Source organism: Schistocerca serialis, chromosome 3 (genome assembly GCF_023864345.2).
Source record: "Schistocerca serialis cubense isolate TAMUIC-IGC-003099 chromosome 3, iqSchSeri2.2, whole genome shotgun sequence".
In the NCBI taxonomy this organism is placed as follows: domain Eukaryota; kingdom Metazoa; phylum Arthropoda; class Insecta; order Orthoptera; family Acrididae; genus Schistocerca; species Schistocerca serialis.
In genome coordinates, this window is record NC_064640.1 from 342,438,175 (window position 1) to 342,510,263 (window position 72,089).

Below are 72,089 nucleotides of genomic sequence, written 5' to 3' on the forward strand. Positions count from 1 at the left end.
GGTTAGTTAGGTTTAAGTAGTTCTAAGTGTAGGGGACTGATGACCTCAGATGTTAAGTCCCATAGTGCTTAGAGCCAACTGAACCATTTTGAACTGTCATGACGAAATTAAAAAAATCGCGTTCATACCGTGGCATACTAACAGCCATCATGTGCTCCCACCATCCGCGAATGGAATGGAAATATGGAAATCTATACTGATACATACTGTAGCAAACACCGTATTGTGGCTGGGAGTCGAGTATACTAAATATTGCGCCGCTTGGCAGTAGAGAACTAGTAACAGCAGAATGGGTCGGTCAGAAGATCTCAATCACATCAGACGTGGACTACTCATTCAATGCTACCCTAGTAACAAATCCATCACTGCCATTTCAACCCTTCTAAAGCTTCCCAAGTCGACTGTTGGTAATGTCATTGTCTAGTGAAACTGGAGAAAAAGGACCACAGCTAACCCACGAGCAGGCAGACCTTATGTGCCGACGAACAGGGAACGTCGACCATTGCGGAGGGTGGTTGTAAAAAACTCCATGAAATCAGAGGAAGGAATCACTCGTGACATCAAAGGTGCTACCAGCAGTCCACCTAAATGACTTTGCGTAGGAAGTTAAAAAGAATAGGGTAAAACAGTCTTAATGTTCAAATGTGTGTGAATTCCTAAGGGACCAAACTGCTGAGATCATCGTTCCCTAGACTTACACACTACTTAAACTAACTTATGCCAAGAACAACACACGCACCCATGTCCGAAGGAGGACTCGAACCTCCGGCGAGAGAGGCCGCGCAATCCGTGACATGGCGCCCTAAACCGCGCTGCCACTCCGCGCGGCTACAACGGTCGAGCATCTCCGTATAAGCCATACAGTCATGTAGTCTGTGCTAAGCGAAGCTTGAGATTCTGTAAAGAGCGACACCCTGGACAGAGGATGACTGGAAACGAGTGATTTGGGGCGACGAATCACGCTGTACCCTGTGGCATTCCAATGGAAGATTTCGGTTTCGCAAGTGCCTGGGGATCATAACCTGCCGTCAAAGCAAGTGTAGTGCCAACATTGAAGTGTGGAGGAGGTAGTGATAAGGTAAGAGGGTGTTTTTCGTGGTTAGGGTGTGGTTCCCCAGCCCCCCCCCCCCCCAAAAAAAAAGAAGAAAAAACACAGAAGGATATGAACACAAGTTAGGGAACTGTGTACTTCGTACAGCACAGGAACAGTTTGGAGACGCTGATCGTGTCAGCATGACAATGCACCTTGTCATAAAGCAGGATCTGTGAGTAATGGTTTGTGGAGAATGACATCCGTGAAGGGGGCTGGCCTGCCGCAATTCCCGAACTGAGCTCAATGAAGCACGTTGTGATGAGTTACAACGTCGGCTTCGCTCCAGAACCCAGCGTCCAACATCTCTACCTTACTATGTGAAAAGAATTTGTAGCACTAAAGCAGTAGTTGTGTTAATAGTTTGGTAATTGGTTAAGGTATATTTTTAAAAAAATGGCGTTAAGCGCTATACGACTTAACATCTGAGGTTATCAGTCTCCTAGACTTAGAACTTCTTAAACCTAACTAACCTAAGGACATCACACACATCCATGCCCGAGGCAGGATTCGAAACTGCGACCGTAGTAGCAGCGCGGCTCCGGACTGAACCGCTCGGCCAGAGCGACCGGCGGTATTTTTTTTTTTTTAATTGTAGTTTTATAATGGTAGAGAACAACTGTCTTAGTAGGCATTTTTGTAGAATTATTAATATTTATAAATACCAGAAATAAATAACGAATACATATATTTACCACCATTCAAAAAAATGTGACTGTATGGTCTTTGTTAGCTTTCTAGATAATAGGCTGTAATGTGACGAACAAATAAATAAAAACCACTGCCTCTCTGGCTTGGGCCCTTGAAAAAGAATGGACTGCCACCGCAGTAGAGTTGAAGCTGTCATAAAGGCGAAGGTACCACATTAATGTCCACTATTAAGTGTCCGGATACACGCGATCAGACACCGTACGCGCTTATTACTCTGCGAATGCGTCTATTACGGCGAGCTGCCAGCCAACACCACAAGCACCAATTCTCCGCCGGTCACATTTATTAGGTCAGACGAGATACTCGCTGGAGACGTTGCCTCTATGTACCGGCAGCCCGCACGTTGGTTGTCGCGCTGATAGCGCACCGTTAGGGATCGCCGGCAAATTTGCGGGCCGGCGTACAAAGGCCGTATGTGTGCTCCGCTGGGTACGGACGTTGCGCTGGTCCCGTGCTGCGGTGCGCCGCGCCCGCGGGACGGGATGAGCCACACCGCGCCGGCTCCCGCCGCCTCCTCCCCTCGCGCTCTTCTCCAGAGTTATTTTCCTATACTGTTATCCTGGAAACTTACAATACGTTGCTGGACTCTCAGTATTACAAGCAACTTTTTACATTTTGATTAGAATGACTGTCACAGAAACTGTTGACGTGTTTTACGCTGAGAACAGTAAATTGTTGGTACAATGGGAAAATATTAAAAATGTCTTAACTTTTATGTTAGTAACTTAAACAACGTAAATTAATTTTCTAAATTCTGGCTGGAGTATCTATTGTGCTGAATATTTCATAAAAAGTTAAAAATTTATGCTGAACAGGAAGTGTACTGCACGTGATACAGGCGAGCGGGTTCGAATCTCCGGCCGACACTGTTTTAACTGTTTCCAAACAGATTTTTTTCTGATCATCTCGAAATCTGATACATACAAGGATGAGCCAAACATTATGACCACCAACTTAGTAGTTTGTTCGTCGGTTTTTAGAACGAAATGGAAATGAGCGTTTGGCGTCATTGGCCGGGAGGCCCCTTACGGGGCAGGTAAGGCCGCCTCGGTGCAGGTACATTCGACGCTACATTGGACGACCCGCGAGCCGGATGGGGATAAAATGATGATGAAGACAACAGAACACCCAATCCCTGAGCGAAGAAAACCCCCGACCCAGCCGGGAATCGAACCCGGGCCCCTTAGGACAGCAATCCTTCACGCTGTCCGTTTTTTTATGCAATAATCTTTATTCAACAAACTAACAGTACACACACACACACACACACACACACACACACATATATATATATATATATATATATATATATATATATACATATATATATATATATATATATATATATATATATATATATATATATACACAATGCAACAGTTCTTCAAGGTACAATTTAAACATACACAAATGATTATTAGTTCAACAAAAATATTAGAAAAACATTACATACAACAAAATATAACACATTCTATCTTTTTTCGTCGTTGCATGAGAATGTGGATAAGGGTGCAGCATCATGTGACGGGTAGGCTTGGCACACCCCAATTTTGAGGGGGGTCGAGGAAGGCGCTGAGGAGATAACCAGCAAAAGCTCGTCGGTAAAATGGTTTTCGAGTGAGGGTGCTATGCGCAGTCACAACTTTGTACCAGAAGTCGAGGACTGTATGCGGACCACTCTGAAAGAGGTATTCTAAAGTCTTTCCTCGAAACAACAACAAGAAATCTGAGGTTACCGTCGTTGACGGGGCACGGAGGTAAAAGCCCACGATTCGTTGAATGAGGAGCCAAACGTTTCGTTATAGGGGCCACGTAAGACGGTGCTCGTCGGTGTCTTCAAGCTGACAGTCAGGGCATAGTGGGGAGGTGGCCAGTCCTATGCGATAAAGTCGACTATTAGTCGGGAATTTGCCATAGACCAAAACATACCAGAGTGCAGACACGGACGACGGTAAAAAGGGTGCATGCACACACCCCCAAACGGTTAGCCAGTTAATGTCAGGATGCTGTAGCACCATGGGGTGGCAAAGGGGTGGACAGCATAAACAAACGATAATAGTCTTTTGTATGGGGAGGACTGGTGACTGGAAGATCGGCCCTAACGTAGCTGAGTTCTATGAAACAATTGGCGACATGGTACAATAATGGAGACATAGGTGCCACATTGATCGGTGGATCGAGAGAAGCTGGTCGGAGGATATCTAATAGACTGCGTGTTAAGGACGGGACCGGCCCCTGCCAATGCCGCAACATAGTTTGGACAAGTGCCCCTGCTGACACGAAATATCCAAAGGCTGATTGGATGCAGCTGCCAAGGAGTAACGGCATTGGGAGGATCTGGGCGACGTGTACCAGTTTAGGGGCGACATACATGTTGACATAGGACACACGTTGGAGTTGGTTTAAGTTACGGTGCACTTGACCGCGGACATGGTGCCGAATCGACTACAAAATCCGCCGGTAAGCGAGGGCCACTGTGCGGTGTGTGGAGCACGTAAATTCGATACCCAAGTAACGAAGGGTGGTACTGACTGGGAGTGGTGTTGGCACCATAACCGGGAGGCCGCGCCCAATGTGCGTCATAGTCGATTTGCGGACGTTAAGAATGCTACCCGAAAGACATCCATACTGGTGGATCCACTCGATGGCGTCATTGAGTTCGGTGGAGGAGCAGGTGAGAAAGAGGAGGTCGTTCGCATAAGCCCTGCAGTGAAAGGTGCATCACGTAAAGTGAGACCCTGCAGTCTAGAGGTAAGACCAGTGATGAGGGGCTCAAGTGCAATGGCATATAGTAAAATAGACATAGGGCATCCTTGACGCACAGAGCGGCGTATAGGAATCGGTCGTACAAGCCTCCCATTGACTTGCACCATCGAGGCCGCGGGAAGTAGTAACCGGCGAATGCCGTCGACAAAGAGTAATGGGAACCCCATACGTGTCGCCACCATGAGGAGGAATGGGTGTCGAACGCGATCGAAGGCACTCGTGAAATCGATGGATACCAGTGCTGCACGAAGGCGACAAACTGCCGCCAGCTCGATGAGGTCGCGGCATTCTCCTAGGGCTGTTTGGAAGGTGGTCCCACAACCACGTGCACTCTGCTCCGGTGAAAGGACCGTAGGTAAGACGGTGCGTACGCGCGCTGCTATGAGGCGTGCATAGATTTCATAGTCTGCATTCATTAATGTAAGGGAGCGATATGCAGAGACATGAACCCTCCCTTCGGCTTAGGCACAGGAAGAAGAATGCCAGTGACGAATTCCGGTGGAAATGGGGAGGACGGAGTAAAGAGTTCTTGAATCATTTCCGTCCAGCGAGGAAGCATTAAGGTGGTGAAAGCCCGGTAAAACTCCACGGGGAGACCATCCGGTCCTGGTGATTTGTTCTTGGCTCCGTTGTTGATCGCATCTACCACCTCTTCTGCGGTGATTGCAGACGTCGTGGACGTTGACTCCGCTACGGTGAGGGCCAGATCAGGGGAGGGATGGAGATCATCAGGAACTGGCGTTGCCATCGGTTCGTCGTCATAAAATTGGCGATAACGTTCAGCAAAGGCAGACACCGCTGCCGCCTGTGCAGTGTGGTTAACACCGCCGGAGGTCGTGATGTTGGGGACGAAAAGTCGACGTCGACGACGATAGTCGGATGCGGCATGGATTGTGGATGGCGTTTCGTCGTGGAGGAGGTCCTGTCGTAGGGAACGCACCATGACACCATACAGTCGTGCACGTTGGAGAGAGAGGAGACGAGCTTTAGTACGCTGTCGTTACCTATGGGTTTCAGGTGATGGAGGGAGCGCATCGGGCTCACGGAGGACGGCGTAGTGAAAATTTGTGGTATCTCGATGTCATGCTGCTGCTTCCTTGCCACATTGCATGAAGACCTTTCTCATCGTAGGTTTGGCACATTTGAGCCACCAGTGGAACGTGGACGTGAACTGTGGGAGGCGTCTTTCACAAGACGCCCATGTAGTGGCAGTACATTGTCGGCAGTGTGGATCATTAAGGAGGGAGGTATTAAGCTTCCGGTAACCTCTGCTGCGCCATATTGACTGAGGTATCAAAGCCAGGGAGCAAATGACGGAGCAATGGTCCGAAAATGCAAGAGGCCATCGACCTGCTTGGGAGACTTCGTTGCCAAGGTGGGCAGAGACGTAAAAAAGGTCCAGTCTGCTCGCAGAACGTGCTATATAGTGGGTAAAACCGGGGGTACTGACACGAATTTTCTCCCAAACGTCCACTAGATGAAAATCTTCGATTCAGGTGAGCAGCGCCGGGCATGGTGAATAACCAGGAATTTGGTCCTGCAGATGAAGGACACAGTTGAAATCGCCTTCCATGATAAGGCGATCATAGCGCCCAGAAACCAGGGGCGCCACGTCATGTCCGAGAAAAATTGATCGCTGCCGACGGTTCGTGGAGCCAGACGGAGCGTATATATTGATGACGCGAGTGTCGAAGTGGTAACAGCCATGCCCCTACCAGAGGGGAGGATTGTAGTGTCCGTGAGTGGGATTCCTTCGCGTATGTAGAAAGCCACTCCACGCCCCGATTGATCACATGTGGACGTGTATGAGTCGTAGCCGTAGACCGGTGGTAGTGTGGCAACGTGAACTTGCTGAAGAAGGGCGACGACGACGTCAGAGGCCCGAAGCATGTCACATAGGAGATGCAGCTTGGGTGCAGTACCGATCATGTTGATGTTCAGTGTGGCAAACCGGTACATTTGTTTCAGTGGAGGTGGAGGCGCATCTACCATCACCAAGGGAAGTATGAGGAGGGTGACAGGAAGTCCTCTCCCATCTGCTGCAGCGCCTCGCTTTTGATGTTAACTGGCAGCCTCGTCCGGGCGAGGCAACTCATCCGGAGGAGAGGGCGTACCTTCCTCAACGTCGTCGGCCGATGCTCCTGTGTCGTGGGTCTGGTGAGAGGGATCTGGAGCTGTCGGCGGGGAGACAGGCGTCTCAACCTGAGCACCGATCGTTTCATTGTGCGTGGCGACCTCTATAGTGGTCCCGTCCTGCGAAACGTCTTGTTAATCATGAAAGCTGTCCGCCGACATCTGCGTTGAAATGGCGGCTGGTTGGGTGTCGTCTTCGTCGTCTTGGGTGGCAACGCTTTGAGAGCCCGTGGGTGAACGGTGGCGGCGTTTTCGCCTACGTGGCGAGGGTTGTTTGCGCACGTGTTCTTCAGTGTCGGAGGACGGCTAGGAGGAGAGTCGACCTGGTTCGAAGGCGTCGGTAGGTACAATGAAATTGTCAAACAGGTGTTGTGAAGAGGTACTGGTCTCCTCAGCGTCCGGTGCGGGAGCCTATTCGGCGGCAAGGTTGTCAGGTGGGATGTCTGCACCGTCCGTAGACGAATGGGACGGTGGGACGTGCCGATCGGAGGGACCGGGCGACGGACTGGACGAAACTGTAGACGTGGCAAGAGCCGCTGCGTAAGTGAGCGGTAGGGCGGTCATCATGGGTGTGACGGACGCTTCCGACAACGGGAGCTGCGCGACACGTCGTTGAATGCATTCAGACCGTAGTTGACCTTCTTTCCCGCAACTGGAACAGGTGCGAGGTTGGCCGTCGTACATTACAATGGCACTGCAGCCTCCGATACGTAGATAGGAAGGCACGTATTTCTGCAACTCGATGCGGACCTGTCTGACACCGTTTAAAACGGGATAAGTTTGAAATTGTAACCAGGGACGAAGCGCTGCGATGACAACGTCTGCAGGTAGTTCGAACGGCAGTTCGATGATCCTTATCGTGCGTGTGCCGAGACCTGCGTGATCGACGGTAACGGGTCTGACATTGCAGTCGGAATGACAGAACCGCAGTCCACGCTTTGACTCTTGAAGCACTTTGCCGCGCGCCGCATCGTTGACCATGTTGACGTATACGGTACTGCTAACAATGGACAAGTGGATACCAATCAGATCCGTTGGTGGTATTTTAACTTCATTGCGAATAAATCATTCTACCTCCAGGGCCTTGGGTCGGGCAAAGTCTGAACAAAAGTTGAAACGTAATGTCTTCTTTCGATAGTTCGCGGTGTTGGCCGTCGAATGGCGCTAGCTGCGCAGCATTTGTGCACCGCCGCCGTTAGTGTCAGCCAGTTTGCCGTGGCATACGGAGCTCCATCGCAGTCTTTAACACTGGTAGCATGCCGCGACAGCGTGGACGTGAACCGTATGTGCAGTTGACGGACTTTGAGCGAGGGCGTATAGTGGGCATGCGGGAGGCCGGGTAGACGTACCGCCGAATTGCTCAACACGTGGGGCGTGAGGCCTCCACAGTACATCGATGTTGTCGCCAGTGGTCGGCGGAAGGTGCACGTGCCCGTCGACCTGGGACCGGACCGCAGCGACGCACGGATGCACGCCAAGACCGTAGGATCCTACGCAGTGCCGTAGGGGACCGCACCGCCACTTCCCAGCAAATTAGGGACACTGTTGCTCCTGGGGTATCGGCGGGGACCATTCGCAACCGTCTCCATGAAGCTGGGCTACGATCCCGCACACCGTTAGGCCGTCTTCCGCTCACGCCCCAACATCGTGCAGCCCGCCTCCAGTGGTGTCGCGACAGGCGTGAATGGAGGGACGAATGGAGACGTGTCGTCTTCAGCGATGAGAGTCGCTTCTGCCTTGGTGCCAATGATAGTCGTATGCGTGTTTGGCGCCGTGCAGGTGAGCGCCACAATCAGGACTGCATACGACCGAGGCACACAGGGCCAACACCCGGCATCATGGTGTGGGGAGCGATCTCCTACACTGGCCGTACACCACTGGTGATCGTCGAGGGGACACTGAATAGAGCACGGTACATCCAAACCGTCATCGAACCCATCGTTCTACCATTCCTAGACCGGCAAGGGAACTTGCTGTTCCAACAGGACAATGCACTTCCGCATGTATCCCGTGCCACCCAACGTGCTCTAGAAGGTGTAAGTCAACTACCCTGGCCAGCAAGATCTCCGGATCTGTCCCCCATTGAGCATGTTTGGGACTGGATGAAGCGTCGTCTCACGCGGTCTGCACGTCCAGCACGAACGCTGGTCCAACTGAGGCGCCAGGTGGAAATGGCATGGCAAGCCGTTCCACAGGACTACATCCAGCATCTCTACGATCGTCTCCATGGGAGAATAGCAGCCTGCATTGCTGCGAAAGGTGGATATACACTGTACTAGTGCCGACATTGTGCATGCTCTGTTGCCTGTGTCTATGTGCCTGTGGTTCTGTCAGTGTGATCATGTGATGTATCTGACCCCAGGAATGTGTCAATAAAGTTTCCCCTTCCTGGGACAATGAATTCACGGTGTTCTTATTTCAATTTCCAGGAGTGTACTAAGAACCGCAGCGAAGCACACGTAGCGTAGCAAGGCAGTTGCGTCTCTCGCAATGCACAGTCGTTAAGGTGCTGCACGAACATGGGCTGCACCCCTGTCATTATGCTTTCATGCAACACCTGTATCCTGCAGATCGCCATCGGTGGATGCAGTTCTGTGAATGCTTCCAAAAACAACAGGAAACCAACGATATGGTCGGATGAAGCAACACTCACTCGTGAAGGTGTCTTCAATATGCACAGTTCCCACAACTGGTTTGAGGATAACCTGCACGTCACCCGCGACCGTGGATATCAAGTTCACTATGATATCAACATCTGGACCGGTATGTTTGGACCCCTACATGTTGCCTGACCAGTTGACTGCACGAAGGTAGCATGCATTCCTCTCGAACTATCTGCCTGTTGCACTGGAAGATGTTCCACTAAATGTTCGTCAGAGGATATGGTTCCAACATGATGGAGCATCTCCGCACTCTGGAATTAATGTGCGACATTATTTGGGCAGAACATTACCATGGAAATGGCTCGGACGTGGAGGTCCAGTTGCATGACCACCGCGATCAACTGACCTAAATCCCCTGGATTTCTTTCTGAAGGGACACCTGAAGGAGCACGTGTACTCTACTCCACCGACGAGAATGGAAGAATTGGTAGCGCGAGTTCATGCTGCTCTTAAGAGCCCATAGCTGTATGATTCGACGGGTTACACTATGTTCGGACAGGCAGGGTGGTCGCTTTGAGCGTCTGTTGTACTTAGGACGACGCATTTTGGTGTGCAGGTCATGCGGTCAGTAATTTGGACATTATTATTGTCATTGGTTGCTAATATGCGACATCTGAGCGCTCACATTACATGTAGTATAAATCACAAGTAGAAGCTGTGTTATTGTACTTTGCTATCATCTTTAGCATCTCAAAATAGGTATTGTTTTTGTAGTTATTCTGTTGTATGACATGTCATTTGTTTCAACTGTAGATTTCTTATTTGTCTAACCACGTATTTGTTATGTTCAACGTTACAAAATGTTGTAAATTTAGGATAATGTGACCTAAGAAACGGCGTATAAAAATGGTTCAAATGGCACTGAGCACTATGGGACTCAACTTCTGAGGTCATTAGTCCCCTAGAACTTAGAACTAGTTAAACCTAACTAACCTAAGGACAGCACACACATCCATGCCCGAGGCAGGATTCGAAACTGCGACCGTAGCGGTCTCGCGGTTCCAGACTGCAGCGCCTAGAACCGCACGGCCACTTCGGCCGGCGAACGGCGTATATTACAGTATGAAATGCCAGAATGAAATTAGCAACAACAAAAAAGCGCTCTAACCAGGGTCGAACCCTCCTGCATGCTAACCCAAAACTCTATTTACTGCACCAATTACACAGAACAACTAAAAGACGCTGACAGAAGTTGTTACCATACATGTGGTTACGGTGTTGTTAGATTGCCACTCTTTAACGTCCTTCTTCTGCCAGATGCACTCGCCGGACGAAATTTTGTCAGAAACTTTTTTTTTTTTATATCTGGCATGTGAGAAGTCGCGCTGCGAAGCCAGAGTGCACGAATTTCGCTTCTCCTTCTATAGTATTGCATGCTGTAAAACAGGGCAGAGCAACCTGTGGCCCATGGCCAGCCCGGCTTGCGATTGTTTTCAGTTAGCCGCAGAAGAAATTAGTGGGAGAGAACGAGATATTTGAATTGTGCTCCAACCAGGGCGCATTTTCGGATATTGCCGCCAACGCTGCTCAGCCCGCGTTTGCAACTCATGAGTCAAATAAATGAAAACTCTCTTTACTCCGTGCATGCACAATGCCATTTCGTTATTCTGTTGTTCGCATATTTCCAGATCCGATTTTGTATAATACAGTCGATATACGCAAAGTTCAAGCGGTTTAGATTTTTAAACTATTATAAACGAACGTGAAATGATGGCTCAATTTAATTAGTGTTACAGAGACCACCCCTGCACGAGCGATCAGTTATCAAAAGTATTCTCGCAGAAATATTTAAAAATATCTTGGTAATATAGTTTGTGAATATTAACACATTAAATTTGACACACTTGAATGACCTGCCTGTGGCCAAAAATCGCTAAGTTACTCTTAATTACTTGTTGCCTCGGACTGCCTATCTCATAGCTGTATTTTGTTTTTCTGTTCTTTCTTGTTTTAACATAAATAAATAATTCTGGTCCGTCGAGGACACTGCAAGTGTTAAAACTGAAAGTAATTCATAATGAAGTAGCTACAACCAGCTGCTTTTATAGGAATTTATCTTTCCGTGCTTTTGACGATGTTGACTGGAACACTCTCTTTCAAATTCTGAAGGTGGCAGGGGTAAAATACAGGGAGCGCAAGGCTGTTTACAATTTGTACAGAAAGCAGATGGCAGTTATAAGAGTCGAGGGACATGAAAGGGAAGCAATGGGTGGGAAGGGAGTGGGGAGTGAGACAGGGTTGTAGCCTCTTCCCGATGTTATTCAATCTGTATATTGAGCCAGCTGTAAAGGAAACAAAAGAGAAATTCGGAGTAGGTATTAAAATTCATGGAGAAGCAATAAAAACTTTGAGGTTCGCTGATGACATGTAATTCTGTCAGAGACAGCAAAGGACTTGGAGGAGCAGTTGAACGGAATGGACAGTGTCTTGAAAGAAGGATATAAGATGAACATCAACAAAAGCAAAACGATGATAATGGAATGTAGTCGAGTTAACTCTGGTGATGCTGAGGGAATTAGATTAGGAAGTGAGACACTTAAAGTAGTAAAGGAGTTTTGCTATTTGGGGAGCAAAATAACTGATCATGGTCGAAGTAGAGAGGATATAAAATGTAGACTGGTAATGGCAAGGAAAGCGTTTCTGAAGAAGAGAAATTTGTTAACATCGAGTATAGATTTAAGTGTAAGGAAGTCGTTTCTGAAAGTATTTGTATGGAGTGTAGCCATGTATGGAAGTGAAACATGGGCGATAAATAGTTTGGACAAGAAGAGAATAGAAGCTTTCGAAATGTGGCGCTACAGAAGAATGCTGAAGATTAGATGGGTGGATCACATAACTAATGAGGAGGTATTGAATAGAATTGGGGAGAAGAGGAGTTTGTGGCACAACTTGACTAGAAGAAGGGACTTGTTGGTAGGAGATGTTCTGAGGCATCAAGGGATCACCACTTAAGTACTGGAGGGCAGCGTGGAGGGTACAAATCGTAGAGGGAGACCAAGAGATGAATACACTAAGCAGGTGCAGAAGGATGTAGGTTGCAGTACGTACTGGGAGATGAAGCAGCTTGCACAGGATAGAGTAGCATGGAGAGCTGCATCAAACCAGTCTCATGACTGACGACCACAACAACAACAACACCTTTCCGTGGAGACATTTCAAGATACCAGTCATCCCAGCTTCGCCAACGGACTTGCCGCAGTTTCGCCACCCATTACCGTCAAATCACTGAAGTTAAGCGCTGTCTGACTTGGTTAGCACTTAAATGGGTCACCATCCGGGTCTGCCGAGTACTGTTGGCAAGCGGGGTGCACTCAGCCCTTGTGAGATCAATTGAGGAGCTACTCCATTGAGAAGCAGCGGTACCGGTCACGAAAACCAACAACGGCTGGGAAAACGGTGTGCTGACCATATGCTCCTCACTGTCCGCATCCGGTGACGTCTGAGGGCTGGAAATGACACGGCTGCCGGTCGGTATCGTTGGACCTTCGATGCCTGTTCGGTCGGTGTTCATTTTTCTTTATTTTTTTGTCATCCCATCTTCAGAAGTTTACATGTCATGAACTTCGTTTCTTAATTAATGGCGTTGCAGATCTTAGAAACGGAAATTTTAAAGAGAGCTATTGTGAAACGTCGTAAGTAAAAAAACAATGTTCACGACGTGTACATAGATGTAAACATCTGAGCCTGGGGTGAACAAAAAGTGAATGTGGCGTGTCGGGAAATGCATGCCATTCATATCGATGCGTTAGCCCATTGCCATGGATGCCGTTGTATTGGCTTTATGCTGTCTTGTCGCGTGGTGAGGCGACCTGCGAGTGAAGGAAGTACGTGAATATGGCCCACGGGTTGCACATACCTACTGCAGAACTGTAATAGACTGGCTGTTTCTGAGTGAGCCATTCAATGCGTATGCAAGTGTCTGATTTTTCACGTGTTTCTCACCCCAGTATCCTGACAATTACCTTGATACTCGCCATGGTCATGTGTAGAAATAGTAGTATCATCCACTTTCATACATAATATTGTCTTATTGCTCATTAATACCAGAAACCACTTTTATTCATTTTAACATGTATGTTAATTGTACGAGGGCGTGTTGATAGGTAATTCTTCCGAATTTTGTACGTGAAAACTCTGAAAATGTTTTGCATATAACAAATGTTACTACCACTCCACATCTTTATTATTGCTGTCTATAAATTATTTCTCAACATATTCACACTGGCGAAAAAAAAAAAAAAAAAAAAAAAAAAAAAAAAAAAAAAAAAAAATTGAAATGATCTTATGGCACTGTTGGCCGCGAGGCCCCATTCGGGGGAGTTCGGCCCCCGTATTGCAAGTCCTTTTTAGCTGACGCCACGTCGGCGACTTGCGAATCAATGATGATGAAGGACACACAAAACCCAGTCCCCTGCTTGGAATCAAACCCGGGCCCCCTGCGCGGTAGGTGGTAACGCTACCGCTACGCTACGGAGGCAGACAACAAATGTGTGCCAACGAGAAACCAGTTTGTTGATACTGTCAGCGTAGAAGGTTTGACTTTGTTGACGAAGCCACAACCTCACCTCTGCTTGCATTGCTTCATCGCTACCAAAGTGAAGCCTTTGAACGTGTTCTTCGAATGTTGGAAACAGGTGTAAATCGGATGTGGCCAGTTTGGGACTGTCTGCAAGATAGTCGATTACTGTGAACCCAAGGTGTTGGATTGTTCCAGGTGTTGCAGCACTCGTGTGTGGTCTGGTATTGTCGTGCTGAAAGAGAAGGTCCTGCATGTGTGGATGAAGTTTTCTGTGGTTAGAAACTCTATTACAGCACACTGTATCTCTTACACAGCGCCATATTCAGTACACTGAGGTACAGTTCAGTACTCTCTACTGCCAGAGGCCTGCAAATATGTAGACATGAAGAATAGAGACAGAATGTTGATAAAGTTTGCTTTACTTAAAAAGGTTTAAGAGTTTTCACATAAAAAATTCGGAGCCATTACTTCTCAGGGTGCCCCTTCTAAGAACTTTTGTCAAGTTAGTAATGAGTAAGCCCCAATTGTAAGTTCACAGTAAGCTATCTCACGATTTCCTAACGCAATCACTATCCTGATTTAATAATTTGAATACTGAGTTTACTGAAATGTATGTGACTGGTTCAGTGGAGTCAACACTACTGGGGAGTCACTGAGAGTTCTGGTCACAAATTCATTTACATCAGCATTCCCAGAAACGTCAAAATTAGAATCCTATGCTCAGGTAGCTGTACTTGTTATATTTACCTGAAAGCAATATCGGGGTTCCTAGAATTCTGATATCGTTGCATCCAGACAATTGCACCAACGCTATAACATCATAATGTAACTGACCTGTGAAAGCTAACCTCCCCCTCACCCCAACACACTCTTTCCCCTGCGTCCTCACGTCACGCGGGAGTGCTTATTGACGTCGTTGTCCTGTCTGTCAATCGCTGTCGAGCACCATAGCACCAGTGGCGTACAGGCTCAGCCCTTACCACTAAAGCAATTTTAATTTTTATAATTCGAGTGCGATAGTGTCATCAGTGACTGTCCCTGCTGTGTCCAGTCATCATCATCACCATCATCATCATCATCATCATCATCATCATTCTACAATTCCAGTTTCCCAGGTACTGGTAATGAGCCTCTTCCACTTCGTCCTGTCTAGATACACCTGTTCACGGAGAACATCATCCACTGTCCATCCTCTGGTCACTAGATCATACTGAGTAGTATGAAGCAAAATTTGGAAATTTGCAGTAATTTCCTATGGGACCAGACTGCTGTGGTGATCGGTCCCTAGGCTTACACACTACACAGTCTAACTTAAACTAACTTACGCTAAGGACAACATATACGCATCCATGCCCGAGGGAGGACTCGAACCTCCGACGAGGAGAAGCCGCTCGAACCGTGGCAAGGCGCACTAGACCACGCGTACCAGTATGAAGCGTCAGCAGCAGTAGCAAATAGCAAGGGAGAAGTAGTTTGACAGTAAGTGTTTGTCAATACTTATTCTTCTGATAATATGGCTGTTATTGGCAAAACCAACCAATTTGTGTGCATGCGTCACAGCATTTCTACAGGGTGCAGGGTGGTGGCTAATGTTATACTACTTCTACACTGCTGGCCATTAAAATTGCTACACCAAGAAGAAATGCAGATCATAAACGGGTATTAATTGGACAAATATATTATACTAGAACTGACATGTGATTACATTTTCACGAAATTTTGGTGCATAGATCCTGAGAAATCAGTACCCAGAACAACCACCTCTGGCCGTAATAACGGCCTTGATACTCCTGGGCATTGAGTCAAACAGAGCATGAATGGCGTGTACACGTACGGCTGCCCAAGCAGCTTCAACACGATACCACAGTTCATCAAGAGTAGTGAGTGGCGTATTGTGACGAGCCACTTGCTTGGCACCTTTGACCAGACGTTTTCAGTTGGTGAGAGATCTGGAGAATGTGCTGGCCATGGCAGCAGTCGAACATTTTCTGTATCCAGAAAGGCCCGTACAGAACCTGCAACATGCGGTCGTGCATTATCCTGCTGAAATGTAAGGTTTCGCAGGGATCGAATGAAGGGTAGAGCCACGGGTCATAACACATCTGAAATGTAACGTCCACTGTTCAAAGTGCCGTCAATGCGAACAAGAGGTGACCGAGACGTGTAACCAATGGCACCCCATACCATCAAGCCGGCCGATACGCCAGCATGGCGATGACGAATACACGCTTCCAATGTGCGTTCACCGTAATGTTGCCAAACACGGATGCGACCATCATGATGCTCTAAACAGAACCTGGATTCATCCGAAAAAATGAGGTTTTGCCATTCGTGCACCCAGGTTCGTCGTTGAGTACACCATCGCAGGCGCTCCTGTCTGTGATGCAGCGTCAAGGGTAACCGCAGCCATGGTCTTCGAGCTGATAGTCCATGCTGCTGCAACCGTCGTCGAACTGTTCGTGCAGATGGTTGTTGCCTTGCAAACGTCCCCATCTGTTGACTCAGGGATCGAGACGTGGATGCACGATCCGTTACAGCCATGCAGATAAAATGCCTGTCAGCTCGACTGCTGGTGATACGAGGCCGTTGGGATCCAGCACGGTGTTCCGTACTACCCTCCTGAACCCACCGGTTCCATATTCTGCTAACGGTCATTGGATCTCGACCAACGTGAGCAGCAATGTCGCGATACGATAAACCGCAATCGCGATAGACTACAATGCTGTCGGAAACGTGATGGTACGCATTGCTCCTCTTTACACGAGGCATCACAACAACGTTTCACCAGGCAACGCCGATCAACTGCTGTTTGTGTATGAGAAATCGGTTGGAAACTTTCCTCATGTCAGCACGTTGTAGGTGTCGCCACCGGCGCCAGCCTTGTGTGAATGCTCTGAAAAGCTAATCATTTGCATACCACAGCATCTTCTTCCTGTCGATTAAATTTCGCGTCTGTAGCACGTCATCTTCGTGGTGTAGCAGTTTTAATGGCCAGTGGTGTATGCAAGACTTAGAAAACTACCACTAGTGTATTTTTACGGATGGCCCGATCGCTTGCGATAATTAATAATATTATTACGTTCTCTGTATGCACTTTAAGCACTGAAGAAAAAGTATCGCAACTCCAAAAAAAAATTAATGTAGAGTAATGAAATTTCGGGAATGCGTTTGTCTGGGTAACATATTTAAGTGATTAATATTGCAAGACCACAGGTTAATGTCAGAATGAGAGAAGCCACTGCAAATGTGAAATGTTGGTACATTAATAAATGGTGTAATCACCAGGATGTTGAATGCAAGCATGCAAATGAGCATGCATTGTGTTCTACATGCACCAGATATCATTTTGTGGAATGGATCTCCATGCCTGTCGCACTTTGTCGGTCAACACAGGGGCAGTTAATGCTGTTTGTGGAGCACGCTGGAGTTGTCGACGATTATGTCCCATAATGTGCTCTATTGGAGATGGATCTTGTGATCGAGCTGGCCAAGGCAACATCTCAACACTCTGTGGAGCATGCTGGGTTACAAGAAAGGTATGTCGTCGGGTGTTATCCTCTTGGAAACTGTTCATGATTGGCAGCGCAACAGGTCGAATCACCAGACTGACGTACATATTTGCAGCCTGGGTGCGTGGCATAACCCCGAGAATGCTCCTATTGTCATACGAAATAACTCCCCAGATCATAACTCTAGGTGTAGGTCTAGTGTATATAGCACGCAGACATGTTGGTAACAGGTAACTGGGATCCTTCTAACCAACACACAGTAATCACTGACACTGAGGTCAGAACCAGCTTTCATCAGAAAATACAACAGACCTCTACCTTGCCATTTAGCTCATGCTTGACACCACTGAAGTCGCAAATTCCGGTGGTAGAATGCATGCTATTGGGTATCTGACTCGGAGCTGTCCTTAAAGTAACCGTTTTGAAACAGTTTGTTGTGTCACTGTGGTGCCGGTTTCTACGGAAATTGCTGCTCCAGATGCAGTGTGATGCACCAGAGCCATATGCCACGTGTATTACAGCGTGTATGAAAAGCAGACCTGATACATATCCTCATAGTGACTCTACTACCGTCATACCTATGAGACTGGCGCGAAATTTGAATAGATATCATCTTTCAAGTGTAGAAACACGCCTATCAACTTTCGTTTACGTCGCACAACTCTTTCTTGGTGCTGCGATTTTTTTTCTGTCAGTGCATTTAAAGTGTTTATACTTAGATTTTGTTGTTATTGTTATAGTCCTCAAACCGGTGCAGGTGGAGTCACAACAGTTTATTGAATTTAGATGTAATATGAGAGGGATGGATGGAGATCTGCATCCTATAAGATGCACGCCATGTAATCTGAGTAGTCACCGTGCCCTGAAGTGTCATCAGTCTACGTCACATGCAGTGGTTCTCTAAGTCTTGCATCAAAACACCAGAATGTAAGCTGCTTCCCTCACACCACATTACTGACGTCAATGACTTCAGGAATGCTGATGCCAATATCATCCATGCCAGGGATGCTGATGCTGATGTCAGCGAATTCCTGGTCAGAACTCTCAGTGATCCTCTAACATGTGGATCTCAACGATCCCCCAGGTGCATTACCAGAGAGCTATCCACGGAAGCTATGAGAAATTAAAGGCAAAGTTTTTTCTGCTGTAGGCCATTAATCAAATCCTCTTCCCCAACATGTTGTTTGAGAAGCATTTCTTTAAGCGTTTCATAACCAGTCTGCCCCCTATCTTTGATGAAAGTCATTTAGATGAAATGAAAATCTATGTACGGTCTCCATACATACCCCTCCTTATTCGTGGCAGTGCGTTATGTGTGGCGACCCGTTACTTACGCTCGTACATGTCTAAGTCTACCAGAATTGCCATCCCCAATAGCACTACCCAGAACAGATAACCTATACAGTGTTGTCTTGAGCTACATTTTTCTGTCTGTAGCGGCTGTTCCATTTCTAGTAATCTGTTTATATTTTTCTGGGAAGGAAAGCTTTGTGATGCCAAATGAGGAACTACTAATATTAATTATCAACATAATTTACATACAAGCTAATCACTCACTGTAATTGTTTTTTTATGCTGTGAACCAACTCTAGGTGGGCTTCATTGGTTAACCTGCTGACTTTTCAGAGAGAAATGTAGACCTGGGATAGCCTTATGTAGTAATGATTAGTCGAGATTCATATGCGTCATTTATATTTGGTTTCTTCATGTAAATCATGCGAAGTGAAATAGCGTTGTATAATAAAATGTTTGCAGAAGGTTATGTGCCAGAGCATATGCTAACAGACTATTATCGGTTCACCTGTATGCTCCAGCTGAAACTGTCATATCCCTCCTCAATTATTCGTAGCCTCATTTCCCACTCAAATACTGCTCACAAACGTACGTACGCCCGCCCGCACGCGAACACACACACACACACACACACACACACACACACACACTCACACACACACACACACACACACGCACGAACACACAAAAGATTTACACATGAAGAGTACGCACTCATTTCCCAAACATTAACAGAAAATTGAATATCATTGACGAATGTAGTGTTAGGCCTAAACTTCTTACGGGTATACTTTTTAATTTGTTACAGTGAGAAATGCATCACTGAGTTTCAGCGCTAGTGGGCAGCAACCACCATTACACGAGTTTGCAGGAGAGTATTGACAAAACAGTGTTGTAGCTTCTGAATGCATGATTAACGAGCCACGTAATAAACGATAATGTAGATTCAGTCATGGGCGCAGAAAGTTACAAGCTCATACAATACTGTAGAAACTTGAGTGTTCCTATGGACGGAACTATCTACAGTACCCCAAACGATCTGTTATAGAACATTCTACGAGTAGTTATAATCTGTTTCAAGCTATGCTGCCAGAGCTGACAAAACATATCCAGAGAAATACAATGCCGATAATTTTTCAGCTGTTACAGTCTCGCGAAGATGCTAAAAGCTTTGAACTGACAAATGCTGTAAGAATAATGTCTATTCTTTGCCCAAAATTCACTCACAAATTTACAGTGCGTAATCCAAGAATATCGTGCAACCCCCTACATGCTGCCCCTATAGAGACCGTGTAGACAATGTCGTACTGGAATATCCTAACAGATTTAAACTGTGACTCTAAATGAGGTATATTCCACTTGCAGGCATAGTATTAGAGCGCAGAAAATAAAATAAACTACGTTCATTTGGTGGCGAATCGTTGACCTGATATCGCAAAGAGGATATGAACGGTAAGACCAATCAGGTTCTCAGATGTCATGAAATCAAGACACCAAAATTTTCAGCAAAAACATGAAAGTTTCCATAATCTATTCTCAAGTTTAAGAATTGAGAGAGACACGTAGGTGTTGTAGGAAAAAGTTTCTTTCGTCACCTTTGGTATAAAAACTGCTGTGTGTCGCTCTTGTCTTACGTTCAATTTGACACGTTCTACTAAGGATATAAGAAGGAATCCATCATTGGGCTGTTATAAGAGCCATCCCATAATTATGAGCCAATCGCCCCGCCTCTCTAACTGCTGCCTCTCCATCGTACGGCCTACAGCTCCAGACATCCGCCATCGATCACGCAGCACTTCAAGTGATGTGCGTCACTGCTTCTTCGTTATCCTGTACTTGTGAAGATCGAGGCGATTAAATTATTTAACATGGCAATTAAACTTCTGATGGTTAACAGTGAAAAACGACCTTAAAGTCCATAAAAAAATTTAATTCATCAGATAAGCAACGACCCGCAACGCTCACAGATAAGGTACATAGAGAGGTTGGGAAAGATAAAACTCATTAAAATGCCACTGGATATGTGCCTGTAAAGTCTGCGGAGTTCCCATGTGCAAAAAGAAAAAAAAGAAAAAACGAAAAGAAAATATTTCGTGTAGTTTAAGGAAAATGCAGGACTAAGGTATCGGAGATCCTAAAAACAAGAAGTGTCGTAGCATTAGACACAAGAAGAACAAAACACAATATTTGGAGTATATGTAGTTAAATGCTGTATTGCTGAACTCGTATCCTAGAGGAATCGGCTCAGATCCGAACACTATTCATCCTGACTTCATCCAATGACTGTGAAGACGATCAGCTTCTTCTTAGGCAGCCAAGGGAACTAAGCACACATTCCCTCCATTATTGCACTACGAAATAACGTCGTCCAAAGTATGAAACAGGCGGTGGTAGGCCTATAATGTACGGCGAATGTTCTAATCACATTCTTAGTCCTTAAACGGCATTCTGCACCAGTTTTTCGATATGTGAACAAGAATAGGCGAATGTCTCTGTCCTTATCTCCTTGTAGGATCCACAGCGAAAAAAAAGAAAAGAAAACTTAAACACCAAATGAGGATGGTAGGATGGGGTTTCAGAATCAACGCTCTGCATCACAATCAATGTGAAATGGACAGCTTTTGCAAACGATTGCGATGGAAACGGCATCCTACACAACAAAAAGGTGTATGAAAAGAAGTTGCACAAACTCAACGACTTGACTTGCGACAGTTAGCGCGACACGCTCCTAGTACTATAGTTTTGGAAGCAATTAACTGCAGTACATAAGCAGAATAATTTCGGCAGCGACTCTTACGATCATTAAATAAAGTCCAGATACCCACATTTATTTGTAAAACTTTTAAATAAAGTCATGACATACAGTAACAAATTCACATAATCACAAAATAAAACGCACTTTTCGTATGTCCTACATCAATCTTTCTTTCTTCACGGAAAGACCTTCTACCTCACGGGCTACCGTCATTGTCAAGACATCGTCACAATCTCAGATAAAGTAAATATAGGGCAAGAAAATATATTGAACTATGCAGAAAATAAGAAATTTACAAATCGAAAGTTAATCTTGAGCATGGACTTTAAATAAATGTGAAATTGCGAGATTTTAAAAACGAAAGTTGAACGCAGACTTGTAATTATATAATTTTATTATACATGCTTACGTGGATAATACAGAAGGAAAAACACGAAACTATGCCTCTTCATTAAAAATTAAACTGGAGCTCTATTGTTCTCGGTAATATCTTTCCTAACTGTGTGTAGAGTATCAAACAGTGCACTATGAAGACGCTTTTCAGTCGTATATGCGTCACTTTATATTTTGCAAAATGTAGAAAACTTTTGTCCAGAGACATCAAAACCAATCGTAAAGTGATCCACCGGCCAGGTTAGTTATTATGCCGTCCTACAACAAGATCCAAACAGCGACAACTCATGACGCTTTCACTTCTCCCTCAATTCATGTGTAAGATATGATACCGACTGACTACTGCATGATCACCTCATTCCTTCATCAGCCCCTCTACAGTCACAACCCCAATTATTTTTGCTCAAATACAGCATTTTAGATCAATAAAATTTGCGAGACGTTAGACCGTAATATTCGTAATTATTGTCTCCTACTGTAAATGTTATTGTCAGGTCCTTCAGTAACTTCTATGTCACACGTACTTGGGGGAGAAATCTGCAGTTGCAAAACTGTTTACAGCTGAAGCGATAAATTTAATACTTATTCACGTTAATAGTTTCTAGACGCAACGAGGATTTAGTTTTTTAAGGCCTGTGAGTTGATTCCCATTGCAGCTATCGAACGCCTTACTGAGTAGATGTGCAGACAGTATTTCAAGTGCTGAAAATGTGGTTATAGTGTCACTGTTTCACACAATCAGAATTGTGTCACACCCTTTCCGGAGGAGTAAAGCAAAGCTGTGGGCGCTCAGTGTAATGGATTGCAGTGTACAGAATATTGTTTAAATTATTTCTGATAGAAAAGGCAATGGGTGGAATATTATTTAGAATATTATTTATTTAAATAATTTACAGGATACAAGGCAGTGTTTGGAATATAGTTTATTTATTTATTAAAGAATTTGTTGGGAAATTGACTTCAATGTATGGAATAGAGTTTATTTAAACAGTATGGAATATTTAAACAAAATGGCTCTGAGCACTATGCGACTTAACTTCTGAGGTCATCAGTCGCCTAGAACTTAGAACTAATTAAACTTAACTAACCTAAGGACATCACACACATCCATGCCCGAGGCGTGATTCGAACCTGCTACCGCAGCGGCCGCTCGGCTCCAGACTGTAGCGCCTAGAACCGCACGGCCACTCCGGCCGGCAATATTTAAACAATTGCAGTGTTCTTTTATTCCGATCGTGCAAGGAATACTGTCATGAAACACTCACTACATGTAATAATCTTTCCATCCTGTCTTCACACCTATTGCAGGGCAGATGTGCCGGCTGCTTCTTGTATTCCTGCAACCACTGTCGGCTGCCGCACCGCCAGCCGCCTCCTGTATTATGACGCACACGGTGCCAGCTTATGCGACGCACAACACAGAAGTCGAGCTAATCCCTGAACAAAGCATCACGTGGCAGCAGCCCTTTGATATTGATACCTGGGAAATTCCTCTCGAAACATTTGCTCTCTCTCTCTTTCTCTCTCTCTCTGTCTGTCTGTCTCTCTCTCTCTCTCTCTCTCTCTCTCTCTCTCTCTCTCTCTCTCTCTCTCTCTCTCAGGCGGCTACTTCCTGCCCAGTGAGTGTTTGTCGTAATACACAGTAATTCTAACTAATTCCACCCCGATATAGATCGTTACATGTGAAAATCCTGTACAACATTATGGCATACATTTTCTTTCCTCTAAGTATTCTCCCATCAGGTAAAAAAGAATCTGTTCTAATCACCTAAATATCTGTTACGTCCTGCATCACAGGATTGTTACTTACTGTGAAAATCCTGTACAGCTCTATGGTATAGGCTATATTTCCTCTACGTATTCTCTCTTCAGGTAAAAAAATCTATTGTAATCAGCTACTTCCTGCATCACAAGACTTGAATATTATACTCATTTTTGGCTCATGATGGAGTGCTAAGATCAATCTTTGTCACAGGATGGATCCCTCCTCACTTTCAAACACCCATAAAGTAACCAAATGCTCCACCACACACGAAGTCTCCTAACCTAACACCACAGAGAGGTTGTAAATATCAGTTTCAAACTATTTATCACTTTACAAATTCAGTTACACATCTGATTTTATTACAATGGTCATCTCTCCCTGTTTAGGTGAAAGATTGAAATTTCATTAGAAGATATTGCCACAAGAAAAAAACGCCTGTTTACCACTCCAGTTCCCAAATCATATCTGTGTTACCCTAGCCATCGCTTCCACCAGCCCAGTGGCACGTCATTGATATCAAATTGATAGGTTAATTAATTAAATTGATAATGAGAGTCATTTTGCATGGCTCGAAATGAGCCATCTTTACCGAACCTGTCTGGTAACGACCACATACAGCAAAACTCCAGCATGGTTTTAGACAGTCTCTCTGCATCTTGTAACTGTTCCTCACTTTCTGCCCCACCCTCCCTGCAGCTTTGTCCATGTGTTCATTCCAGTTTAAGTCACAACTGAGCGAAAGTCTGAGAGCACTATATCTACCACCTTCTGCATCCCACAGAAAAATGTGAACTGAGATAATGTGACAGGACACTTGGTGGAAATCGGAACATGTTTTTGTAGCTCCACCAACCATGTACAATGTGCATGGCCAGCATCAAACGAAGCTTTCCCCCTCCTACACGAAGTGGTAGAAAAGACAGTATAAGCAGTTACGGTGCAGTTTCTTACTGGGAAAATTTGTAAGACATCACATCATACGGGAAATGGCAGAAGGACATGGTTTTTGCTACTGAATTGCATTACATTTCCAAACTAAAAACAGGCACTGCAGTCCAAATAATATCTGTATCTCTCAGGCTCTCAGGGTACATTGACGTCCGTCACCCAAACATTCTCTCCCTCCTCGTTATTTCCTCCCATCCGACAGAGAAAAACTATGAACTTTTAAAAACTTCACAAACGTCACCCCGTAGAGAGCTCAGTAAGATATTACCACATCCCTCTCTTTTCATATATCGAAAACGAGTACCAGTTGATTGCTAACATTGAGTATATGTGTAGATCCTATTAAATATACAGTTATTGGTCCACTGGAGCAGGTGGCCAGTGATTGAATTTGCTTGCACAGACCAGTGTAAAGTTTCGTCGCCCATACTGAAGGAGGACCATTTCTCTGTGTTGTTGTTTGATAAGAAGTTTAATACATTCTTTATCTGCTGTAACACATAAAAGCAGTGTATGACTACAGCTTTGTAGACCACCATACATGTTTGTTTTCCCACCATGACTTCAATGTCTGTGTCAGGTGCCAAACCGACATTAACACATTTAGATCCATTCGCTATCACAGAAAGTTGTACATTGCATGGTATAAACTATGCTGCTCCCGCAACACACAGGATGGTTGAAATAGAAGACAGAGGCAGTCTTTATTATTGACAAAAATGTGCAGGACATCATAACATATGGAAAGTGGAAGAGTTTGTGGCATTGTAGAGCGTTTCCAAATAGCTGTCTAAGGTGATGACCTTGACATTTATTCTCAATTTCCACAGTGATGGGGAAGCAGATGTCCGCGTGTTCCATTGCGAAGAGATCAAGAGCGTTGATTCCTCATATTACCGTCATTTATGCTTGCATTCAACATTCTGGCGACTACACCGGTTATTAAATATACCAGCGTTCCACATTTTCAATGGCTTATCTCGCGCTTACATTAACCTGTAATCTTGCAATGTTAATCACTTAAGTATGTTATCTAGACAAATGTATCCCAGAAATTTCATTATTTTTTGGAGTTGCGATTGTTTTCCGTCAGTTTAGTTTTCTTAACCAAGCAGTAAAAAAAAAGCGAGACGTTGCCTAAACTGAAAAAGTGTGAAACCGTATTTCATTAACATAATGACCCTGCCCTGTGTTGGCTGCCTGAAAATTGCGGATAAATATCAAATACGTATTGTTGGAACATGCACCCTATTCTAAAAATAGTCTTGTAACTTCCACTTACCCTCAGACCGGTTTTGTTGACAAAAATGAAGTGTTTATGGCAGTTGCACTTTTGATAATGGGGATGAAATCATCTTCCAAAATCTTCACATACCGTTCGGTGGTCACCGTGCCATCAAGGAATATCGCGCCGATTATTCCGTGACCGGACCTTGCACACCACACAGTCACCCGTTGAGGGTGAAGAGACTTCTCGACTGCGAAAAGCGGATTCTCAGTCCCCCAAATTCGCCAATTTCGCTTATTGACGAACCCATCCAAATGAAAGTAGGCTTCGTCGCAAAAACCAAACCACAAAGCGCGTACTAATTCCCATCATGCTCCGTGGCCAACTGCTCAGCTTGAACGTCCTAACACAAACCGTTCAGAAATTATGACGATTTTATTTCATATAGTTTGATAATTGTCATCCTGTATGTTCTCGCGTGTATAGGCAAACACTTGTCGGGATCTAAGGCTAGCGTGTTCAGTAACCCAACTGACAAAAAGTTACGTGGGATTATATTGTTATCATTTGCAGCCACTCTTTCTGCGTTGTTACGTGATAATCAAAAGTCAGAGACGGAGAGTCCTCGATAACAGCTAACACAGAGTGCCACATGTTAGCGGAAATTCGTACTTCTAAAATATTCGAAACGCTCTCTGCATGTGGCGATTTTCCCCATAATTAAAAAAAGGATAAATGCACAGCACTAGTTTGAGACGTCAGAGTATCATATTTTAAGGGCTAGACTCAACAAAATTTTCTACTAACAAACTCTAAACTAGATGGCATAACATATCACAATTTTCAAGAAGAGCTTATTTCGTGAAACTGTACTTTCACGCCGTAATCTATTAGAAATACAAACAGGGAAAGAAATGTTGTTGTTATATGTGTGAAAAAAATATTCTACGAAGAACTTCGCACGAAAGTATTATTACAAAAGTATCAGATGTTGTTGCCAACATGAATTTAACGGAATTTTTAGCTTTTATTTAGTTTGTACAACATGCAAAGTTAAATATGGAATATTTAACAGTGACATTTTCCTTTTCAAGGCATCAGTCACTTAATGTGTTTAACTTGTACTAGATCAGAGTCGAAGACCACAAGTGCAACGTTCGTTATAAAACAAATGTTTGATCATACACGGTCTGTGAATGCAATGATCGTTCGTATGTCTGAATTCTTAATGTAACTGATCGTTGAATTTGGCTACTGTGCACAACGGTAACACCGTCACAGTGAGAACAAAAAGGTTATGTGTGCTTCAGATTATATTTATTATCAGTGGGTCACCTAACCATGGAAATGTTGTAGAGACAAAAGGAGCCTGGAATAAGACTGATATAAACATGTATTTCTTTGGTCTAATGTATAACGAAAGCTACAATAAAAATTAGCAAAGAGCAAATTTCTCTGACCCTAAGATCAAAATACTAAGTGACCCTAACCCTGTGGGGAGAAACCAAAAAAGTGTGGGAGAAGCCCGAATGGAGAATGCACAACAAGATCTGCTCATCTGGGCAGTTCACTAAATCTAAGTCAACGATAAAACGAAATGCCTCAAATTATATCCAAATTAAGCAACACAATTTGTCTGACAAAGTAGGCAACTAACGAGCTGCTCAGAATATTAATCTCACTACTGCAGCTGCGTCACTTACATCCCCCAACATGAGTAAAATATGCACCAAACAGTGACCATGAGACGAGTGACTCTCACAGCAAGTGGCCATCGAATGACCATGAAACATAGATCTCCCTCCACCAACCTCATGTTGTTGTTGTTGTGGTCTTCAGTCCTGAGACTGGTTTGATGCAGCTCTCCATGCTACTCTATCCTGTGCAAGCTCCTTCATCTCCCAGTACGTATTGCAACCTAAATCCTTCTGAACCTGCTTAGTGTATTCATCTCTTGGTCTCCCTCTACGATTTTTACCATCCACGCTGCCCTCCAACGCTAAATTGGTGATCCCTTGATGCCTCAGAACATGTCCTACCAACCGATCCCTTCTTCTAGTCAAGTTGTGCCACAAACTTCTCTTCTCCCCTATCCTATTCAATACCTCCTCATTAGTTATGTGATCTACCCACATAATCTTCAGCATTCTTCCGTAGCACCACATTTCGAAAGCTTCTATTCCCTTCTTGTCTAAACTATTTATTGTCCATGTTTCACTTCCATACATGGCTACACTCCATACAAATACTTTCAGAAACGACTTCCTTACACTTAAATCTATACTCGATGTTAACAAATTTCTCTTCTTCAGAAACGCTTTCCTTGCCATTGCCAGTCTACATTTTATATCCTCTCTACTTCTACCGTCATCAGTTATTTTGCTCCCCAAATAGCAAAACTCCTTTACTACTTAAAGTGTCTCATTTCCTAATCTAATTCCCTCAGCATCACCCGACTTAATTCGACTACATTCCGTTATCCTTGTTTTGCTTTTGTTGATGTTCATCTTATATCCTCCTTTCAAGATACTATCCATTACGTTCAACTGCTCTTCCAAGTCCTTTGCTGTCTCTGACACAATTACAATGTCATCGGCAAACCTCAAAGTTTTTATTTCTTCTCCCTCGATTTTAATACCTACTCCATATTTCTCTTTTTTTTTCCTTTACTGCTTACTCAATATACAGATTGAATAACATCGGGGAGAGGCTACAACCCTGTCTCACTCCCTTCCCAACCACTGCTTCCCTTTCGTGCCCCTCGACTGTTATAACTGCCATATGGTTTCTGTACAAATTGTAACTAGCCTTTCGCTCCCTGTATTTTACCCCTGCCACCTTTAGAATTTGAAAGAGAGTATTCCAGCCAACATTGTCAAAAGCTTTCTCTAAGTCTACAAATGCTAGAAACGTAGGATTGCCTTTCCTTAATCTTTCTTCTAAGATAAGTCGTAGGGTCAGTATTGCCTCACGTGTTCCAACATTTCTACGGAATCCAAACTGATCTTCCCCGAGGTCGGCTTCTACCAGTTTTTCCATTCGTCTGTAAATAATTCGCGTTAATATTTTGCAGCTGTGACTTATTAAAGTGATAGTTCGGTAATTTTCACATCTGTCAACATCTGCTTCCTTTGGGATTGGAATTATTATATTCTTCTTGAAGTCTGAGGGTATTTCGCCGGTCTCATACATCTTACTCACCAGACGGTAGAGTTTTGTCAGGACTGATTCTGCCAAGGCCGTCAGTAGTTCTAATGGAATTTTGTCTACTCCCGGGGCCTTGTTTCGACTCAGGTCTTTCAGTGCTCTGTCAAACCCTTCACGCAGTATCGTATCTCCCATTTCATCTTCATCTACATCCTCCTCCATTTCTATAATATTGTCCTCAAGTACATCGCCCCTGTATAGACCCTCTATATACTCCTTCCACCTTTTTGTTTTCCCTTCTTTGCTTAGAACTGGGTTTCCATCTGAGCTCTTGATATTCATACAAGTGGTTCTCTTTTCTCCAAAGGTCTCTTTAATTTTCCTGTAGGCAGTATCTATCTTACACCTAGTGAGATAAGCCTCTACATCCTTACATTTGTCCTCTAGCCATCCCTGCTTAGCAATTTAGCACTTCCTGTCGATCTCATTTTTGAGACGTTTGTATTCCTTTTTGCCTGCTTCATTTACTGCATTTTTATATTTTCTCCTTTCATCAATTAAATTCAATATTTCTTCTGTTACCCAAGGATTTCTACTAGCCCTCGTCTTTTTACCTACTTGATCCTCTGCTGCCTTCACTACTTCATCCCTCAAAGCTACCCATTCTTCTTCTACTGTATTTCTTTCCCCCATTCCTGTCAATTGCTCCCTTATGCTCTCCCTGAAACTCTGTACAACCTCTGGTTTGGTCAGTTTATCCAGGTCCCATCTCCTGAAATTCCCACCTTTTTGCAATTTCTTCAGTTTTAATCTACAGTTCATAACCAATAGATTGTGGTCAGAGTCCACATCTGCCCCTGGAAATGTCTTACAATTTAAAACCTGGTTCCTAAGTCCCTGTCTTACCATTGTATAATCTATCTGATACCTTTCAGTATCTCCAGGATTCTTCCATGTATACAACCTTCTTTTATGATTCTTGAGCCAAGTGTTAGCTATGATTAAGTTACGCTCTGTGCAAAACTCTACCAGGCGGCTTCCTCTTTCATTTCTTACCGCCAATCCATACTCACCTACTATGTTACCTTCTCTCCCTTTTCCTACTCTCGAATTCCAGCCACCCATGACTATTAAATTTTCGTCTCCCTTCACTACCTGAATAATTTCTTTCATCTCATCATACATTTCTTCAATTTCTTCGTCATCTGCAGAGCTAGTTGGCATATAAACTTGTACTATTGTAGTAGGCGTGGGCTTCGTGTCTATCTTGGCCACTATAATACGTTCACTATGCTGTTTGTAGTAGCTTACCTGCACTCCTATTTTTTTATTCATTATTAAACCTACTCCTGCATTACCCCTATTTGATTTTGTATTTATAACCCTGTATTCACCTGACCAGAAGTCTTGTTCCTCCTGCCACCGAACTTCACTACTTCCCACTATATCTAACTTTAACCTATCCATTTCCCTTTTTAAATTTTCTAACCTACCTGCCCGATTAAGGGATCTGACATTCCACGCTCCGATCCGTAGAACGCCAGTTTTCTTTCTCCTGATAACGACGTCCTCTTGAGTAGTCCCCGCCCGGAGATCCGAATGGGGGACTATTTTACCTCCGGAATATTTTACGCAAGAGGACGCCATCATCATTTAACCATACAGTAAAGCTGCATGCCCTCGGGTAAAATTAAGGCTGTAGTTTCCCCTTGCTTTCAGCCGTTCGCAGTACCAGCACAGCAAGGCCGTTTTGGTTAGTGTTGCAAGGCCAGATCAGTCAATCAGCCAGACTGTTGCCCCTGCAACTACTGAAAAGGCTGCTGCCCCTCTTCAGGAACCACACGTTTCTCTGGCCTCTCAACAGATACCCCTCCGTTGTGGTTGCACCTACGGTACGGCTATCTGTATCGTTGAGGCACGCAAGCCTCCCCACCAACGACAAGGTCCATGGTTCATGGGGGGGGGACCAACCTCATAGTTAAAAATAAATAAATTGTGTGGAGGGGACTACTCAATCCTGCCGCCAATGTAACGGACGCGAATATCACTTATTTCATGAAAAAACGGAAAATGCTGCAGTAACATCCCACTCTTAGCGTGCAAAACGCACATCAACAAATAAGAGGTTGGTAGTAGGATAGAACAACGTCCCATCGACTGATCGGCTCCTTCGGGTAGAATCATGTCGGTTGGATAAACGAAATTTTAGAGAGAAAGCAACGGACCTTTCCATGTTTTTTGGGTGTCATCTCTGCGTCTCGCCCTTTGATGTCCAAATGTCGTTCTCAGTTATTCTCTGAGAACGGCAGTGGGGATATGGCACCTCCCACTCAGTTATAGGAAGGCGCCGGCTCTGCCAACAAATGTGCATAGTAGGCTCTTAATGAGATTTACTGACCACCTTCTGGTGATAAAAAGGATCCAGAGACCGCACCTGTAGGACATCTTCTCACTCAGAAAAAGCAAAGTTTTGCTCTCAGCAAATGTACAATCTAAATACAAGTAACTACGAAATGGTGGCAAAGATGAGTCAAACAGATATAGCAATATGTGACACTAATGTCACACGAAGTTTATTAATTTGTTGACAGATCAGTATGAATCCTAAAATATGGCTGTTTACACAATGGTGACCTACGAACAAATCATTTAGCATGCTACAGCGAAATGTTTCTTTACTGCAGGAAAATTGGTTCTGTTTGTGGAAGTATTTTATTTACAAAATGGTTCAAATGGCTCTGAGCACTATGGGACTTAACTTCTGAGGTCATCAGTCCCCTAGAACTTACAACTACTTAAACCTAACGAACCTAAGGACATCACACACATCCATGCCCGAGGCAGGATTCGAACCTGCGACCGTAGCGGTCGCGCGGTTCCAGACTGTAGCGCTTAGAACCGCTCGTCCCCGGCCGGCTTTTATTTACAACCACATAAGTTTAAGCTACACATCACACGTGACATCAACAGATGGATAACAAAAACCCCCGCTATCAGTCGGATGTATAGTATTTGTGCAAGTATTTTATTTACAGAAATGTAAGTTTAAGTTACATATAGTATATAACATCAACAGAGGGTCAAAATAAACCACCAATATCACTTGGATGTATAGTAAGATTTTTGCTATCTGTCAAATCAGTTTCTATCATCAGAAAAGCTCTGTCCGCAGCTAGTACTGCTGCCTCTGGATCACGGGGTCACGGGTTCGATTCCCGGCCGGGTTGGGGATTTTCTCTACCCGAGGACTGGGTGTTTGTGTTGTCCTCATCATTTCATCATCATCATCATCATCATCATTCGTGACAGTGAATAGATTGGAATGTGTAAAAAAACTGGACGGTGGAACAATTGGGACTTTGTACGGGCGCTGCTGACCTCGCAGTTGAGTGCCCCACAAACCAAACATCATCAGAAAAGCTCTGCAGTATTTACAGTTTTGTAATATAATTGCCTACACAGTATCTACTAACATAATGAGGCAGAGACAACATGTCTTCACCCACCCGGCCAGCCTCTCATATTAATGCGACTTCTTCTGGGACAGGGAGGTATGCCAGCCCCAGATCGAATCCATCCAGCATGTTAAAGAGGAGGAGTGGGAGTGCCGGCCAGCCAGGATGTGGTATTTAGACATTTTCTCGCATCCCATTGGGTGAATACCTCGCTGGTTCCCATATATCACCTCAGTTATACTCTACGTAAACATTTAGTACACTTTCCCACACCAGCACGTAGAGTTTACTCTGCGTGCAGTCAGATTGGGTACTTCATTGCTTAGTAGACCACTTCAGTGTAACTTCCAAAAATTGTATTTCGGATTAATACATCATTTCAAAATAATTTGTACAAAAATTTCGGAAGTATGAGAAGACTTCAGAATGTTATAAGAATTTCAGAAGTACGAGAGGACTACAAAAAGTAAGCTACACTTTATTATGGCAGGCCAAGTAACTTTCACTGTTTACAGGAAATTCGCAGCTGCGAAAACAGGCCACCTTCAGTAGTAGAATGGAATGACGACATTGAAAATTTGTGCCATACTGGGACCCGAACCCGGATTTCCCACTTCTCGCGAGCAGTCGGATTAACCATTTCGGCCGGCCGTGTGGCCGAGCGGTTCTAGGCGCTACAGTCTGGAACCGCGCGACTACTACGGTCGCAGGTTCGAATCCTGCCTCGCGCATGGATGTGCTCAGAGCCATTTGAACCATTTAACCATTCCGACTATCTGTGTACGTTTCAAGGCCTGACCCAAACTTCCATATGTCTTCGTCCATATGTTGTTAACCTACTCTCTCGCACACTTACTGTAATTCTCGTACAGGGGAGACATTTAATCGAAAGTCGCTAGCCTGGTATCGGCGGATAAATACGGTATTGCAGTGTCTATGTTGCGGACATGAATACATAAGAGGCTAGCGACTTTCGATCAAATGACTCCCTTGTACAGGAATTACAGTAAGTGTACGAGTGCAGATGAATAAGACACGGACGACGACATATGGAAGCCTGAGTCAGAGTTTGAAGAGTGCTCGGATAGCCGAAGTTGTTAAGGCGACCACTCGTGACAAGTGGAAAATCCGGATTCGAATCTCCATCCGGCATAAATTATCAGTGTTGTCATTCCATTCAACAGTTGCAAGTTACCTGTATTCGCAACAGCGAATAAATTACCTGTATTTCATAACGGGTGAAGTTGCCGCCGTGCCTGTTCCTTCAGACACGAATGTAAGTCCGAAGGGACATCGCATCGTACTGCTTACGAACACAGGCGTTGCAATATCGTAGCTTTTACTGACTGCTGCTTTGCACTTCAAAGCGACGCAGATACATGACACCATTTTGCAACATAGTCACCAAATGTCTGTAAACACCAGTCGGAACTTTCTATCAATCGATCTTAGACATCCGGTCTTCGGTTACGGAGCAATTCGAGAACCGCTGTGTGAATGTCTTCATCGTTGGAACGTCACATTACCCCAGATGTTCTTTCAGTGTGCTGGAAAGTTCCTCGATTGCCTGGACATTGTCGTCCGTGATTGATGTCCTTCCTTTCCGATCACTGTCACCCACATCTCTACGGCCTTGTTCAAATTATTGGCATCAGTACACTATAGATAGATACGACATTGCGTTTGGTCCACGTACCTACAGAATTCCACAATGAATATGTGTGCAATTTGGATGGTCGGTTGATTCGCGGGAGGGGACCAACAACTAGGTCAAGTGTCCCATCGGATTAGGGAAGGATGGTGAAGGAAGTCGGCTGTATCCTTTCGAAGGAACCACCCCGGCGTTTGCCTGAAACGATTTAGGGAAATGACGGAAAACCTAAATCAGGATGGCCGAACGTGGGTCCGAACCGTCGTTTTCCTGAATGCGAGTCCAGTGCAGTTTAGACACTTTCCCGCAAGACTAGTACTGTCCTGCGTACTTCAACTTTAGAGTACGTTTCCATTTGGCGCCCCATTTCGCCCGCATACTGTGACGCACCTGTTATCTGTACCACAGCAAAATTGTGTCTTTTCTCTTCTGACAATGCTTCATTGCTGTTGCCCAATGGTCTAAGCGTGTGAGCATTTTAGGTTCCTAAGTACCTATGTTGTGCAACTGTTTTTAGAGCTGTAATAGCAACAAACTTTCACATCTTTGACAGTTACATAATTTATATCAAATAAATTCGAAGTATAACTCACCATTGTCAGTATTTTACTTAGCTCTAAGATTGTAAACTGAGATCTGGACGTCACGGGTACCTGAGCATATAAATAGAGGAAATGTATCTTTCTGTTGCTTCCACCAATGTTCGAGAAAGTCAGTCTTTCTGTTATTTTACTATAATGGAGCACCTTTCCACTTCCATTTTGCCTTCCCTCAACTTCTTGTGGTTTGTCAGTCCCACCTACGGACTCGCGAACGGTGTCAGATTTGTTATTGGCTGCCTGCATTATCGGCCACAGAATGGGCGCCTGCTCCGTCCTGTGATGTTTTCTATGGCCAGTCAGGCTACGTACTCATCCACGTGGGCTAACGCAACTGAAAAGCATCCTGTACAAAATAAAGTTAGTGAATTTTAGAATTTCTTGCCATTTTCGAGATTCGTAGCTTTCACAATACAGTATTCTCCAAAAATAAGGTGAAAAGTTTGGAAATTAATATACGTAGAAACAAACGCTTTCAGTAAAATGAAATCATAATCCCACCCTTCCTCTCCCTTAGATTCGCACCTGTGTCAGTTGACGTATGTCGTTTGGCAGCGGTGCCCAACTGTACAGTACTGTAGGATGTGGAAGAAAGCCGATGAGATTTTCCGACTTCGTCTGAAGATTTCTGCGAATGCTTAGACGACAGGATTCTCACGTTCTCTCGCCCCCAAAGCCTCAAAGCTGCTATACAATGAACACTACCTCACAATTAATTGCGTCTGACTCTTTGTAGACCGAGCGAGGTGGCGCAGTGGTTAGCACACTGGACTCGCATTCGGGAGGACGACGGTTCAATCCCGTCTCCGGCCATCCTGATTTAGGTTTTCCGTGATTTCCCTAAATCGTTTCAGGCAAATGCCGGGATGGTTCCTTTGAAAGGGCACGGCCGATTTCCTTCCCAATCCTTCCCTAACCCGAGCTTGCGCTCCGTCTCTAATGACCTCGTTGTCGAAGGGACGTTAAACACTAACCACCACCACCACCACTCTTTGTAGCATAACTAGCTGCAGTGGCATGTGGCGGCTATGTGTGGTAGTATTTGTGGCGACGCGCCGTGGAAGGGCAATCAGCTGAATGCGACCAGTTCGCGGCGGATTTAGCGGGGCGCCAATTACATTTGGCTGCCTGTCGCCCGGCACTCTCAACAAAGTGAATGCCTGCAACTTTGTCCAGCCAATTGCTCCGCGCACCACCGTTTTTCCACAGCTTAACTGATTCTCCATTGTGCACAGTTGTGCAGCTCCGATACATTTCGAACCAAAATAAAATGAAAAGGATCGCAGTGATGTTTCCTTGGTCGCCAAAACCTCTTATTGAAGAACTTCTATCCAAACAGTGTCTACAAGTCTCTATAAGTATCCAGATTCCAGACAAACAGGAGAACCTGAAGCTACCCACACTCTCGTCTGATACAAAGTTTTATCGACGAATTATTCTCTTCAGGTTGCCAGAAGTCACAGCAACTCTGCCGCAATTATCTCTTGCTTGAAAATTCGTACTGGACTCCGTGACAGAATATCTACAGCTGAAACTGACGAGAAGCTTCGAGAAAAACAATTTCGTGTTATTAATGACAAATAAAATGAAACTCTGAAATATTATTAGGGTAAGATTGTAGAAAAAAAAACCGAATGAATGCGTGACAGCTTGTAATAGGCTGGGCAGTACTGTTAGAGGAGTAAATGGAAACTAAGTAGAGTAGCAACGTAAAGGCCAGATTCCGTACTTTTACATAATAAAAGAAATTAAATACATAATAATATCAGTAAGAAAATAGCGACAGTAAAAAGAGGTAAATTGCTCATTATCTTTTTATTTATTTAATGAAAAACAACAGAGCGAGCATAAATACACTTAAGTCGACAGTAAGAGATAACATAGGGTAAGATTTGCTGACGACGGTAATCATAGTAGGGTATGAATTTCAAAATAAAATGAACCACCAGTATTACGTAACAGCAATCACCAAACCAAAACATAGTGCTCTAAATCATGTAAGTGAATTCCACTATTTGCATCGTATAACAGCTATGAACGACAAAAGCGTAAAGCGAATAGTAAAAGCAAAATAAGTGTGTAGAAATAAAAGTGAGTTACTAAGAACCGTCGAATTAAATATACAAGTACGAAAAACTATTACCATTACACCTGTTTGGAATTTTTTTAAGTTCAGGATATGAATATGGGATTCTTGGAAAAGACAGAAAAGAGAGAAACTACAAGAAACAATGTGGATTAAAGGTGACAAAGTCTATATTTAATTCCATAAAAATTTACAAAAAAATTATCTATTCATAATGTTAACAGGATGATCAGTAGGGACGTTTAGTGAATAAAAGCAAAAAGCGTCTGGTGAATGTGGGTTTCAGTTCGGAGTAGCTTTAAGATAAAGAGAAACCAAAATGTTAGTAAAACTTAGTAAGATTACAAACGGCTTCATCTTCGAAAGAGCCTAATGACAGCGAATCTTTAAACAGAAAAACTGCTGATGATAAGACTAAATGTTTGAAAATAGCCTCTTTGGCGAAAGCATGGAGTGCTACTTGCTTTTTACAACGTCCAGACGCAGCCTACTATAATTAATGGCTGTCACATTACGCTGCTGAATTCTAAAAATATGTTGTTTTTTTTTTTACTTAGTCACAAAACAGTTTTTATGTCATAAGAGGCGGAAATAATTAAATGATTTATGTGTGAACTATTTTATAATTACGTTCTTTAATCTACATTTCATAAATATTGTTGGTGTCCAATATTACTTTCTTAGAAATTTTCGTGTTTCGTGGTATAGAGCAGACAGTCTGTGAGATATTCCGACCGACGACGTAGCACAGGCTTGACTTATTACATAAAATCTATGAATAGGAGATTCAGTCTCTGGATAGTTGAGGAACGTGGACAGAGTCATTAGCTGCACACTGGCTACAAAGCTGGGACCAGCGGTTCTCTTCACTCAGAGGTGCATCGTCTCTTGTCTGTTCCCAAGTCCAAGAAGGTTTCAAAGCAGAGAAGGACGGAATAAAATTTATTGCCTCCACCAATGGCTTTAAACCTGTCCTGATTGATCGCATCGTGCACGGGAAACAAATATTGAAAATTATACTCTCGATATACAATTACGCTGGCTGAACGCAGCTGGAGGTTGCAGAATTATGACTCCACATTTGCTGAGTGAGGTCCAAAGCAATGTCCTCCATTTAGCAAAGGCCAAAAACTTCATCTGTCACAAGCCCTAGCCGGCCGGAGTGGCCGCGCAGTTCTAGGCGCTACAGTTTGGAACCGCGTGGCCGCTGCGGTCGCAGGTTCGAATCCTGCCTCGGGCACGGATGTGTGTGCTGTCCTTAGGTTAGTTAGGTTTAAGTAGTTCTACGTTCTAGGGGACTGATGACCACAGCAGTTAAGTCCCATAGTGCTCAGAGCCATTTGAACCATTTTTTCACAAGCCCTGGAAATCGACAAACACCCGTCTCAAAGTCCTGATTTACTATTAAATGACCAAGGCCAATTCAATATTTCCCCTCCTCTTAACTCCGCTTAATGGTCGCAGTTTTCCAATGCTTTGCACACTGTCTGTTTCATTCTGCTCCTCTATCTTTCCTGTACTTATTTATTTTGCTGCGCTTGTCTATTCACATAAATTCCATTGTTACGGGGGTCCCCCAGAAACTAATACACCCCATTTTTTTCTTCGACACTTCCTTATTGAACATAATAAGAATTACTTACACGAAAGACTGGTGTTTTATCTACACACTCTATTTTTCCACGTAATCTCCATGCCGTTCTATGGCCTTCCTCCAGCGCGAAACAAAGGCGTGTGTATGCCCTGTCGGTACCAATCCTTGCCCTGGTGGCGCAGACAGTGCTTCACTGTGTGAATCACCTCCTCATAGTCCTCAAATGGTCTTCCACGAAAGGCATCCCTTAATGGTCCAAACAAATGGAAGTAGCTGGGCAACACCTCTTTTGAGTTGAGGGCGAATAGCAGTGGATTCCCAGTACCCACTGTAAGGGGAAGCTGACACTGCTGATGGACATTGTCCGTCGAATTACGACGTTAAGCTCAGAACCCGCCTACTATACCCTGGCGTGTTAGTGGATGCCTGCCCCGTCACTGCCATCAACAACAAAACATCACACTACCTACAGTATTCAGAATTACAAATAGGAAACAGCTACACTTAAAGCGCACATTTCGTAAAGAATAAGTGCTCAGTGTGTGCGAATGAATAATAAATTCCCGATTCTGACGACTGAACACCAACCAGTTGTCCAACCCAAAAGTTCCATATGATATTTTTAATTTCCACTGTTGAAGAAGCTGTTTCAGGGAGGACACACTCGATTCCCTTCGACATTACTGTCGTAACTCAGTTAATGAGCCACTCACCATGATCTGGACGCCGGTGGGACGCTAAACCCAACCAGTCACATGCAAGATATATCTTTCAATTTAAATTCTTGAGGCGCGCTCCTAGATTTGTTACCGGTAGGTTCGACGAATATTTTAGTTGTTTGGAAATGCTCCATGAACTTGAATGGGAATCCTTGGATGGAAAATGACTTTTCTTTCGCGGAACACTACTGAGAAAGTTTAGATAACTGTTATTTGCGGGTGACTGCAGGACAATTCTATCGCCACCAAAGCACAAATCGCGTAATGGCTGTCAAGACCAGATGTGAGAAATAAGGGCTCTTACGGAGGCATATAGACAGTCGTTTTTCCTTCTCTCCATATGCGAGTGGAACAGGAAAGGAAATGACTAGTAGTGTTACAAGGTAACCTCCACCATGTACCGTGTGGTGACTTGCGGAATAGGTAAGTAGATGTAGATAGCAAGACTTGTACAAGCTCTGATGATAGTAAGATTGTTCAGGCTCATCGAGACACTGTGTTGTTGTTGACACTGCTTCGTACAAGCATCTGCTTAGCCCGGAGGCTCCATATCTACGCGTACCAAGAAAGTTCTTTCCCCTCGCACATTCCCAGACTAGCCCCAGCTCACTCACTAATTTTAAAACATCAGAGAAAGGAGGCCGTTAAACTCGAGTAAAATACTGCGACACTAACTGCCACACCTTCCGCTGCCACAAACCCTTTCATTCTTTGTGGCAGGCTGTCTGGACCAACATGCAAAATGTTACCGAGTTGCCGAGACAGTCCCACTGGCGACGGGCGAGATAAACCTCAAGCGTATTCAGCTTCCGGAATCGGTATCGGCGTAGAAACTCCTGTGACCAATATTAACCAACATAGTCACTTCTTTCTCGATGCTTGCTGGTAAAATAACACATTTTCAAATCACAGTGATAGTGCACACATTCGACACACAAAATCCTTGCGAAGATAAAATACTCAAATGTTATAGACACTGACATTGTGAACATGTTCTTTTCGCACTCAAAATTTATTCATGGAAGCATGAAATGACACATATATTTACAGTTTTTAGAATTTTGTAGAATTGAATGGGGAAGGGGTAGAAAATGATGTTGCTGAGATGTTATCAGTTACAGGAGAGCCGAATTCTTCAGCAACAGAAGTCTCACAAAACTTCAGCTTTATTTAAGTGAAAGTAAAGTAACGGTCTGGTGGTTGCACTGTACTGAAGTAATCGCTGACAGACAGTAAGATAAAGTTTTCTTCTTCTCATCTGCGTGAATCACGTCACTCATATGAACGTAACTACCATACACCACATTCCTCACTTGCATGCTGAAACTGATAATTGACAGCAAGTCGAATTCATGTGTATACCTCAAATTTTCAAGCGGCGTGTCGAAAGAGCCTCAGCAGGACCACTGAGATAATGGACACCACAGCAAGCCGGTGCTCTAAACTTGGACGGAACAGTTCCTCGATAGCCGACACTCTGAAAGCACAGCACTTAGGCTCTCGTCCGAGGGCAATCTAGTAGTTAAACGGATTTCGCTGCTCACTGACTACAAAGCTACCTGACGCCTGGGGGAAGTCGGTGCCTAAGAAAAAGTACTGCTAGTAACGGGCTATCCAAAGCATCTGGCTGCAGCGACAGACAAGGCATGTTGTGCCGACTCGACAACCAGAATAGACGATACTGCTAAAGAGCTCCATTCCTGTCTCGTGCAGACGTGACTTAAGAGTATTTTAAAAGTTGCTCACAGTTACAGTTTAACAGAAGGCACAGGAGAACAAACGTGGGAGAGAAGACACAAAGGGAACCATTAAAGGTGACTGCATCTGGTGGGAAAAACTCCAGTTCCTCTCGCCATCTTAGCATTTTCTGTGGCCATAAAAGAGTTTCAGAAAGACAAACTCTGGAGACCGACTTGGGAGGCTGATGCGTAGATTCTTCGTTACTCTGTTAACTTACGATATTCACCTTTTGATTACTCAATCCTATCGCTGGCTTCTTCTGAGTCATGCGTATTACTTGCTCAGTCTGATGTTGCTGATGGCTAACCACTACGACGCACATGCACTGAGGTGCAACGTCATTGACGTCGGTTTGCAGTAGGGTTTTGGAGCATATACTGTATTCAAACATTATGAATCAGCTCGAAGGGAACGATCTATTGATACGTAATCAGCATGGTTTCAGAAAACATCGTTCTTGTGCAACGCAGCTAGCTCTTTATTCGCACGAAGTAATGGCCGCTATCGACAGGGGATCTCAGGTTGATTCCGTATTTCTGGTTTTCCGGAAAGCTTTTGACACCGTTCCTCACAAGCGACTTCTAATCAAGCTGCGGGCCTATGGGGTATCGTCTCAGTTGTGCGACTGGATTCGTGATTTCCTGTCAGGAAGGTCGCAGTTCGTAGTAATAGACGGCAAATCATCGAGTAAAACTGAAGTGATATCAGGTGTTCCCCAGGGAAGCGTTCCGGGACCTCTGCTGTTCCTGATCTATATAAATGACCTGGGTGACAATCTGAGCAGTTCTCTTAGTTTGTTCGCAGATGATGCTGTAATTTACCGTCTAATAAGGTCAACCGAAGACCAGTATCAGTTGCAAAGCGATTTAGAAAATATTGCTGTATGGTGTGGCAGGTGGCAGTTGACGCTAAATAACGAAAAGTGTGAGGTGATCCACATGAGTTCCAAAAGAAATCCGTTGGAATTCGATTACTTGATAAATAGTACAATTCTCAAGGCTGTCAATTCAACTAAGTACCTGGGTGTTAAAATTACGAACAACTTCAGTTGGAAAGATCACATAGATAATATTGTGGGGAAAGCGAGCCAAAGGTTGCGTTTCATTGGCAGGACACTTAGAAGATGCAACAAGTTCACTAAAGAGACAGCTTACACTACACTCGTTCGTCCTCTGTTAGAATATTGCTGTGCTGCGTGGGATCCTTACCAGGCGGGATTGACGGAGGACATCGAAAGGGTACAAAAAAGGGCAGCTCGTTTTGTATTATCACGTAATAGGGGAGAGAGTGTGGCAGATATGATACGCGAGTTGGGATGGAAGTCATTAGAGCAAAGACGTTTTTCGTCGCGGCGAAATCTATTTACGAAATTTCAGTCACCAACTTTCTCTTCCGAATGCGAAAATATTTTGTTGAGCCCAACCTACATAGGTAGGAATGATCATCAAAATAAAATAAGAGAAATCAGAGTTCGAACAGAAAGGTTTAGGTGTTCGTTTTTCCCGCGCGCTGTTCGGGAGTGGAATGGTAGAGAGATAGTATGATTGTGGTTCGATGAACCCTCTGCCAAGCACTTAAATGTGAATTGCAGAGTAGTCATGTAGATGTAGATGAAGATGTAAATCCCTTTCAGTGACTGCAACAATTGCAAACGAGCAATATTTTTCCAGATAAACGTGAGATCCGCACAGTGAACAACGATTAAGAGATGTTCGTGTAGTGGTATCCCATTCCTTCCAACCTCATGATTTTCCATGTCACGCTTGACTGGAACAGTCGTTATTAAGAGGGGACTTCAAAAAGTAAGTTACATATTTTTGTAATATGACAAGTAATGTTTACTGAGTACTGCAATACACTTCACTATGACACTGTCTTTCAAGAAAGTCACCCAGTCGCTGCAAACAACGGTCGGAATGTTCTGTAAGTACTAATCATTGAATTCCTCGACGACAGAAATCCGCTCCTTGGTCATACCTCCAGAATAGCTCTGTGAACATCCTCATCATTCGAATTTCTCTTTTCACCCAGATGTTCTTCCTCGATTGCCTGGGCATTGTCGTCTGTGGTCGATGTCGATGGCTTTCGTTCCCGATCAGCAGCACGCACGCCTCTGCGGCCTTGGTCAAACTGTTGCCACTACTCGCCACGGATGGATGCGATGCTTCATTTAGTCCTCATACCTCCAGAATTTCACGGTGAGTCTACGTGCAACTTGGACGTTCTGCCCACAAGAATCGTGCTCTTGAAGTGGGACTTTAGGTCGCTGTGACAAATAATAATTGTCTGGGCCTGAAAGACAAATTATCCAAGCAATTCTTTCTTCAGTTACTTTTATTTTGAAAATGAAATGTAATTAAATTAAATAATCTGAAATAATATATAGATATATTCAACTTGAGCGTGAGGACGCCAGAGAAAACCGTGCTGTCACTGATTAAGAACGAGTAGTCTTTCAATAAGGTAGGTACACTATGTGATCAAAAGTATCCGGACACCCCCAAAAACATACGTTTTTCACATTAGGTGCATTGTGCTGCCACCTACTGCTAGGTACTCCATACTTGCGACCTCAGTAGTCGTTAGACATCGTGAGAGAGCAGAATGGGGTGCTCTGCGGAACTGACGGACTTCGAACGTGGTCAGGTGTTTGGGTATCACTTGTGTCATATGTCTGTACGCGAGATTTCTACACTCCTGAACATCCACACGTGCACTGTTTCCGATACGATAGTGAAGTGGAAACGTGGACACGTGCAGCACCAAAGTGCACAGGCCGACCTCGTCTGTTGACTGACAGAGACCGCCGACAGTTGAAGACGGTGTAAGGTGTCCGAATTTTATGGCTCTGAGCACTATGGGACTTAACATCTGAGGTCATCAGTCCCCCAGAACTTAGAACTACTTAAACCTAACTAACCTAAGGACATCACACACATCCATGCCCGAGGCACGATTCGAACCTGCGACCGTAGCAGTCGCGAGGTTCCGGACTGAAGTGCCTAGAGCCGCTCGGCCTCCGCGGCCGGCCGGATTTTATGGACCTTGCATGAGCTTGATACATAACGACAGTACGATACAGTATGAGATCCTCACAAGAGAATAATTGTATTATATCAACAAAAGGCAATGGCAGTTAATCTCATGTGTCGAAAACTAAGAAAACAATATCTACCAATATATGGACTGTCATGAACAAACAAGTTAAAGTGAAACGTATTTTGGAGACAAACCGAGCAGGTGGTTAATTATATCGTCAAACTCCCATTTAGCAAGAGAACGGCGAACTTCAGCGCAGAAAGGAATAAGGCCAGAACAATACGTTACTCCTTTTAACGTAAATAAGGGCTGGGACCTAGGGTAAGTAGCTGCTCATCATTAACAGGGCTAGGCTGAGACCCAGCAATAAAAACAAAAATGTATACAACTCTAGCGAGACGGTGATTGGCTGCAGCCATACTTGGCGATGCAGACGCAATACATTGGGGAGATCCCCATTATATAAAAGCATTTTGTGACCTAAAATTAAGGCTCTATCTCTCTCTCTCGTCTGCAAAATTGTGTGGAAATAAGCAAAGGCATCGAGAGCTTTGCTTTCTGCAAAATTAGGACGATACACTTCATGTATCGTGGCGACAGATAGCAAAGCGGTAGTTAATTATTCCTGCAGGAAATTTTGTGGGCAAAGAAATTGTGCATGTCGCTCCAACCCATGGCAAGTGTACAATAGCCATTATTTTGACTAGGGAAAGATTAACGTTCTACAGATTGCAGAAAAGTTGCGATTGAGTGAATTCAGTCAAGACCAAAGTAGGAAATTAGCATTTCAGATCCAGCACGGAGACAATGCCGTTGCAAATGCCGCTTGGTAAAGTACCATCGTGCATTAGGCCACCGTAAATATTGAGTCTAGATTTAGCTCACTCCAACTTGCATATGCTTTGACCACTGAATATCAAAAGCTAGGATACTACCCTACCCTCACATTGAGTACATGAGAGCTTTTTCATTGGTTTAGAAAGTAAATTTATTCTCCACCAACTCAGTGCACTGAAAAGCTACAACAACGTAGATTTAAATAAGCTGATGAGGATTTTTAATAATCATTCTTTCCTGTGATAAAAAATTTTCATATGTAGAAATAACGACTTTAATAATCGTCATTTCAATATGTCCAAAAATTAAACATTTTGTTATTGAGTGTCAAAAGTAATTGAACATGATTGTTGTTTATCACTTGACCCCTGAAAGCAACAGTTGATAAATTATATGTAGAATAAAAAAGGGAATAGCTGTGTTGTCTTTCTAGAATAGACCCCAAACTGCCACTTTTATTAATTCATGCATTCTAGGTATGTGACAGCAGCATTTCTAATGATTTCTGTTACACTCTGCACCTGATATTAGCTGCCTTACAGGAGCTGCGTCATATTTATTTAGAATGTCTGTTTGAAACCCTGGGCTTGATAAGACAGTTCAGATGTTTTGTCCATTTGCGCGCTAAGTGGTAAGTTAGGTTTACACATTAGTACACTCACTGTGCAGATACAAAGATCGGACGACGACAACAATCATAATGTGTAATAGGCAGGCATCCATCCAGACTGTCACACAGGAATTCCAAACTGCATCAGGATCCAATGCAAATAGTATGACAGTTAGGTGGGAAGTGAGAAAACTTGGATTTCATGGTCGAGTGGCTGCTCATAAGCCACACATCACGACGGTAAATGCCAAACGACGCCTCGCTTGGTGTAAGGAGTGTAAACATTGGATGATTGAACAGTGGAAAAACGTTGTGTGGAGGGACGAATCACGACACACAATGTGGCGATCCGATGGCAGGGTGTGGGATGGCGAATTCCCGGTGAACGCCATCTGCCAGAGTGTGTAGTGCCAACAGTAAAATTCGGAGGTGGTTGTTTTATGATGTGGTCGTGTTTTTGATGGAGGGGGCAAATGACGTAGCTGAAGGCTATGCTAACTATCGTCCCGGCAAATGAGAGCGTATTTTGACAGTGAACCGTCGCTAGCAAAGTCGGTTGTCCAATTGGGGCGAGTGCTAGGAAGTCTCTCTAGACCTGCCGTGTGGCGGCGCTCGGTCTGCAATCACTGATAGTGGTGACAAGCGGGTCCTACGTATACTAAGGGACAGCGGCCGATTTAAAGGCTACCACCTAGCAAGTGTGGTGTCTGGCGGTGACACCACACTGATCTAATGATTAAGTCAGTGTTCCGATTCTTCCATTCCTCCCACTAATTTCCAAGCATCGTGAAAATGTTTCTTTTTAGCTACGTCACATTCTCATTGCTCATCGGGCAACAATTTTTGACGCCTGATGCGTACTACATGAATTTAACTACCCATTTTAGGTCACGTGCAGTCCTGGATAAATATCAATCAAACTAGTTCATCTGCATAATGCTGGATTACTGAAAAATAAGTCCCACGCAATCAACATCCGTGTACTATAGTTAAAAACTTGAAATTTGTATATTTTTTCGTTTCAAAAAAGGTACTTGAAAGTATACTTCACTCAGTTATCACAGTTTGTCATAATGATTTATTAATGAAGATCTGCCACAAAAGAACAGTGGGAACACTATAAGAATTCCGCTTTTTTATGAGCTAACTGAAGCGAAGCTGTGAAAGAAGAGATATAAGGAATGATGAATGCTGGTCGTTTTATGAATATTCAGTTTTGGATTCTGTATCGTGCCTTGTTAGGTGATATTTTTAATTTGCCTCATTACAGCTTGTGGGGAAATACTTCGCTCTTAAAAAATGGCTCTGAGCACTATGGGACTCAACTGCTGAGGTCATTAGTCCCCTAGAACTTAGAACTAGTTAAACCTAACTAACCTAAGGACATCACAAACATCCATGCCCGAGGCAGGATTCGAACCTGCGACCGTAGCGGTCTTGCGGTTCCAGACTGCAGCGCCTTTAACCGCACGGCCACTTCGGCCGGCACTTCGCTCTCAAATCTGATGTATTATGGTACGTCTACCTGATGAAGAGAGAGATAAAAAAAAAAAGCAGAAGACAGTAATTATTTGTAGTCTGTGAATCTGATCGATCAGAATGTTTAGAATATTTGAAATATGTGGACCACACCTCTTAAACACACACACACACACTTGAATCATAGTATTTCCTTAGATATCCATCTGGATATTATTTTGCCTCTTGATTAACTTGGACTGGATGTTTTGTAATGTCCTTAGGTTAGTTAGGTTTAAGTAGTTCTAAGTTCTAGGGGACTGATGACCATAGAAGTTAAGTCCCATAGTGCTCAGAGCCATTTGAACCATTTTTTGATTAACTTGTTATGCCGCAATATTTATTTGTGCAGGAGCACTAATGACATGCTGTCGTGGGCTCTAATACAACACCAATTAAATTTTTTTACATTTCAGAATTTTAGACATATATTCCTTCACATTTAAAAACTCAGATCAACTCCATGAGGTGTAAAAATACGGTACTGGCCATTAAAATTGCTACACCAAGAAGAAATGCAGATCATAAACGGGTATTCATTGGACAAATATATTATACTAGAACTGACATGTGATTACATTTTCACGCAATTTGGGTGCATAGCCATTGAGAAATCAGTATCCAGAACAACCACGTCAGGCCGTAATAACAGCCTTGATAAGCATGGGCACAGAGTCAAACACAGCTTAGATGGCGTGTCCAGGTACAGCTGCCCATGTAGCTTCAACATGATACCACAGTTCATCAAGAGTAGTGACTGGCGTATTGTGACGAGCCAGTTGCTCGGCCAGCATTGACCAGACGTTTTCGATTGGTGAGAGATCTGGAGAATGTGCTGGCCAGGGGAGCAGTCGAACATTTTCTGTATCCAGAAAGGCCCGTACAGGACCTGCAACATGCGGTCGTGCATTATCCTGCTGAAATGTAGGGTTTCGCAGGGATCGAATGAAGAGTAGAGCCACGGGTCGTAACACATCTGCAATGTAACGTCCACTGTTCAAAGTGCCGTCAATACGAACAAGAGGTGACCGAGACGTGTAACCAATGGCACCCCATACCATCACGCTGGGTGATACGCCAGTATGGCGATGACGAATACACGCCTCCAATGTTGCGTTCACCGCAATGTCGCCAAACACGGATGCGACCATCATGATGCTGTAAACAGAACCTGGATGCATCCGAAACAATGACGCATTGCCATTCGTTCACCCAGGTTCGTCGTTGAGTACACCATCGCAGGCGCTCCTGTTTGTGATGCAGCGTCAAGGGTAACCGCAGCCATGGTCTCCGAGCTGATAGTCCATGCTGCTGCAAACGTCGTCCAACTGTTCGAGCAGATGGTTGTTGTCTTGCAGACGTCCCCATCTGTTAACTCAGGGATCGAGACGTGGCTGCACGATCCAGCCATACGAATAAGATGCCTGTCATCTCGACTGCTAGTGATACGAGGCCGTTGGGATCCAGCACGGCGTTCCGTATTTCCCTCCTGAACCCACCGATTCCATATTCTGCTAACAGTCATTGGATCTTGACCAACGCGAGCAGCAATGTCGCGATACCATAAGCTGCAATCGCAGTAGGCTACAATCCGACCTTTATTAAAGTCGGAAACGTAATGGTACGCATTTCTCCTCCTTACACGAGGCATCACAACAACGTTTCACCAGGCAACGTCGTTCAACTGCTGTTTGTGTATGAGAAATCGGTTGGAAATTTTCCTCATGTCAGCACGTTGTAGGTGTCGCCACCGTCGTCAACCTTGTGTGAACGCTCTGAAAAGCTAATCATTTGCATACAACAGCATCTTCTTCCTGTCGATTAAATTTCGCGTCTGTAGCACGTCATCTTCATGGTGTAGCAATTTTAATGGCCAGTAGTGTATAACCAAGTAACAAGTATTTCTGGTACTACTAAAAATATTTAACATTCTTAACAGTTCCCATGAAAGGAGTTGAAGGAACAATTTCCACTCTCGTCAGAGTATCTAACGCAGTGACACTGAGCCATGGACTATACTGATTAGCTTGTGGTACCGATAGATAGTTCGAGTTGTTCCTCGACACAAAAGAGACGAAACTGTTGAAGTTGTAAAGGAACTATTTGGCGTCGCTTATTAACGAGTAACGATAGGGTTACAGTGCAGTCTCATGGAAACTATTCATACTAATATATCTTCGCCTCAAGTATCACGTGCTGCTGATTTACTGCATGCATGATAGAGTGAAACACGAGTAAGTAAAGTATGTAGTAAATGAATACCTTAGTGTACAGATAGGAAAGCTAATAATTTCAAGCCGGCCGCGGTGGCCATGCGGTTCTAGGCGCTGCAGTCCGGAACCGCAGGACTGCTACGGTCGCAGGTTCGAATCCTGCCTCGGGCATGGTTGTGTGTGATGCCCTTAGGTTAGCTAGGTTTAAGTAGTTCTAAGTTCTAGGGGACTGATGACATGAGATGTTAAGTCCCATAGTGCTCAGAGGCCTTTGATCCATTTTTTAATAATTTCAGACAACACACTGAGTACTCGCGACTGACAATGTTTAAAAGAGGACTGAATTATCGTTTATATAATAATACAGGCCTTAATTAACCAAGTACATTCCAGCAACAGCCCGCCCGGTTGGCCGTGCGGTCTAACGCACGGCTTTCCGAGCGGGAAGGAGCGCCTGGTACCCGGCACGAATCCGCCCGGCGGATTTGTGTCGAGGTCCGGTGAACCGGCCAGTCTGTGGATGGTTTTCAGATGGTTTTCCATCTGCCTCGGCGAATGCGGGCTGGTTCCCCTTATTCCGCCTCAGCTACACTAATTTGGCGAGTGCTGCGCAAACCAGTTCTCCACGTACTCTACCACGCAAACATAGGGGTTACACTCGTCTGGTGTGAGACGTTTTCTGGGGGGTCCACCGGGGGCCGAACCGCACAATAACCCTGGGTTCGGTGTGGGGCGACGGACGGGTGAAGTGGACTGCGGTAGTCGTCGTGGGGTTGCGGACCACTGCGGCTGCGGCGGGGACGGAGCCTCTCCGTCGTTTCTAGGTCCCCGGTTAACATACAATACAATACATTCCAGCAACAGTATTAACATCTGGATGGAGTGGTAAATCCAAATACACTGGTGTGCAAAACTTAAGGAAGACAATAACATTCGTATGATGTGTCACTGCCAAGTAACACAGCTCGATGATACTTGGGCCATACATACTGTAGTAAGAAATGTTGCAGTATTGTACAAAAGGTAACTGAAAGAAATATAAAATCGTGTTCGCCAGAAATAAGCAGTCATGCTCGACAATTTTTCTGGGTGAACTATGTGTTCCCACCTCTCGCCTTATGAGGGTATGTCCAGCAATGTCGAACATGTTCGTTTTGGTAGTCCGGGAGTTATGGTGCGGGCAGGCGTACTGTTGCATGGGCGTGCTGACTTTCAAATCTTTGAACACGGTACACCCACCAGTCAAAGTTATTGTGACACTGTACTCCCTTCCCCACGTGCGTCTTTTCTTTTTGTGGTTGACAATGCGCTACCATATCGAACTGCGCAGGTGAAGAGGCCGTTGAGCCAGGGAATATCCGGCGAATGGACTGGCCTACCCGTTCCCCCGACTTGCATCCAATCGAGCACGTGTGGAATGCGTTGGGGAGAAATGTTGTAGCACGTCCACATGCATGAACGACCATCCAGCCGTTATCAACCGCGCTGATGGTGGAATGGAACAGACTACCACAAGAGCTCCTTTCCAACCATGTGGCCAGCATGGAGGGACGTTGCAGAGCTTGCATAGCCGTCAGCAGCGATCACAAAGCCTATCAAAATCATTTCCCGCCTCTTCTAAAGCTCAAGGAACCATTATGAATTGCTGTGACGTCAGTGTAATTATTTTCTTTGAAAAAAAGCGTATTTCTTCCCGTTATCGCCGCGCGGGATTAGCCGAGCGGTCTCAAGCGCTGCAGTCATGGACTGTGCGGCTGGTCCAGGCGGAGGTTTGAGTCCTCCCTCGGGCATGGGTGTGTGTGTGTCTTTGTCCTTAGGATAATTTAGGTTAAGTAGTGTGTAGGCTTACGGACTGATGACCTTAGCAGTTAAGTCCCGTAAGATTTCACACACATTTGAACATTTTTTCCGTTATGTTTTGTACTGTACTCCACTGTACTGTAGTAATTCTTTCTACGTGTGGTCCAAGTTTGGGAGTGACACATCATGCGAAAGTAACTTTCGTTCTTAAGTTTCGCACACCAGTCTAATTTATATACAGAGGGGTCCAAAAAATGTATCCACTGTTTAAAAGTCCATAACTTGCAAACTAATTGACGGAGTTGTCTCATTTTTGGTGAAAGTATAGCTTAAAGTCCAACTTAAACATATCACTGTAGGTGATCGAAATGGTCACCATTAACATCCACACACAAACGATGCCGCCAAACTGCAGCACGAACTACTGACTGCAACGTGTTCAATTGGATATTTGCACATGAATATACGGCGGATTCTCGAAGTTCATCCAATGTGCGTGGCTTTTGTCGATAAACGACGTCCTTTAGTGTTCCCCACAGGTAAAAGTCTAGAGGAGTTAGCTCTGGGGAACGTGGTGGATACTCCACAGCACCTCTACGGCCTATCCATCTTCCTGGTAGATTTTCGTCGAGATACGCCCTAACACGATTTTGGTAGTGGGCTGGACCACCATCTTGTTGAAAGTAAACTCTTCCGTCTCCATACAAGTTTCGGATGGCAGGTAAAAAGCTTCTGAATGTACACCTCACCGGTAAATGCGCCGTCAAAGAGGAATGGCCCAATCAAGCCCCGGTAAGACAACCCACACCACACATTTACTCCTGGCAAATTCACGGCTTTGTCTACATAGACGTTCGGATTTTCGGCGGCCCAGTAGATGCAATTGTGGCGATTTACTGTACCACTGAGGTTGAACTGTGCCTCATCAGACCACACAATCATCTCTGCAAACTCTTCATCGTTGCGTACCATGTTAGTAAACCACTCACAGTAATCCGTTCTACGATCTGGGTCGTCCTCGTTCATTGCGTGTAGCAATCGTGGGATGTAGCACTTCCACTTTGCAGTCTTCAACATTCGCCGAACACTTGAGCGACTCACTCCCGTTTCACAGGAACACTGTCTCACAGACTTCTGTGGTGAGCGAGTGAATTGTTGTAACACACGACGAGAGGTAGCTGGACTTGTAACTGTTACAGGTCGTCCAGATCGTTGTTTGTGTACGTCTTTAACACAGCCTTCGGCTTCAAATTTGTCTCGAATGCGACGAATCGTTAAACGTGTCGGTGGCTCTGTTTGATACTCATTTCGCCATTGCCGTTGAACATCATTAATGTTTTCGTGCTTAAAATACCACTTCAAAACTGACTTCCTTTCATCGAATGTAAGCCTTGCGCCAGCCTTGTTTACTCGAGTAACTAGGTGCAACTAAGAACAAAACACTGACTATCTGGCGACTGCCATCTGACAAAACAAAACAACGCAATACAACGCTTGTGTGGCGATTGCCGGAACTACAAGCTATTACACTACTAAAGATGAGACAACTCCGTCAATTAGTTTGCCAGTTATGGGCTTTTACACAGTGGATACATTTTTCTGGACCACTCTGCATACGAATTTAATTCTTTTTTTTTATTCGTGTTTGTCCCATGGTTTTAGTCATATGCGTGACGGTAGGTAGTTAAATATTTAAGGGCTAAAATATTAGACATCTTTCAGAAATTTTTCTAGCTATACAATATTTCTGAGAATATTATATCTTATAGTTCCAATTTGCTTGTCTCGTAGGGGGATGACCAACGATACCCCACTCGAGCCGTCATCCTACGCTGTGCGTGGGTGGCAGGGGTTAACTTTGAAATTTTCAATGGGACTGCCAGGTTTTTATGCAGATTACGATTCTACGGCAGAATCTACATACGTATTGTCTGAAGCATTATCTTCGTTTCGCCACAGATGACGCTGTAATCGGAAGAACAGAAATGAGTTCACGATCGTAATTTACGACATGCTGCTCAGTGGCCCTTGAATGTCGAATAGCACGTGGGACCCCACCTCCATGCTGCGAGGGTAGGACTGGCCAGTATTTCATAACTTCTAACTGGAAACCCGATTAGCAACGTTGTATTCTTCCGACATATCGAACAGGGGACTACTCGACGCGCCACTGTGGCCGTGACTCGAGGCGAATGCTACTCTACTTTTCTAATTAGGGTAAGTGTTCAAACGTAGTCCCGCCAACTACAATACACTTAGTGATCCGCTTTTCAAATAACCGTACATAGGACAGAGGGATATCTGCGGGAATGTCAGCATAGGTATTTCTGATGCAGCATCTGTGGCGAAACGAAGAAACTGCTTCAGACAAAATTGACGTAGATTTTGCCGTAGAGTTGTAATTTGCAATAAAAGCCAGGGGTTCTCATTGGAGACTTCGAAGTCCGACCCTCCCCCTCCCTCCCTCCCCCCGTTGAGTGTGGTATCATTGGACGTCTCCCTCCGAGAGAAACAAATTGGGATTTTTTTTTTTGATCCGATGTGTAATTTTCGAGATATTTCAGTGTCTTTAGTTAAAATAAACTCAGTGTATTGAAGTTGGCGGTAGTACGTTTGTACACTTACCACTTTCTCTAATTGCAAACCGTTACTATGTTCACTCCGCCCGTGTTATCAGCGGGCAGAACGCTTTTTTAAACTCCATTCAGATCCTTGAAAATCCATATATATTATATGTCGTATAGGAAGCCAAGTACTGAACCTTGAAAGCTACTTTATCTGATGTTTCTCGTTTTGAGCCTCGCAAGACTCTATTAAAATGATCCTAACATTTTTGTTATGTCGCCACTACCTAGGAAGCTTCATAGGCGTTAGCCATAATGTACTATAACAACATTACGGCGTATTTGACCAGTGAGATCATACATCGTCGGAGGAGACTACGTGCTGTCTTGAGGGACGAGACTGTTCTGGGAAGCTTTGGGAGAACAGCATGATGTTGCTGAAGATGATCTATATGCAAATAGCGGCCCGCCCAGGTGACACGCACCATTATTAATTCACACGCGCCAGGGCGCAACATCAGCCCGTCTAGGGGTTCGGCTGCCGAAACCCCGGAGTCTATACGAGTTTACCAACTCCGATCATCTTATATTATGCACACAACTAAGAATAATAAGCGTAAGAACTGCTTTAACGAAACATCCGAATAATTTACGTGATATGGAATGCCTCATTTAATATGCAACTGAAAACTTGCGTTTACGATGTGAAAACTCAAAGCATACTTACGTAAGCTAATTATAACGAACAAGATTAAGTATTTTAAGATGTGAATATATGGACATTTCGCGCAGAAAATTTCGCATTGTCAAGTCTCTAATTTTTAGTGGTAATCTACATCTACATATGTTACAAGGGACAGTCAAATGAAAACGAAACAGACGGAAAAGGTAAGTAAACTGATCATTATTTGAAAAGTAATCACCATAACTGTTAATACCTTTATCCCAATGTGGGACAATGGAAAAATGTTTGTGGTTACTTATGGAAGAATGATTCTACCCAGGAGTACATGTCTTGGTCCGAAGCAAATCGACGGCTACTAATATCTTTCCGTAGGGCTCATAAAAAAAACGAAATCGCATTGGGAGGGATCTGGACTGTATGGTGGATGTATAAGGGCCCACTTGTTGCCAGGATTGTTTCGATTACGCTGCAGACGTTTCGCTGGGATGCCCTAACACATCCTCCATACAGTCCCGATCTGTCCAATGCGATTTCCATATTTTTGGAGCCTTGGAGAAAGACATTCGTGGCCGTCGATTGCCTTCGGACGAAGAAGTGTGCTTCTGGATACAATCATGGTTTCGTACGCAACGGCAAACATTTTTCTACGAAGTCATTGACCGTCTGGTCTCACAGTGGGATATATTTATTAACAGTTATGGCGATTACTTTTGAAGTAATAAACAGTTTACTTACTTTCTTTGCATCTGTATCGTTTTCATTTGCCTGCCCTTATACATCGACAGTTACATGTCTGCTCTGCAATTGATACCTAATTTCCCCTGGCAGAGGGTTCATCGAACCACTCTCAGATTATTCCTTTACCGTTTCACTCTCTAATAGCGTTCAGGAAATGCAAATGCTTAAATCTTTTCGTTCGAGACTTAATTTCTCTTGGTACCTCCAAAAATTATACACACTTATTTTTGGACAATATTTGATGTGGTTTGTGTACTGAAGATTACAGAAAAGAAAGGAAAGAAAGATTAAGATTTAGCCTTGACGATGAGGCCACTAGAGACCGAGTGAAGCACGGACTGGGGAAGGATACGGAATGAAATCGACAGTGCTTTTTCAAAGGAATCAACCCGGCATTCACCTTAAACGATTTAGACAAATCACGAAGATTACAGCTCTGACATGCTATAGAAATACAGCATTTTTCGAGCAAAGACCGATCGATAAGGATCAATAGTTCTGGAGGATTGGAACTTGAATTTATATTCTTTTGCACTGTTGCACCCAGAAAATGAGGAAGAAACAAAATGAGACTTCACCGGTGGGAAGGGTATGTGATGCTATTTCAGTGATAACAAAATCAAGTCAAATTTACAAACAACTCCGCAGTGTGAGTCCGCTTATCAACACGAGCATCCACTGTGACCTGGATTCATGCAACGATTCGCTTGGAAAAGGCGTCATAAAGATGTTGTATCCTCTCGTGATGTAACCTGGCCGCAGTTGTGGTAACAGGTCCTTCATATCATGAATACTGGTGCGGGGATGGAGTTGAAATTTAAGCTGGTCCCCACAAGTCCCGTCTGGGTAAAATCTGGGGATCTTGCTGGCCACAAGAGTACCTCAACATAAAACAGATACGTGCTATGCAAGGACGAATATTGTACTGTTGGGAAACGGTACCACAATAGTGTCGCATCAGAGGTAACATATGAAGACGCAGCATGTCCGTGAGGCACCCTTGTACCGTCAGAGTTCCCTCAGTCACTAAAAGCCGTGACCTAAAGTCAAACTCGAAGAAAAACTGATACTGCTTTGGAAAATGGTAACAAACTGAAATGCTAGAGATATGTAAACAACATTTTGTATACAGTGCATGGTGCCTCCTTCGTTAACCATTGATTTCGACAGTTATCTAGCGCACTGGGCTGAGTAACGCTGTTTCATATTAGAGACCGGAAAGGGGTGATAAAACTTTCGGTGACAGGGAGTCAGTGGTCTATCTGATCTCTGAAAAATAGTTTTGGGAACGAACGCTACGCTCTGTGTCCTCCCATGAGTAAACTCTTTTATTTCGATAGGCGTGGGAGGAAGTACTACTGTTAAAGTGACAGCGATCGACTGCCTCGTAATCCCACCTATTCAGATCATGTATGAAGTGCTCCTGTATTATTCTGATACCAGATACTGCCAACGGCAATTTGTCACCAACTCTACCGATTAGCACCGTAGTTTCATTAAACAAGCCGTTGTATAATACCTGCAGTCAAAAGACACTCCGCAGAAAATCAACTAGGATTCTTCAACAGGGAATGATGACTCATCCCACGTGGTAAGAACTTTTCTTGTGAAGCCACCACGCATAACTAAAAAGCTTTTCGCTGACGTAGCAGTGACTGTCAACCTTTACGTCATCGTCATCCAGTGATTAAGGCTCGTGAGGGCCAAACTATGCCATAACAAGTTGCCTCCGCCACATCCATCCAGAACTTTCTTCTTACAGTCACCTAAAGTATACAGTTGGGTTAAATAGTTTTACAGTTCACATTGCCAACGATGTCTTGGTCTACCAAGAGAATGCGTTTTCCATGATTTTCCCTCCATCACAGCTACGGAAATTGCATTTTCTGACACCCGTGTTACATGATCAGCCCATTTCATCTTCATTATGTTCGTAATCCGATTTCCGTCTATCATACCATAAAATTCTTTCATCCCCGCCCTTAGCAGGTCCTAAAATCCTTCTCATCCCCCTTCTTTCGAAGATATCACGTTTCTGTCTATTAAGTTCTCTCGTTATCCATATTCCAAGCCGTAACATAAAATTGTGTTAATTATGGTGGTACAGACATTTATCATTGTTCTATATGACAGAGCTTAAGATTTCAAAGCTATTCGCACACTGAAGATCGGTATCGCTTCTGCTTGTATTTTATTCTGTAAATCAGGATCTAATTCATTGCATATGGCGAATCAAGCTCCTACGTATGAAGTTGCTAGACTAATATCTCGAAGGTTCAGTTAGTACCAAAACATTCTGGAAACAATGAATGTTAATAAAAGAAAATAAAACCAGTAATAAGCACGATGAGGAAGAAGCTTATCTCATTCTTTTAACATCTGATGAGAACATCAGAAAAGAATTAGTAAGGGAATAATTGAAAAATTTTGGAATAGTAGAGCAACATTAAAAGGATCACAGAAATTAAAGAAAATAGAAGAGAACTCCAAATTACAGTACACGATTTAAACAACAAAACAGAGAAAATCAGAGTACTACAAGACACGCAACCCAGGCTACAAACAAAGGTCAATAAAAGGGCTACAGGAAGAGTACTCTCAGACGAAGAAGGAAAGAAAATGTCTGAAAGAATGAAGAAGTATTGGGCAGACAGAAGAGCAAAACACGATTCATATCACGATAAATTATAACAATCCCTAATCACTACTGCACTTTCGCATTTCTTATTGATTTATTATTGAACTGTATTGTATTATTGACCAACAACAACCTATGCAAACCTTTGAATAAATGATTAGAGTGGTCCAATGAAGATCATAAAATAAAAAATATATTAAAGGAAAAGAACTATTTGCTTATGTCCTACAGCGTTAATTTATTCAGGTTAATCATATTTCGGCTTACAAGGCCATCATAAGACTTTAACTGACTATCGTCAACAAGGAAGTTACAACGTTTGTAATCAACATTGGAACAGATGTCTGAGGCACATGCACGCATTAATAGTCATCTTTGACAGTACAGTGGCAATGCAATTAAAAGGTAAAAAGATGAACAAGAAACAAAAAAAAGGAAGCAAACAGGAAAAAACATTAACGCTAAACTCGAAAAACAGTGCCTATGTAACACTTTATATTAAATAAACAAACCTATTAAAATAAAATAAAATTTGAACTTAAACTTGAGAAGACTGCTGGATGTATGAGTACATCTTGCTTATATATTTCAGGAAGCCCATGCAATCTAGGAGGCACTGCGTCCATATTAGTTAAGTCATTCAGTAACATCCTACTAAATTATTCAAAGATTATATTAAATTTGTATTCATTCAAAAGCATATTTTCTGATTGTGAATCAATTTACTAACTAACATGAGTCTAGTGCCTCCTAGTCTGCATGGGCTCGCTGAACTACACAATAAAGGGGTAACCATCCATCCAGTTGTATCATCATTCACTGCTCCACCTTACAAACTCACTAGTAAATTGGACGCCTTAATTAAGAGCTAGGCAAAAATCTAATAAAAGTGTGGTATTTCAAACACAGTGGGCGTTTCAAATAAGATAAGAAATCTATCTATCTCTCACAGCACTAAATTAGTATCTTTTTATGTCTGCAGTTTGTTTTCCACCATTACAGTAGGGGAAAGTGTTGATATTCTGACAGAGTTTATGTATAAGTCTAATGTCATCCCTCTGGAATTGAATGAATTGATACTAACCATTCAGATATGCTTAGCACAAAACTATTTCCAATTCCAAGGAACTTCTTATAAACAGTTATATGGCTTAGCTATGGGGTCCCCTCTTAGTCCTGTTTTGGCTGAAATATTCATGGCCCATTTTGAACAACATTCTCTGAATAAAGAATCTTTGAATGCACATATTAAATACTGAATGAGATGTGTAGACAATGTGCTGTGCATGTGAACACGTACTATAAGATAGACCAACACATTTTTGCATAATTCGAAAAGTAAAAATAGAAATATTCAGTTCACAGTGAAGATTGGCAAGAAGTACGTAAACTTCCTATATCTCACCAATGACATCAGTACACAGACACATTGTTTCAAAATTTATAGAAGAAGTACGACTACAGACTCAGTAATACCTTCTTGGTCACAACACCCAGTAACACAAACATGCAGCTTTTGACTCAGTGCCGCGCTGGATTAGCTGAGCGGTCTCAGGCGCTGCAGTCATGGACTGTGTGGCTGGTCCCGGCGGAGGTTCGAATCCTCCCTCGAGTATGGGTGTGTGTGTTTGTCCTTAGGATAATTTAGGTTGAGTAGTGTGTAAGCTTAGCGACTGATGACATTAGCAGTGAAGTCCCACAAGATTTCACGCACATTTGAACATTTTTTCTCTCAGTGGTACACCGTCTCATATGTGCTTCCATGTCCAAAGAGGATTTAAAAGCCGAGCTGGACACAGTAAAGTTTCCTACCTATGTTAGTAAACTCTATTTAGGTAATTATAGCAAAAACGTTGTTTTAATAATTGAGCAGTCAGTTGATCTAGGCATTGTTAAGAAAAGAGTTTCTATGATATCTTGTTATTATTGTTTTTGTGGTGGTCAGCCTCACGACTGATTCGACATAGCTCTCCACGCTATACTTGTTAATAAAAGCAATGAACGCAAATTATGAGTCTGTGACTTTTTTAACTTCAACAAATATTTCCTATCCAGCCCGCATGGATGGTCTTTATCAATAACACGTTTAGACACAGCTATCTTCAGACTCTACGATGATAAATTAACTAGATGTGCGATACAAATACAGGGTGACTCAAAAGAATGGAAGATTTTGGAACGTGTTGTGGCAGCGCTGCGAGGTAGGTGGCACCGAATGGCATATAAAATGCTGCTCGCACTGTCTTGCTATTTGATAAACGGTAAACATGAAGCAATGGAAGGCTGTGTAGCGTGCCTTTGCGGTAAAAGCCTATTACAAGAGTGGAAGTGTGAAGGTCGCATGTCGAGAATTTCGGCATCATTTCAACATCGGACGGCATGGTCGTGTTCCCTAAACGCATGCAATTAACACCTCGGTCGGCAATTTTGAAGCAACGGGTTCTGTACTGAAGAAGCAATATGTAGGAAGACCCAGAACCGCTCGTACGGGAGACAATATCGAAGCTGTGCGAACTGCTTTCGTAAGAAGCCCACGCCAGACAGAGTCTCAACAGTTGAATAGTCCGAGTTTTCAACGAATTAGCAGTGCAGTTTACCGTACTCGACCTGCTACCACCGAAGAACTTAAAGCACTAACACGAGAGGAAATCTCCACGATCCTTTTGAAATGTTAAGTCGAACCATGCACAACGTTCCTATCAGGCTGCAGGAATGTGTGCGCCTAGAAGAAGGTCATCTATCGCATTTGATATTCGAGAAACAAAAATGCTTGTGAAATTCAATAACGGCATACTCTGTACCATAAAATGACATACGTAAATATGTGTAAAGTAATTGTGATCATCAATTTATCTCCATTTTCAAAGTTCCCGTTCTGTTGATGCTCCCTGTATTATGACATACTTCTGGTAAATTTATTTCTATTCTATTGTCACAATATCTAAAGATACCTATGCGGAAACCTGTTATTAGCAAAGACCATCCAATTGTTGTAGACAAGAAACGTTTATTGCCCACCATACGTAACGACGCTTGAAGGAAGTGTTCCGCGACTTACGTCGGAACACTAAACCTTCATTTCCAGTGTGCCATTCCTACTACACCCATACAACTGCACAATATACGCAGGTCTGATTTTGCTTTTTATCATTACAATATTATTTCAACACATATTCCAAAAACCTACGTACAAAAAAATTAAAAGCAGACAAAACATTATTTCACAGAAATGTAGCATATTGTAAATTTTTACTATTTATTTCTGTCAGTGTAGTGCGTTATCTCCGTTGACAGCTCTTGCAAGTCACAGTGTAGAAAGTGGGGACGCTGTAATAAAAGGTTGTTTTTGTTCTTACTCGATTTAGTTATATTAGCTCCGGGGAAAGTTTATGCAGGCGTATGCTGGTCATTATGATCAGACAGAGTAAATGTTTGACATCTGACAAAATGTTTGCCCATGTTCCGTCCTCTGTTCTGTTACAGCATACCTATTAAATTTATGAGTCAAGATTTTTATTGGTGTTGTATTAGAGCCCACACCACAACGTCATTAGTGCTCCTGAACAAATAAATATTACGGCATAACAAGTTAGATGCCATTTTCCTTGATTTCCGGAAGGCGTTCGATTCAGTTCCGTACTGTCGCCTGATAAACAAAGTAAGAGCCAACGGAATATCAGACCAGCTGTGTGGCTGGATTGAAGAGTTTTTAGCAAACAGAACACAGCATGTTTTTATCAATGGAGAGACGTCTACAGACGTTAAAGTAACCTCTGGCGTGCCACAGGGGAGTGTTATGGGACCATTGCTTTTCACAATATATATAAATGACCTAGTAGATAGTGTCGGAAGTTCCATGTGGCTTTTCGCGGATGATGCTGTAGTATACAGAGAAGTTGCAGCATTAGAAAATTGTAGCGAAATGCAGGAAGATCTGCAGCGGATAGGCACTTGGTGCAGGAAGTGGCAACTGTCCCTTAACATAGACAAATGTAATGTATTGCGAATACATAGAAAGAAGGATCCTTTATAGTATGACTATATGATAGCGGAACAAACACTGGTAGCAGTTACTTTTGTAAAATATCTGGGAGTATGCGTACGGAACGATTTGAAGTGGAATGATCATATAAAATTAATTGTTGGTAAGGCGGGTACCAGGTTGAGATTCATTGGGAGAGTGCTTAGAAAATGTAGTCCCCATCAACAAAGGAGGTGGCTTACAAAACACTCGTTCGACCTATACTTGAGTATTGCTCATCAGTGTGGGATCTGTACCAGATCGGTCTGACGGAGGAGATAGAGAAGATCCAAAGAAGAGCGGCGCGTTTCGTCACAGGGTTATTTGGTAACCGTGATAGCGTTACGGAGATGTTTAATAAACTCAAGTGGCAGACTCTGCAAGAGAGGCGCTCTGCATCGCGGTGTAGCTTGTTGTCCAGGTTTCGAGAGGGTGCGTTTCTGGATGAGGTATCGAATATATTGCTTCCCCCTACTTATACTTCCCGAGGAGATCACGAATGTAAAATTAGAGAGATTCGAGCGCGCACGGAGGCTTTCCGGCAGTTGTTCTTCCCGCGAACCATACGCGACTGGAACAGGAAAGGGAGGTAATGACACACCGTTGGGTGGCTTGCGGAGTATAAATGTAGATGTAGATGTAGATGTAATCAAAAATTACTCTGAGCACTGTGGGACTTAACATCTGAGGTCATCAGTCCCCTAGAACTTAGAACTACCCAAACCTAACTAACCTAAGGACATCACACACATCCATGCCCAAGGCAGGATTCTAACCTGCGACCGTAGCAGCACCGCGGTTCCGGACTGAAGTGCCTAAAACCGCACAGCCACCGCGGCCGGCAACAAGTTAATCAAGAGGCAAAATAATATCCATATGGATATCTTAGAAAATTCTATGATTCAAGAATGTGTGTGTGTGTGTGTGTGTGTGTTTGTGTGTGTGTGTGTGTGTGTGTGTGTGTGTGTGTGTGTGTGTGTGTTCAAGAGGTGTGGTCCACATATTTCAAATATTCTAAATATTGTGATCGGTCAGATTCACAGACGACAAATACGAGTAATTACTGTCTTCTGCTTTTTTTATCTACATCTACTTCCATACTCCGCAAGCCACCCGACGGTGTGTGGCGGAGGTTACTTTGAGTACCTCTATCGGTTCTCACTTCTGTTCCAGTCTCGCATTGTTCGTGGAAAGAAATATTGTCGGTATGCCTCTGTGTGGGCTCTAATCTCTCTGATTTTATCCTCATGGTCTCTTCACGAGATATACGTAGGGGGGAGCAATATACTGCTTGACTCCTCGGTAAAGGTATGTTCTCGAAACTTCAACAAAAGCCCCTACCGAGCTACTGAGCGTCTCTCCTGCAAAGTCTTCCACTGGAGTTTATCTATCATATCCGTAACGCTTTCGCGATTACTAAATGATCCTGTAACGAAGCACACTGCTCTCCGTTGGATCCTCTCTATCTCTTCTATCAACCCTATCTGGTACGGATCCCACACTGCTGAGCGATATTCAAGCAGTCGGGGAACAAGTGTACTGTAACCTACTTACTTTGTTTTCGGATTGCAATTCCTTAGCATTCTTCCAATGAATCTCAGTCTGGCATCTGCTTTACCGACGATCAACGTTATATGATCGTTCCATTTTAAATCACTCTTAACGCCTACTCCCAGATAATTTATGGAATTAACTGCTTCCAGTTGCTAAATGATAAAGGATCTTTCTTTCTATGTATTCGCAGAACATTACACTTGTCTACATTGAGATTCAATTGCCATTCCCTGCACCATGCGCCAATTCGTTGCAGATCCTCCTGCATTTCAGTACAATTTTCCATTGTTACAACCTCTCGATATACTACAGCATCATCCGCAGAAAGCCTCAGTTTATCTCTCTCTATTCCACACACCGACGTTAGTTGGAAGCTCAGTGTGAGAAGTCGAAAGTTTTCTGTGACATGAGTGTAAATCTAAGAATTATACGTAAGTAGGCCTAATCTGTGCCATTTAAATTACAAGAATCCCACATTTCTAAAAAAAAGTTTCATTCAGGCTACCTCCACGTCTCGGACGCGTAGGAGGTAAGTTGTAGAGCTGAGAGGAGGGAAACAGCAGTCAGGAAGTAAGGAGATGAAGAGGGCCACCCCTCCAGGAGGCGAACCGGGAGCAGCTGCGGCCTGAGCCGCTCTCGGCGGGACGAGACGCCGCTAAAAATACCCCGCCTACCGCCGCTGCCAGCCCTAACTTCACTTCCTCCACTCTGCACAGCAGTTAGAATGATACTCCTATATGCTTACAACTCAACTACAAGTGGAACTAGGGGAAAAGTGACGTATCAATGCGTTCCATCGCATCATTTGTGTGACTCGGTGAGTAAGTGTCAGACGATAAATCTAATACCATGTTGCTTCAGTGGTTCACGGACGTCGCGTCGGACGATGTTGTGAAAGCCACACAGTATATTATGTTGATAATTATCACTTTAGGTCTGTCTAATAAAAACTGAATAAAACGAATTTTTCGTGCCATACTTTCTCCACCTGTATTATTTGAAATGCAGCATCAATGGCTTGAAATAGACATATATTTGTGCTTCTACTACTGTGTTTTACATATTGGACATCGTGCACTGAGGTTATAAACTGTTCTGACACTTTCTGATTTTCTATGACGTAATAAAGGTTTAAATTTGTGCTGACAGAATTCGTAGAATTTGCTCTACGTGTGTTGTTGCTCCGATTCTGGAGCTCTCCTTTTGCCTACTGCCCTTCGAAATTTCATTTGCACACGTATTGTTGCCAGCTGTTTAGTATTAGTACGAAATATCTAATAGGTGTTTGTGATAGCTGTGATCTGTGCTTTTGTGCTGTGTGTGTGTGTGTGTGTGTGTGTGTGTGTGTGTGTGTGTGTGTGTGCGCGCTCGCGGATTTGCTTCAGTATGGTTAGGTGCATATATCGATACAGTTTGTTACCTTATGATTCGTTTTATTAGATTCCATATTTCTGGATATTCAAAAGGCTTTTTACACAGTTGCTCACAAACGGCTTATAATCAAGTTGCGTGGTATGGACTATCGTCTCAGTTGGGCGACTGGGTTTGTAATTTCCTGTCAGAAAGAACACAGTTCGCAGTAACTGACGAAAAGCCTTCGAATAAAACATGAGTGATATCTGGCGTTCCCGAAGGAAGTGTAATAGGGCCCCTGCTGTTCCTAATATACACTACTGGCCATTAAAATTGCTACACCACGAAGATGACGCGCTACAGACGCGAAATTTAACCGACAGGAAGAAGATGCTGTGATATGCAAATGATTAGCTTTTCTGAGCATTCACACAAGGTTGGTGCCGGTGGCGACACCTACAAATTGCTGACGTGAGGAAAGTTTCCACCCGATTTCTCATACACAAACAGCAGTTGACCGGCGTTGCCTCGTGAAACGTTATTGTGATGCCTCGTGTAAGGAGGAGAAATGCGTACCATCACGTTTGCGACTTTGATAAAGGTCGGATTGCAGCCTGTCGCGATTGCGGTTTATCGTATCGCGACATTGCTGCTCGCGTTGGTCGAGATCCAATGACTGTTAGTAGAATATGGAATCGATGGGTTCAGGAGGGTAATACGGAACGTCGTGCTGGATCCCAACGGCCTCGTATCACTAGCAGTCTAGATGACAGGCATCTTATCCGCAAGCTGTAACGGATCGTGCAGCCACGTCTCGATCCCTGGCTCAACAGATGGGGACGTTTGCAAGACAACAATCATCTGCACGAACAGTTCGATGACGTTTGCAGCAGCATGGACTAGCAGCTCGGAGACCACGGCTGCGGTTACGCTGCATCACAGACAGGAGCGCCTGCGATGGAGTACTAAACGACGAACCTGGGTGTATGAATGGCAAAACGTCATTTTTTTGGCTGAATCCAGGTTCTGTTTAACAGCATCATGATGGTCGCATCCGTGTTTGGCGACATCGCGGTGAACGCACATTGGAAGCGTGTAATCGTCATCGCCATACTGGCGTATCACCCGGCGTGATGGTATTGGGTGCCATTGGTTACACGTCTCGGTCACCTCTTGTTCGATTTGAGGGCACTTTGGACAGTGGACGTTGCATTTCAGATGTGTTACGACCCGTGGCTCTACCCTTCATTCGATCCCTGCGAAACCCTACATTTCAGCAGGATAATGCACGACCGCATGTTGCAGGTCCTGTACGGGCCTTTCGGGATACTGAAAATGTTCAACAGCTGCCCTGGCCAGCACATTCTCCAGATCTCTCACTAATTGAAAACGTCTGGTCAATGGTGGCCGAGCAACTGGCTCATCACAATACGCCAGTCACTACTCTTGATGAACTGTAGTATCGTGTTGAAGCTGCATGGGCAGCTGTACCTGCACACGCCATCCAAGCTCTGTTTGACTCAATGCCCAGGCGTATCAAGGCCGTAATTACGGCCAGAGGTGGTTGTTCTGGGTACTGATTTCTCAGGATCTATGCACCCATATTGCGTGAGAATGCAATCACATGTCAGTTCTAGTGTAATATATTTGTCCAATGAATACCCGTTTGTCATCTGCATTTCTTCTTGGTGTAGCAATTTTAATGGCCAGTAGAGTATATAAACGACTTAAGAGACAATCTGAGCACTCATCTTAGACTGGTTGCAAATGATGCTGTCATTTGCCGCCTAGTAAAGTCATCAGACGATCAAAACCAATTGCAAAATGCTTTGAACAAGATGTCTGCATGGTGCCAAGTGACAATTGATCCTAAATAACGAAATGTGTAAGATTATCCACATGAGTAACAAAAGGAATGCGTTAAATTTCGGTTGAATGACAAATCACACAAATCTAAAGGCTGTCAATTCAACTAAATACCTATAAATTACAATTACGAACAATTTAAATTGGCACGATAGCATAGGTAATGTTGTTAGGAAGGAAAACAAAAGACTGTGTTCTACTGGCAGAAAACCTAGAATACGCAACAGGTCTGCTGATGAGACTGCGCCGGCCGCGGTGGTCTAGCGGTTCTAGGCGCGCAGTCCGGAACCGCGCGACTGCTACGGTCGCAGGTTCGAATCCTGCCTCGGGCATGGATGTTTGTGCTGTCCTTAGGTTAGTTAGGTTTAAGTAGTTCTAAGTTCTAGGGGCTGATGACCACAGATGTTAAGTTCCATAGTGCACAGAGCCATTTGAACCATTTTTGATGAGACTGCCTTCTCTACGCTTGTCCGTCCTCTGCTAGACTACTGCTGAGCATTATGGGATCCTTATCCGATGGTATTGACGGAAGACACCGAAAAAGTTCAAAGAAGGGCGGCTCGTTTTGTGTCATCTCGAAATAGGCAACGGGGTGCGACGGATATGATACGTGAGTTGGGATGGCCATTTCAATCTTCATCATTCTCCTCTGAATGTGAAAATATCTCGTCGACACCCATTTAAATAGGGAGAAATGATCGTTTTGATAAAATAAGAGAAGTCAGAGCTCGCACGCAAAGACTTAAGTGATCCTTTTTGCCACGTGTTTTTAGAGAGTGGAACGGTAGAGAAATAGTGTGAAAGTGACATAAAAGTTTTCTGAGTATGGAACCGCTTCATAATGTAAAAAAAACTATCTGTTATTAAAAACTACACATTATGACACGGTACGACACTCATAAAACTTTTACACCAACTGTCTCTGGCCGCGGAAGCCTACGCAATTATAGTGTGAAAGTGGTCCGAAGTCAGGCAATTAAGTGTGAATTGCCGAGTATTCATGAAGATATAGATGTAGATTTAGCAGAGAGCTTGTGAGGATGCGTCTGGTGTTTAATCACCTGTTTGTTCTCTGCAATAGTTTTCTGGATGTGGCAGTTTTCCTGCTTTCGGATAAGACATATGTTGAGGTTACACGCAACTGAAGACGACAGGGCAGCAAAAATTGAACATGATAGGTCTCCAGTAGGATCTGTGACTTCCTCTGTCACTTATCGCACCTTTATCCTTGGCAATGAGATAAGAATGTGAAAAATGTAAAGTTGTACAGTGGTTTGAAGTACAAGCTAAAACTCTAGGTTGTCATATAAGGGGCCGGGTAAGTTAGTTCAAAAATCGAAGGGAGGCAACGGCATACCATTTCCAACACAACCATACTTTCTAAAGTGTCGCAGTGCTCAAGCCAATCTTCTGTCTGAGGCCTGATTTACTCTTACAGAAATAATTTATGTTCTTCATTCAGCTGTTACTTGAAACGTGCAACCCACTGCAAAAGCATCCAGTTACTTCGGTTAGCGCGCACTTTGTGACAGGGGACTATAAATCCGACGGCAGGTACAATGCGTCAACATACAGGATTAAGTGTAAGTTAGTGGAGAGGACTCATTATGTCTGAAAGTAACATCAATCAAGGGAGTTATACAAATACACAAATGGAAAATTGCCGAGATACAATGCATCTTCTTATACGCGGAAGTTACTGACATTGAAAAGTTTTCAAGCTCCAATACACCAAGGTAATATACTTACGATGTTGTTATGACTATCACCGAATCTGCCAAAACAATACAGTAACAGGAGAATACAGAGAAGCAGGAGAAGATAAGCAGTTCTCACCTACCTTGTATTCGAGAACTCACACCGGATGCTCTTGCTACACTCCACGAACTATGGGAGAAAGAAAATTTCAACTACAGGAGGTGCTCCTATATTTCCAGTCGCACCATTCGCGCTTGTGGAAACCTGAAAATACCAAGAGTGGTAATAATCGACAAGTCACATAGGGTTCTGAAATGAATCTCTTACAACAGATGAAAAAAAAGGTCAGTATGCTCTGCATCAAGTAGATCAGTGTCACCAACCAAAGAGAAATACTGAAATCATAGTATTCGTCTTGATGAAATGCCATATCGGCAATACAGACAACAGAGTAGTAGACCGACTAGTGGAAGATATACGGACTTAAAAGTCCCATACACAGACTTACTCCTCAAAATGAAGCAACAAGCAGTTCTTTCGTGGCAGGGAAATCGAAATAAAACTGCAGTTTTATAGATGTTTGTATAATGACAGCTATTCTTTGCGAAGCAGAACAAATCGCAGGAAGTAACAGCGTTTGCTGTATGAAACTGTCTCAGTCACTGAGCTTTTCCCGGCTTAAAATCAGCGTATCTTACTGTAAATGAGGAGCTTCTGCAAATTCAGTTTCATTACATTACATTAATACATCTTCCTCAGATCATGAATACGACATTTCGTAAACATGTGGAACGTGTGAGTTTAACGCAAGTTTTCTTTACACAATGTATTTTTTACAGTTACTACTTCATATCTAAACCTTCATCTATTGAGTAGAAGGAGTTGTCATTCATAAATCCTTTTAATTTGTTTTTAAATACTGGTTGGCTATCTGTCAGACTTTTAATGCTGTTTGGCTAATGAAATGACTAATGATTTTGTGGCAGCATAATTCACCTCTTCTGTGCCCAAGTCAGGTTTAACCCAGAATAGTGAAGATCATCCTTTCTTCTAGCTATACGCTTCGCTAATGTTTTTGAACTGGGATGGGTAGTAATAATCAAGTAACATTTGTCCATTTTGATGCACACAGTTAAGGACACTCTAACTTATTTATATAATTACTCAGCGCCGTAGGGATAAGGCATTTAACTTACAGTACATTTATTACATTTAGATCTTACTTCATGTTGTAACTAATACTCAATTACCTATCTACGTAAATAAATGTAAATAAAACAAAACAGTTAAAACGAAATATGAGTCTTTAATCGTCCACAACAGTGATGCTTTTATAAAAATATGATTATATTATTAAATAATGCGATTATATTATTAAATATAGCTTGATACCTAACTAATCACCAGTATTAAAATATTTATTTCTGTTCTTTTGCTAAATTCAAGATTCATCTTCCGTTTTGGTTTTCTATATCCAGTTTTTTATGTCTATTTATTACAAATGGCTCTGAGCACTATGAGACTTAACATCTGAGGTCATCAGTCCCCTAGAACTTAGGACTACTTAAACTTAATTAACCTAAGGACACCACACACATCCATGCCTGAAGCAGCATTCGAACCTGCGACCGTAGCGGTCGAGCGGTTCCAGACTGAAGCGCCTAGAACCGCTCGGCCAAAGATGCCGGCTCTATTTATTACACATCTAGTTATTGGGTCATATATAGTCCAAGTTGAGTCATCAAGAAGTAGGGTAGTGCAAAGCAGGCTAGGCTCAAGATTTCCTATGCAAATTTAATTTAAATCACAGCTTATTTCATTGCAAACGCTGTGGAGAAAAATGGGAAAAGTTGTAAACGAACTGTTGACCCTACCCTACTGCTTTACACTATCCCAACCACCTGATAAAATTTAAAGACTGAGATGGCGTATACATGTTGTCACCACAACCTAACAAGTCACCTTCAGATGTCAATGTAAAATCTGGAACGTTATGCGTTGAACTGACAATGACTGATTTTGTACTACATGCTATTTTTCCTACAAAAAATTTTGATAGAGTATGCAAGTAGATCAACAGTCGTCCTCTCCAGCTAATTGAAAATGGTGTAAAAATATTTTCCTACAAATCTTACTGAGGCCATTGGCAAATGTCAACGTTATTCACAACATCGACAAGTGCAAAAAGTCTCCTATAGTAGTGTTCATTTACAAACTATCAACTGCATTCTTCTCAGAAAAAGGAGCCGTACTAAATGAAGACAGTTGTCCTTTTCCGGTAGTTACGAGCCGAAGAGACTAATTGCACATTTTATTTCTTAGAAAGTACTGCCAGCAGAACAAATGACAAACCCAATTAAAAGCTGTGAGATACGTTGGCAACAACGGAAAGCTACAAGGAGGATAAGCTCACAATACACCAACCATAATCTCGAATTTGATGCTATGTTTCTTGTTATTACAGAAGAAACTGCTGTACTACCTAACGTGATAATTTGTGTAAGATATGTAAATCAAGTAAAATTACTCACGTTACTGATATTAAACAGGTCGCCAGCTACCAGCGTGTTAAATTTTAGCTAGGCAGAATATCTATAATCTGGAGTGTAGCACGTATGTTCTATTTCTCATTATTAAAAACGTGTTATTCATCTTCCAAAAGGATTTTTCTTCGTATAAATTCGGAGCAAGAAATGCCGATAAGGCGATAGCACGCTTAAAGAGGCGATTTATCATGCTATTGGCTGGAACTCGAGCACAGAAACTATCCGAACAGATTCTGCCCAAAGCAGGAAGAATAAAATGATATGAAGAGACGAAAGGACATTAGAATAGTTTGAACAAAACCTTAAGTTGTTCGCAGTTTTATTGCAACAACCGTTCAGTACTTTAATTCGAGACTGTGACTACGAAATAATACGTCTTCAGTTGCAATCGGATATTTCAGTGATGGAGTTCTGGACAAAGCTACGGAGGTTTCTTTGCTAACAGCAATGAATTTGAATTATGAGAACGTGCTGAAAAGTAATGCCTCAGAATTTTTATGTGAAATTTCCTAAAGCTTTTTAAACAAAACAAACGTTGTTAACATTCTACGTATTTATTATTCATGTCTGCTTATTTATTTCTCAGTGTAGTCACTCTGGTGACGAACCCATTTCTTCCAACGAGAGACCAGTTTGTTGATACTGTCACTGTAAGATGTTTGACGTTAACAGTTAGCAGTGGGGCATTGTGTCAAACGCATTCCGGAAATCCAGAAATATGGAATCTGATGGTTGCCCTTCATTCAGGTATCATGTGAGAAAAGGTCAAGCTGAGCTTCGCACGAGCGATGCTTTCTAATCCGTGCTAATATGTGGACAAAACTTTCCCGTCTCAAGGAAATTTAATGTATTCGTAATGGGAATATGTTCAAGAATTCTGAAGCAAACCGATGTTAAGGCTATTGGTTTGTAATTTTTTGGGTCCATTCTTTTACCCTTCTTACCTCTTTACCTCTTTCATTTGCTTCTCTACACCAAATATGCAATTACTACGTCCTCCGTAGAGGAGCATGTGTAATGGTCATACGACGGTATATTGTGCAACCCTCCTGCTTGAACGATTTGTTAAACGCGAAAATTTAAACTCCAGTTTTCCTTTTGCTATCTTCTATTGCCACACCAGACTGGTCAACGAGTGACCCGCTTAGCGATTTCACGTAGGACCTGAATTTTCTCGGGTTCTCGGCAAGACCTTCTGTTAGGGCATGGCGTTGGCAGTTGTTGTATGCTTCGTACACTGATCTTACGAGCACACGAATCTCTACTGACTTTTGTCTGACGTCATCTGCACGTCCTCTTTTGAACCGAAAAGGGAACAGTCTTTGCTTCCTCAGCATTTTCCTAATGTTGTTGTTAAATGAGCGCGATTTACAATCCGTTTCAACTTTGCCCGTAATTCCTCTATATCCATCATACTGGGATTAAATTAAGTACATTCACTGTGTAAGTGGGATGCTAACAGCTGCGGGGAGAACGAACGTCCACAAGTTTCTTTAAGTACGTCATAAGCTGAAGCCACAATTTTCTGAGGAGCTACCAAACTACGGGAATGTTGATTGCTACGTTTTACCTGGCATTCCAAATAGTACCACGTATTTTCTATAGGATTAAGATAAGGTGATGTGCACGATGACGCCAGAGTGTT